At 36.7% G+C, this 72,089-nt stretch overlaps 1 pseudogene; it reads left to right on the top strand.

The window, feature by feature from the left end:
* The first annotated feature begins 46,076 nt into the window (after positions 1-46,076).
* On the top strand, positions 46,077-47,405 carry LOC119522070 (annotated as a pseudogene).
* The last annotated feature ends 24,684 nt before the right edge of the window (positions 47,406-72,089 follow it).

The raw sequence follows: 72,089 nt of genomic DNA, 5'->3' as shown, positions 1-72,089 counted from the left end.
TTGGAAAAAGCAGGTTAAGTGGTCAGACTTGTTATCAACGGGGCAAGCAATTATAATATTCTTAAAGTGAGAGTTGTCAAATATTTTTGAACAATAATACAATCCATGACACAAATAAAAAACAGATTGAGATATGTTATACACTGATAATTTTATATATTAAAAATTCTTGCATGCAAAAACATAATACACATTTTGAGGACTAGGGATGAACAAGATGGTGGCATTAGAAACTCCAGGGTGCCATTCCCCCACAGAATCTTTGAACTACTGGCAAAAACTGGTAGAGTCATCTTCCTCAAAACTCCCAAGACAAATGAAAGGGCTGTAGTCACTGGGAAAGAGTCGAATCAAGAAAACACAGCTTTAAAAGTGGTAAGAGAAGCTTGTTGTGCTCTTTCTGGTCCCTTCACCAGTCCTGCTCCAGTACAGCAGGGAGCCCCCCTGCACTTCCATTGTGGATTCCTGATCCTATTCCTAACGGGTAGAGTAAACCCTATGCATGCACTGGAGTGCCTATATGTATCTCCAAGCTAACTGATGGGGTAGCAGCATATAAGATTGAACCAAGAAACTCATCTCCAGCTCACCCTCTCAGAAGTAGCCCTGCAGGCAGAAGCAGCATGTGGACAGGAGAAGCAGTGTAAGAAACCATTAAGACAAGGCAGGCTGGGGCAAAATATTACCTGCTTTAAGTCATATAATAGAACATCCAGGAGGGTGGGGATCTATTTCACTGGGAGTAGGGGGGCATTTGAATTCCAGTAAATGGAGGAATTCCTAAGGTCATGAGCAAACACAAGCCCAGGACAAGACACAGGCTCAGAAAAGATGGAGAGGACCCTGAACTTTGCATTCACATGAGATGACCTTCTTGAGAGGAGGGCTAAACTCTGAAGAACACCAGCCAATGGAGAGTCAAATTGTACACTGTGAAAGGTATTTTTTGTGTGTTGGTTGGTTTGTTTTTGTCAGCTCCTGGCACTCAAGGGATTTCTATCATATCAATAGTTGAGACAGTGCAGAGACTATATATCACAGTTAACACTTTAAAATATTAAAATGTACAGTGTGCAATAAAGGATTACAAGGCAAACAAAGAAAAAGGAAATGATGGCCCACCCAAAGGAACAATATAAAAATTCAGAAATTATCAATAACAAAAAAGACCAGACTTTGGACGTACCAGACGGTGCCAGTTTGACTGTATTATGTCCCCCAAAATGCCATTATCTTTGATGAAATCTTGTGTGGGCAGAAGTATTAGTGTTGATTAGATTGTAATTCTTTGAGTGTTTCCATGGAGATGCAACCCACCCAACTGTAGGTGGTAACTCTGATTGGATAATTTCCATGGAGGTGTGGCCCTGCCCATTCAGCATGGACCTTGATTAGTTTACTGGAGCACTATATAAGCTCAGACATAAGGAGCAAGCTTGCTACAGTCAAGAGGGACATTTCGAGGAATGCACAGGGGCTGAGAGAGGAGCTGTAGCTTACAGAGCAACATTTTGGAGATGGCCTTTGAAAGCAGACTTTTGCTCCAGAGAGGCTAGGACAGGACAGATGCCACAAGAGCAACTAGGAGTGACATTTTTGAGGAGCTGCAGCCTAGAGAGGAACATCTTGGAAGAAAGCCATTTTGAAACCAGAACTCCGAAGCAGACACCAGCCACGTGCCTTCCCAGCTAACAGAGGTTTTCCGGACGCCATTGGCCATCCTTCAGTGAAGGTACCCCCTTACCTTGGACACTTTATGGCCTTAAGACTGTAAATTTGTAACCAAATAAACCCCCATTATAAAAGCCAATGCATTTCTGGTATTTTGCTTAATGGCAGCATTAGCAAACTGGAACACAGACAAAGATTTTTTTTTAAAATGAACCTCAATATGGTCAAGGAGATAAAGGAAAACACAGATAAAGAACTAAAGGATATCAGGAAAGCAAGGAATGAACAATATGAAAATCTCAATAAAGAGGAAGAAATTTTAGAAAGGAACCAAATAAAAATACTGGAGTTGAGGTCCACAGTAACTGAAATGAAAAATTCCTCAGAGGGTTTCAACAGGTGATTGGAGATACCAGAAGAGTCAATGAACACAAAGACAAGACAATGGAAATGATTCAGACTGAGGAGAAGAAAGAAAAAAGAGTTTTTAAAAAATGAACAGAGCCTAAGAGACCTGTGAGTCACCATCAAGCATGCCAATATATGCATTATGGAAGTACCAGAAAAAGAAGAAAGAGAGAAAATGGACGAAGGAATATCCAAAGAAATAATGTCAGAAAAGTTCCCTAATTTTATGAAAGACATGAATATACACATTTAAGAAGACCAATGGACCCCAAACTGCTGAAACTTGAAGAGAACCATGCCCAGATACATAGTAGTCAAAACGTCAAATGCCAAGGAAAAGAGAGTGTGTTGTGTACAAGAGAGTCCCAGTAAAATTAAGTTCCAGTTTCTCATCAGAAACCAGAAGGCAATGGGATGAACCATTTACAGTGCTGAAAAAAAAAAAAAAAACAATTGGCAAGCAAGAAGAATTTTATAACCAGTGAGACTGTCTTTCAAAAACAAGAGATTAAGATATTCCCAGATAAAGAGAAACTGAGGGAGTTCAGCTCCACTAGACCTGCCCTGCAGGCAATGCTAAAGGAAGTTCTTCAGACTGAATGGAAAGGACACCAGACCTTGGATCAAAGAGGCAAAAGGAAATAAAGACCTCTGGTAATGGTAACCATTTGGGTATTTATAAATGCCAGTATTATTTTATTGTAGTTTTTGGTATGTAACACCACTTTTTACTTCCTATAGATTCTAAAATGCAAATTCAGAAAAAGTAATGATAAATATATGGTTTTGGACATAGAATGTATAAAGGTATAACTTGTAATAGGTACAAGGAAAAGTTGGGGGGGGATGGAGGACTATAAGAACAGTGTGTGTTCATGTTATTGAAATTAAGTTGGTATCAAATCAAACATGATTGCTATATGTTTAGGATTTTAAATTTAGCCCCATGATAACCACAAAGCAAACAAATGAAAAAAATATATAGAAAAAGAAATGAGAAGGGACTCAAAATGGTACAATAGAAAAAAATCAAATAAATAAGAAAGTATGCATTAGCAGAAGAATTTAGAAAGAAAAAAGGTATAAGGTTTACAAATACCAAATATCAAAATTGCAGAAGAAAGTCTTACAGTATCAATTGTTACTTTAAATATAATTTGATTAAATTCTCCAGTCAAAATGCAGAGATTGGCAGAAGGGATAAAATACACAAGCCAACTATTGCTCTTCACCACAGATTCAACTTAAATTCAAAAACGTAAGTAGGCTGAAAGTGAAAGGATGGAAAAATATCTATACCATGAAAACAGTAACCAAAAGAGTCCCGGGGTATTTCTACTAATATCAGATAAAATAACTTTAAAGTACAAAATTGCTTGATGGACAAAGATGACCACTATGGTGACAATGGTAGGACAACATTTTGAATGTAATTAACAGTACTAATGCACTTGAGAGGGAAATTTTAGGTTATATACATGTTACTAAAATAAAAGTTACAAAAATGACTGTACAACACAACAGTGAACCCCAATATAAACTAAGTATCACAGTTAATAGTACAATTATAATAATATTCTTTCTATTCTTTCATCAATTGTAACAAAGATCCCACATGAATGCATAGACTTAAAATAGGGGGGTGTATAGGAACTTTGTTTTTCTGCATGATTTTCTGTAAACTTAACAATACAACCTCTCTGATAAAAAAATTATAAAAAGATAATACACTTCTTGAAAACAAAGAAAAATACATAAAACACAGTATAATGATTTCCTATCAAGAGGGGAGAGGATTGGAAATGAGAAATAAAAATTTTTAAATAAAGATGAAATTTTAAAACAAAATGAAATAATATAAAATCCTCCAGAAAATCACTAAAGGGAGACTATAACTGGAATATATAGTCTTGGATATCTGTGGCAGTTTGATAATGCTGCCATTATGCAAAATACCAGAAATGGATTGGCTTTTATAAAGGGGATTTATTAGGTGACAAATTTACAGTTCTGTGGCCATAAAAGTGTCCAAACTAAGGCATCAACAAGAGGATACCTTCAGTGAAGAACGGCCAATGGCGTCAGAACACCTCTGTCTGCTGGGAAGGCACGTGGCTGGCATCTGCTGGTCCCTTGCTCTTGCGTTGTGTTTCAGCTCCTCTCTCAGATCCTATGCATCTAACTATATGAGGGTCCTGTCTTAGTTTTTCCCAAGGAAACTCTGGGTTAGCATCTCCAAATGTCTCCAAGCACCTCCAAGTGTCAGCGTCAGTGTCAGCTCTTAGCTTCTCTCCAAAATGTCCCTCTCAGCTGCTCTGAGCTCCTTCTGTCTGTGAGCTCTCTTATAGGACTCCAGTGATCTAAGCAAGACCCACCCTGAATGGTCAGGGTCCTCACCTCCATGGAAATAATTCAATCAGAAGCTCCATCCTAATCAACAGACTAATCAGTCTGCCACCATAAGATTGCATTAAAGAATATGGCTCTTTGGGGGACATAATATATCCAAACCAGCACAACATCAGTTGGAAAGGGTATGATGAAAGGAGATTGAGTTTTTTCTTCAGACAGAATGTAGAGTATATTAAATGAAGAGGGCAATTTCCCTTTAGAAGTAAGAAGGCAAACTACTAAGTAGCATGATCTGAAGGAAGAAAATGCATTCTTTGCAGAAGATGTGTGGTCTTAGCAGCAGCTTATACATATAATAAAGGGAAAGGATATATTATTAAGTTAGAAAAGTTTATTGAGGATCTAGTTCATTTAACCAAGGAAGATAGGGATGCCCTAGACCTGGAAACTAGAGCAATTATTAAAATTTACTAATGAGGAGCAAAAATATAGAAAATGAACACTTTCTTCCTCTTCATGACTATATGATGGAATTGAAGGAAACAAGGCAGATTTGAAGGGAAGGTGAGATATTTAAGGCTTTCTTTGGTGAGTTTCAACATATCAGAACAATTTTAGATTAGAGAGGCTCATGTGGTGAGTAAAATTCTTTGGAAGTTAATGAGGTTATGACTCTAAGGTTAGTTATAGAAATTACAAGATTTACTAAAGAGTTAACAGAAAATACCATAATTAGTTTCTGATGTGCTTGGAATTCTGTTTGGAAATGGCATGAAACATTGTAGAGTTGTTCTGTGCAGTCAGTTGTCAATAAGTAGGCCAACAGTCTGCTGGTTACCTTTAACAAACCAAGCATTCATGCATCCATATTTCTCAATACGAGAAACCTCACAGTGTAAAGTCTATAGAGATGTTAAAACCAGAAACATGTCAGAAAAAAAAAAAGGGCAGCGGGGAATGTTGGCTGCATACATCTGGTAAAAGCAGAAATTCTTTCTAGAAGTCACTATTCACAGATTCAAGAAAGTCCAGGGGAAGAAAGTCCAGGGCAAGAAGGAGAATTGCCATCTAGTCTGTAATCCTTGGCACCCTGGCCTACATAAGCCACATACACGGCCAATCGTGAGCTTTGTGGTTAAGTGAATTCAATTAACAGAAGAAAGAAATAGAAACAGGAGAATGTACTTATCTAGAGGAAGTAGACTCAAGATTTTAACTCCTCCTGACCCAGAGTTCTTTGCATTTGGGTTCAGTTTCCAAGATCAGCCAACAAAAAGTGGCACGTTGTTTTCCTTTGCCATTTCCTTTGTCTCTCTGAGGAATGTTGGAGGCGGAGTGGCTAAGTGGGTAAAGATGCATAATAGCATTGCTAATTCACTATGATTTCTATTTTTAAAAAAACAATCACAGATGTATTTTTTTTACCGGTTTTAAACTCTGTATAGTTAAATCTTCTATTCTTACTCTTTTCCAAAGTCAAATTTAAAACACATTTAGCTTACTGAATATACTTACATTGGTGTCAGTAACTAGACTATTAACAAAGAACATAATATTTTCTTTTCATTCACTCATGTTGGCTTTAAAGATATTGTTGCTATAAATCTTTCAGCACTTACCAATGCATACTGTGTATTTTCTTCCCAGTAAGAATTATGAGAGATTATAATGCACATAAAACAAACTTGTGCTTCACCTTATGTGAGAAATTTTAGGTGTCTTCTCATTCATGAGGTTAAAAAAAATAACATCCTAAAATGAAACATTTGGCATAATCTGTCTCTCTTTTAGGCCATTAAACTCAAGAAAAAAATGGTAATAACTCTTAACCATGAAAATATCTAAAAGTATAAATTTGCAACTGTTTACTCCTGCTAAAAGGTTGACATCCTCTTTTTTTATTACAACTTAAAAATGTATTTTATTACATGAATCAAAACATCCAGTATGGATCAATCCAGTAAAATATATTTTGGTGATATGTGTAGTATTGAACTCTGTACCACGTTTCAGGTAAAAAAAAAAATAGAGTTTGAATCTAGAAACCAAGGAGAGAATATAAAGCAAATAAGTGTGTATCCCTCAGAACAAAAATACACTATGGATAGTTAAACCTAAACTAAGATTTACAAGGAAAACCATTTAGCACAAAATAGAATCACAATATATTCATTGACTACAATATCATTTATTAAGAACCTGCAATAATAGGTTCTAAGACTAGGCACAGGAGATACAGTGATAATAAAAAGAGACAGACATGAAAATAATTAATGGAGTTAAGTGCTATAATAAAAATGTATAAGGCACACAAAAATGTAGAAGTGCAGAAAATATATTAGCATCCATATAAAAATCTTTTGATTTTGTAGGATGGGATTTCACAGATTAGTTTATTGAATTTTGTTTCCTAAGATATAATATCTAATCATGAGAAACAGATAATTTTATACTTGTAAGAAAATGTGAAGAAAAATTCAGACCAAAAAGCAATATTCAAAACCTCATGATGATGTCACTAAAGAAATGAAATATCATTTGCCCCACTGTTTCTTTACTTTTTAAAACATTTTTTGTGAAATCTAATATATATACATAAAAGTGATAAATTTCAAAATAAAGTTTAACAGGTAATTATAGACCAAATTTCAAAGTATAGTATGGGTTACAGTTCCCCAATTTCAGGTATTTCCCTCTGGCTGTTCTAGTACACTAGAAACTAAAAAGAAGTATCTATATAATGATTCAGTAGTCATTTGTTAAATCCTAACTTCTCTGTTACAACTCCTCCCTCTCATTTAGTCATTCTCTTAATTTTCAGGGATATTTGGGCAACGACCATTCTAACTTCTTCATGTTGAAAAGGGGTATCAACATTATGGGGTAGGGGAATGAAACTGGTTGATGTTCTCGGAGAGACTGATATCTCTGGGTTTCAGAGCTTATATGGCATAGGAACAATCTGGAAGTTTTAAGTTACTGGAAAATAAATTTAATGAGTAAAACTTTTATAGAGTCTTAGATAGATCCCTGGGTTTTCTTTACGGTTTTCAGGAATACTGCTGGTTTGTCCCACTGTTTTTTAAAAGCCATTTCTGTTTTATAAAATTCAGGTGAATAGTCTAAATGTTAAATGTATACAGACATTTAAAGGAATGAAATATCAAAATGAATATGTAAACAGAAATATGGAAAATAATTGGAAATGGTCAGTTATGGGAGGAGGGGTGTCTGTACAACAGTCATTTTAAGTGTGCACAAATGAAAGCTAGTGGAATCAATGGCTTGATGCCATAATGATATTATAGATTAACATGCTTACTGTTTCTATAATACTGAAACCTGGAAAAACATCTGAAGCTGTTGTATAGAACACATGCAGTTATATCCTGCCGACTCCTATCCTCCTGCCTTTATATCAAGAACTAAAATGTACAAAGAACTGTCCTATTCTAAGAGTAAGAAAACAAAGTTCAGGACAAATAACAAGCTCTGAGTATATTAACGTATACCAGAGTTAACCAACCATCTTCCATGCATCATATAAGGACTTTGGAGGATTATAAATGAGCCCCTCTGAATAATGAAGACGCTAATGAAATGTCCACAGGCTGTAACTCCAACTGCTCTTTTGTTCAACCTGCCATGTGAATTAAACGGTGGCACAAGATTCAAGGATGATGCGGGAAAATCGCCTCAAACTAGCCCAGACGTCTCTATAAAATTCTCAACAGCTTCAATTTGTACAATTTTGTGTAACAAGATAAGGAAACTTCTAAACAGAAAAGAAAATTGATGATACATCTTCACAAGGTTTACTTTCCAAAAGAAATTGGTGGCAGGAACTTTGTTTCTAGTTAATAAAGCATCCATTACAAACAGAACCTAGAGTCACCCAATCATAATTATAAAAGAAAGAAAACAAAAAAAAGTAAAGAAAAGAAACAAAACCTGATGTGGTAATCTTCCATTTGCAACTAACTCAGTTGGATGCCTTTCTAAGGTTTTTTACAGCAATGAAGACAGTGGTATACAGAAAAATAATGTTCAATTTTGAATTCATTCATTGACTTTGTCATTAAAAAAATATTTATTGAGCAACAAATATGTGTCAGAGACAATTAAGGTAGTTAACAGGCACAAATCCATGTGGAGCTTGCATTCCAGTGGAGACAGAGGATAGACAGTAAACAAAGTACATAAGTAAAATACACAATATGTTAGTATAATAATTGCTACAATGACAAAGAAAACAGGAAGATATGGGGTGGAGCTAAATTTAGAAAGGGGTAATCAGATAAGTCTCCCTGAGAAGGTGACATTTCAGCAAAATTCCAAAGGAAATAAATGAGCCAACCATTTTATAACTAAGGGAAGAGAGTTCTTGACAGAGAAATCCAAAAGTACAAAAGCCTAGAGGCAAGAACATGCCTGGTTTGATGGAGATCAGCAAGGAGACTAGTGTGGTTGGAGATGGGAAGTAAGGGGGAGAGCCATAAAAAATTAGGTCAAAGACATAGGATCTAAACCATGGGAGCCTTGTAAACCCTTGTAAGGATTTTGGATTTTAATCTGAAGGAGGTAACAATCTATGGTAAATTTTTAGCAGAAAACCTGACTTAAGCTCAACTCTGCTGACAGTAGATGGTAGAGGAAAAATAGTGCAAGCAAAAACAACTATTTAAATTCTTATTCTTGAATTTTTGTGTGGCTATGTACAATCTGAATATTGCATGAAATAGTAGACAACAGGTTTGATGGAGAAAACGTTTTACATATTTTCCATGTTGTATCATCATAGGTATTGGTTGAATGAATTCAACATATGTATATACACTATAGGGAGGAAATGATGGTGGCTCAGCCTAGAATTGGTGATAGGGTTTTCTGACAGTTTGGAAACATGTTATAAGAGAAAGGAGTCAAGGATGACTCTGAGATTTTAGGGCTGAATAACTAAATGAAGTTGCCATCAACTGATATGAATGGGGCTGTGAGTAGAGCAATTTAGAAGGGGGAAAAGCAGAGTTCCATTTTGGATTTGCTGAGTGGGAGATGCCTCTTAGATACTCAAGTGGAAATGTTGAAGACTCAGTTGAATACATGAGACTTATGTTTATGGGAGAAGTCCAAACTAGAGGTATACATCTGGGATCAGGGTACAGATTGTTTATAAGACCAAGAAATTAGATAATATCGCAAAAATCATTCTGGAAGTTGGTGGGTAGGATAGGAGAAAAGTTCCAATTAATCTAATCCTCAGATATATTGCAATTAACCCAGTGCATTTGATCTAGGGAAATTCTGAAATGCATCTCATTACAAGTTCAAGCAACCACAAAAACCTCACTCTGAAATAATTATTATAAGTGTACATATGTGGCAGCATACTGAATATTGCTTAAAATAGGTGATGACTGCTTGAATACTGGAAATACATTCTGCGACATAGAGAACATTATGTTCAGTGTTGATCATTTTAGAATGGCATTTTTAAAAATAATGCCTGTCCATTAATCTGTTTATAACAGACAATGATTTCCTAAAGAAACATAAATCTGTGGCATCACTGGTTTTCAGTGCTGATGTTGGTTTTACATTAAAAAAAATTATATTATATGCTTTAAACTCATTATAACATCTGTTTATTGACTCTAACCCCCTCCACATACAAACTAGAAGTACAAGAAAACAGGAATATTTGTCTATTTGGCTCACTGATCTATTTTAAGACCCTAGAATACTGCCTAGCATAAAGTAGGCAAAAAATAGTATTTCAAAGAATGAATGGATAAATGAATGAATGAATGAATATGAGAAGGCTGTTTCTATCACTTCACTAATTTGTCTTGCTCTAGCTAGCTATTTTTCTCTTCTTTTTATGTCTTTTTATGTTCTTCCTGAAGCTGTTTATTCAAAGAGGACCTCCCTGAAAAGAAAGCTATTTTCTTGTATTTTTTTCAGTCATATAATGCAGAAAGCCCATGACAGCATTTCAAGAGAGGAAAAAAAGTTACCCTTCTTGTTTGGAAACAGAGCCAGTTAAGTGGTTGAACACAGCCAATTACTGCCATGCTTTTGCTGGGAGCACTGATCTGGATTGTCACCTCCCAAACTTTGAAACAAGTTAAAGTTGTATCGCTGATGGCCAGGTTGAAGGAATGCAAGGACACATTTATGTAATGATCCCAAAAGCCAAGGAGTTTCCTAAAGATTCAAGTTTTGCTTCCTGAGAGGACTGATGAGACCCTAGACTTCAGTTATAAATTTTTCATATTACTTCCCTACACAACTTATCTTCCACCTCACTGCTTAGAATTACTCTGAGTCATTAAAAATGTTATGCAGAATTTCTTTACTTCACCAAGCTTCAAGAATCAAAGCTCCATTAAATGCCCAGATAGTAGTGGGAGTCCTCATGCCACTTGACTTTGGAATTCAGAGTTTTATCAGAATTTCTCTGCAGTATTTTTCTAGGAATCCCAAAGTTATCCTGGCATGTTCCACAGAGAAGTATTGATTTTGGATTCTCACCTTAGCTGGTTTATTGAACCTCTACCTCTGGACCCCTATTTTTCAGACCACCTCTTTTTTTATATTCAATTTTATTGAGATATATTCATATACCATACAATCATCCAAAGTGTACAATCAGTTGTTCACAACTCCATTGTATAGTTGTGCATTCATCACCACAATCAATTTTTTAAAGTTTTCATTACCGCAAAAGAAAATAAGAATAAGAATAAAAATTAAAGTAAAAAAAGAATAACAAAAACATATCATCCTTCTCATCCCTCCCTATTACTCATTTACTTTTTGCCCCCATTTTTCTACTCATCTCTCCATATACTGGATAAAGGGAGTGTGAGCCACAAGGTTTTCACAATCACACAGTCACACTGTGTAAGCTATGTAGTTATACAATCGCCTTCAAGAATAAAGGCTACTGGGTTGCAGTTCAACAGTTTCAGGAATTTCCTTCTAGCTATTCCAATAAACTAAAAACTAAAAAGAAGTATCTATATAACACACAAGAATAACCTCCAGAATGTCCTCTCAACTCCATTTGAAATCTCTCAGCCACTGAAACTATTTTGTTTCATTTCACTTCCCCCTTTTGGTCAAGAAGGCTTTCTCAATCCCTCAATGCCAGGTCCAGGTTCATCCCCAGGAGTCATGTCCCACATTGCCAGGAAGATTTATACCCCTGGGAGTCATCTCCCGCACAGGGGGTCAGGGTAGTGAGTTTACCTGCAGAGTTAGCTTACAGAGATAGGCCACATCTGAGCAATGAAAGAGGTACTCTGGGGGTGACTCTTAGGCACAATTATAAGCAGGTTTAGCCTCTTCTTTGCAGTAACAAGTTTCATAAGGGGAAGCCCCAAGATCGAAGGCACGGCCTTCTAAACTGGTAGTCCCCAATGTTTGTAAGAATATCGGCAATTCCCCAGGTAGGGAAGTTTAATATTTCCACATTTATCCCCAGTCCCTCAAGGGGGCTTGGCAAACACATTTTTATTCTCTGCCCAAAATATTCTGGGATGTATTGGGGCTTCGCACTAACCAATACAAATCAATCAGTTCTCACTCCCTATTCAAAGTTCCATGTAATTATGGTGTTTGAATTAACTGACCATACAAGTTAAATTACATAGTGTGCTACAGAAAAAAATATATTTTGCACCAAATAAACATCTCTTCCTTCGGTCTCACACAGATGTTGAAGTTTTAAAACAGTCAATATTGTCCTTTACCCTTTAGTCTGATTTACCTTAGCCCCACCCATGTCCATTTTGTTCATATCTCTAATCGAAGTCTTATTTCTTTTTCAGCTATTATAACAGTTGCTGTATGGGGTAATGCTGACATTCATAGCTGCTGAATTCTGGCTCTGAGTCTCAGGCATCATATCACACAGATACCCAAAGTTCCAGGGACTGACCAGGTTATACACAAAGAGCTCAGCATCTCAGAATTTAAAAATAGCCATTATAACTGAGGAACAGATGTAACTGCTGTAAGAGCTTACAATCTAGGAACCTTTACCATAAGCCTTCCCCTGATAACCTATGCTCTCAGATTCAATTCTCAGACTTTGCACATTATAGTTAGTCCATATTAGTGAGGCAATATAATGTTTGTCTTTTCATTTCTGGTTCATTTCCCTCAACATACTGTCCTCAAGGTCCACTGACCTAGTTTCATACCTCACAACTTCATTCCTTCTTGTAGCCACTCAATATTCCATTTTATGTATACACCACAGTTCACCAGTCTGTTCATCAGTCGATGTACCCTTAGGCCACCTCCATCCATTGCAAATCATGAATACTGCCACCATAAACCCCACTGTGCAACTGTCCATTCTTGTTCTCCGTTCTTCCAAGTCTATACCCAATAACAGGTTTGCAGGGCCATATGGCAACCCATAGTTAGCTTCCTGTGAAACCATCACACTGCCCTCCAGCTGGACTGTGCCATTCTACTTCCCTACCAACAGGGAATAGGTATATCCCTCTCTCCACATTTTCTCCAGCACTGGTATCCCTCTGTTTATTTTTAAAACAGTTTGATTCACACAGTTTTGATTCCATCCTAAGTGAACAATCAAAGGCTCCTGGTATAATCACATAGTTATGCATTCACCACCACAATCTATATGAGGACATTTACATTTTTCCACAAAGAAAAAGGAAGAGGAGAAAAAAGAAAAGAAAAAGAAAAAAATGACAACTAAAAAAATTTAAAATAAAAAAAGATAAAATAAAAAGGTCAGACAACAACATGAATGCCAAGAATCCCATACCCCTCCCCTATATCCCCCTCTTACAGACATTTAGCTTTGGTATATTGACTTTCTTACAATTAATGGAAGCATATTACAATGTTACTGTTAACTAGTTTGCATTGACTGTATTTTCCCCAATATCATCCCATTTTCAACACCTTGTAAAGTTGATGCTCTTTTGTTCTCCTTCATGTAAAAATATTCTTATATTTGTACATTTAATCACAATCATTGACCACTCTAGGTTTCACTAAGTTATACAGTCCAAGTCTTTTCTTCTATCTTTCCTTCTGGTGTCATACATCCCCTAACCTTCCTCTTTCAACCACACTCACAGTCATCTTTGTTCAGTGTACTTACAATATTGTGCTACCATCACACAGTATCATGCTATCCATTTCTGGATCTACACAATCAATCCTCCTGAACATTCTATACTCATTCAACATCATATGCCTGATCTCTACCGTCTTTCTATCTCCTGGTATCTTCATTTCTACACTCTTCTCCAAACCTCTCTCTCCTGTCTTTTCCTACCTGTCTGCAGCACTCCCTTTACTATTTCTTGTAGAGGAATTCCTCTGTTCATGAACTCAGTGTCTGTTTATCTGTAAATATTTTAAACCTCACTGACTTGGGACTTGAAATGACCTCCCCTGTCCCCTGGGTCTTCAAACAGTGGGGGTACATCTCACTGCCATAAGAGATTTTATACTCTGTGTCCCTGGTGGGAGAGGATTCCTGTCTGCTGATTCTTTGCCCTTCCCACACTAAGACCGAGTGAGTGGGAGGGGAGAGGACTGGCTGGTCTGGGACAGAAGATTCCTACCTGATATTTCTTCTATTTCTTCAATTTGGCATTTGCAGGGTCATTCTCCAGTTTATGTCCTTCTCCAGAGTTTCAAACAATTCAAAATTGTCCTATTTATCATTGAATCTCTGGAGAGAAGTTTTTAGCAGCTGTTTACATCACCATGTTGATGACATCATCCTTCACGTCTTCCCTTCTTGATGCTGGTATTCCCTGGTCTGCTATCACACCTCTCCCATTGATTCTACCAATCCATAGATACATGTCCAGAATTTTATTTCCCAAAGCAAAGCTTCAGAATTTAACAGTCTGTAAAATATTACTGAAGGCTTAGGAATAAACAACCACCACCACCACAGGGACAACTTAAAACTGTTTATTACATGTGAGTGCTTCCCAAGAGCATATGCATAAGAACTACACATTTCCTAAATACATCTCTCTATACGTAGCTTTAGCATTGACACCAAGCTGTTTGAGCCAGCTTGCTTCCAACACATGAAAGAGTAGTCTTCACTTCTAACCTCAGAGGAAAACAAAGAGGGAAAAATATTTATTTTTCAGAAAAGAAACATACCTTCAAGGGCCTTGGAAAAAATTTACCTTGAAAATCATGAAGATAAGGTTTTTATTGGCTTTTTATTGAATTTTGACATGAATGTGAATCATCAGTAATTTATTAAAAATTAAAATGTCTGTTCTCAACCACTATCTAATGAATCAGAGTGCCAGGGTATAAGAATTCTTGACAAACTGTGCATGTCATTCTCATGCATACCAAATTTGAAAACTATTACAGATTATTGTGCAGGATAGCAGAATCTTTGTTGCCTGGATCATCACATTATAGAATAGGATATCTGTGTTACATTTGTATAAATAACATATTCTTGACCAACAAAGGGTCTTCTAGTCTTCATCAGATGCCCACTGATGGCAGATTTTAAATGGATGTTTTTCTACCTTGGAACTGGCTCTTTCAGGTGTTACTGTCCTCATAATGTTCAATATGTCTCTTATAAGATTTGTATGACCAGCACAAGGGTGTAAGTGACCAGATAAGGGAATGTCATCAATTACCCAATTACAAAGTATTTCTTCATCCCCACAGACTGCACTGAACTTGAATGCTTTATTTCCATGCAGTGGAATAAAAGAAACTGCTGTTCTTCTCAAGGACTCTCCTTTCTGCTCAGCCCTACTCCTTGCTAGAAGATATGGTGTGTGATCAGTCATATTCTTACCAACTCTCTTTTAGAGAACAATGTCCAAAGGTTCTTGGACTAGCCCCTCATTCTGGCGGTCTTCTAGATTCTCCCATCCTCTCCCTCCTGGAGCCTTTCAATCTTTCAGAGAGGAGTTAATTGTCTTAACTCAGTCCATTGGTTTGGAAAGTTAGGGTGGTTTATTTCTCCTGTTACTCCTTTTGATTTTAGTTCAGCTTGAGCTTTTGTTTCACTGAGCTTGCAAGATGACAATTAGATAGAATCTTCAACATAATTAGTAAGAGTTGGACAATTCATCATCACATACAGAACAGCATCTTATTTACCTATGCCCAACCAAAACATTTATTAAAGCATTTGTTTCTATGTGTCTTCACAACTTCCAATTCTAGAGAAACTGAAAAATATACAGCAGCTTTCAAATCAATACATACTTTTATAGTTAATTTTTCCCCAACTATCACCATCACAGTTAAATACATATATTTTCATTTGTCAAACCTACAGCAACCCTTTATATAGACAAGCATGGCTTTGCTTTTATTTTTTTTTCTCTGTATTAAAGGACCTGGACCCTTCTCTTCTCTGAACTTTTAAGTCATTCCCATTCAACAAGGTCAAGATTTAGCTCAAGCATGATCTTCTTCATTCCTCAAATTGAAAGTTATTTTTCCATAATTTGGGGTTTATAACACTATTGAGAATAACACTCAATAACCTTATCTAGAATGAACTATATAATACTCAATGACCTTACTTCTCCATTATAATTTGAAATCTGCAATAAATACAAAATTTGCCAACTAAGCAAGCGGTTTGACTCTAGCATGGACCCCAAATATTATAATGTGGGATTGAATAATTCTCTTCCACAATAAAATTAAAGAGAGGAAAATTATTAAATATTTCATAATAATTGAGTTGGGCATGAATCTCAAATTGCTTCATCCCACCAACTGTATATATTTTAAATGAATGTCTTATTATCTTCATGGTCTAACTTATTATTCTAAATGTTCTGAAATTTCAAAACTAAAGTCAATTTTGTTATTGTAACCATGACTCTAGTGATCTAGATCAAATTATTCGCAGACTTAGTATCCTAGATTTGTTTTGTTTTTTTCTCATTAGGAAAATACCCTCATTGCATTTATAATTTCATTTGCCCTATCTGAAAAATTTAAAATTCTGTATTGACTCTAAAGGTCACCATGTAATTATGCAAGTTGGGATCTACAAATCTAGAAGAGGTCATTCACATGTACTGCCAAGTAAAAGGCAACATGCAGAATTGTGTAATGAACAACTAAACCATAATATTTGCCCTTGAGGTTCTTCAAGTACTGTGGCATATAAGTAAAACTATCATGTGTTCAAATATATGTGAGTCACCAGTCTTGCGCAGACTTGGTCATTAAATCCAATATGTTAACCCAAAGTCTGAATACATTTATTTCTAATTAAATCAAACTTAGTGATTTTTTGAGTCATCTGTTACTTTTTAGTAAAAGATGAAGCCACTTTTACTACCCAGAAGAGGGCAGCAAGATGGAAACCAAACTCTATGGAAACATTTCTATTGAAAAGTGAAGGTATCACAATAGGCATAATTCTAAAAATGGACCCCAAAAGATTCTCATCCCCGTGTTATTCAATCAAAACCTAATCTAGAGGAGATGGAAGAAGATGGCAGCATTGAGAGGAGTGGAAGTTAGTTAGTCCCCCTGGAGCAACTAATAAACAACCAGGAACAACTAGTAAATGATCTGGAATAACTGTTGGTGGACAAGCATGACTATCCACACACCGTGCACCAACCTGGATAGGGAAGAATGCCTAGAGATCACAGCATGGAACCTGTGAGTAGAAACTGTGAACCACAGTTGGGAGCCCTCTCCCCCATGGCAGCCCAAACTGCAAAGCCTTGCTGTGATAGAGAGCAGCACTCTTTGAACAAGTGAATATACCTCAGTCCAGCTCCAACTGGGGTTTTAATTGGCAAACATGGACTAATCAATGCAAGCTACAAATCCCCAACAAGCAGACACAGGCTTTTAGTGATGATTCACCTTGAAGAGCCAGGGGACTTCTCTGTCTCAAGAGGGGGAGCCCAGAGGACCGAGTACTATCTCTGGCCGATGGGTGAAACTGGGGGCCGTGGACTGACCCTGAAAGGGGGTTTTCTGTCCCTTTTTCTCTCTCGCAACCTGAGCAGCTCAGTGGAGAAAGCCTCAGCCATTTTCAGCTTGCAGTGCTCTGCAGTAGAGAAAGCCTCAGCCATTATCAGCTCGCAGCACTCTGACCCAGACAAGGATGAAGATAGCAGAGTCAGAGAGACAAAGAACCTATTTATATGCAGATGAAAACTCCCTAGGAGGCATATTTTCCCTAAGAGGAAAGAGGTGGTATGCAGATGTACTACCAGACTTCCATTCAGAACCAGACCCCAGAGCCTGGAAGAAAATAGCCACGGGCCACACCCTCTTACACCAGTTGGGAGTGACAGGCTGACAGGTGACATGGGCTGGGCAGGAAAGCACAGCAGCTTGAGACCTCACAGGGTGTGTCAATCCTCCAAGACACAGCCTCAGGGAAACCTGATGCTGAATATTTCTTCCTTCTGGAACCTGAGCCTGTTCTGGTCTGGGAAAACCTGACTGGGGTAACCAAGGAAATCAGATGCCCAGACAACAGAAAACTACAACCTACACTAAGAAAAATGAAGTTATGGTCCAGTCAAAGGAACAAACTTACACTTCAACTTAGATACAGGAATTGAAACAACTAATGCTAAATCAATTCAAAAAGTTTAGGGAAGATATGGCAAAAGAGATGAAGGCTACAAAGAAAACACTGGACATACACAAAGTAGAAATCCAAAGTTTGAAAAAACAACTGGCAGAATCTACAGAAATGAAAGGTACAACACAAGAGATGAAAGACACAATGGGGACATACAACAGCAGATCTCAAGAGGCAGAAGTAAACACTCAGGAGCTGGAGTACAAGACACCTGAAAGCTTACACACAAAAGAATAGATAGGGAAAAGAATGGAAAAATATGAGCAACGTCTCTGGGAATTGAATGACAACATGAAATTCAGAAATGTATGTGTCATGGGTGTCCCAGAAGGAGAAGAGAAGGGAAAAGGGGTAGACGCAATAATAGAGGAAATAATCAATGAAAATTTCCCATCTCTTAGGAAAGACATAAAATTACAGATCCAAGAAGTGCAGTGTTCCCCAGAATATATATGAACAGGCCTATGCCAAGACACTTAATAATCAGATTATCAAACGTCAAAGACAAAGAGAGAATACTGAAAGCAGCAAGAGAAAAGCGATCCATCACATACAAAGGAAGCTTTATAAAACTATGTGTGGATTTCTCAGTAGAAACCATGGAGGCAAGAAGGAAGTGGTGTGATATATTTAAGATACTGAAAGAGAAAAACTGCCAACCAAGAATCCTATATACAGCAAAACTGTCCTTCAAATATGAGAGTTCAAAATATTCTCTGACAAACAGACAATGACAGTTTGTGAACAAGATACCTGCTCTACAGGAAATTCTAAAGGGAGCACTACAGACAGATAGGAAAAGACAGGAGTGAGAGGTTTGGAACACAATTTTGGGTGATGGTAGCAAAGCAACGTAAGTACACTGAACAAAAATAACTATGAATATGGTTGAAAGAGAGGAAGGTTAGAAGCACGTGGGACATCAGCAGGAAAGACGAAAGATAAAGACTGGGACTGTATAACTCAGTGAAACCTAGAGTGTTCAACAATTGTGATAAAATGTACAAATATGTTTTTTCATAAGGGAGAACAAATAAATGTCAACCTTGCAAGGTATTAAAAATAGGGAGGTACTGGGAGAAAATACAAACAGCATAAACTAGAGACTATAATTAACAGAAACATTGTATTATGCTTCCTTTAATGTAACAAAGGCAATATACCAAGGCTAAATGAATAAAGAGAGGGGCATAAGGGAGGGGTATGGGACTGTTGGCATTGGTAATGTTGTCTGACTATTCTGCTTTAGTTTTATGTTATCTTTCCTTTTGTTGCTTCATAGCTTTCATGTTTTTTTTCTCTTTCTTTTTTCTTTTTCTTTTGTATCTCTAGTTTCTTTGACTCTTCCTCCTGCTTTGTGGAAGAAATGGAGATGTCCTCATATAGATAGTGGTGAGGGTGGTGAATACATAAATATGTGACTATGCAGGGAAACATCGATTGTTTACTTAGGATGGAATGTATGGTGTGTGAAAAAAACTGTCTTAAAAAATGGGTTGATGAAGAAAGCTTGAGGGCACTATATTGAGTGAAATAAGTCAGACATATAAAAACAAATATTGCAGGGTCTCACTGATATGAACGAATTATAATATGTAAACTCATAGACATGAAATATAAGTTACCAGGATATAGAATGAGGCTAAAGAATGGGGAATGGTTGCTTATTACGAGCAGAATGTTCAACTAGGTTGAACTTAAATGTTTGGAAATGAACAGAGGTGACGTGATGGTAGCACATTGTGAGAATAACTAACAGTGCTGAATGGTGCATGAATGGGGTAGAAAGGGGAAGTTCAGAGTCATGTATGTCACCAGAAGGAAAGTTGGAGGTTAAAAGATGGGAATGTATAAAACAGTGAACCTTGTGGTGGGCAATGTCCATACAAATATTAGAAATCTCTTTCATGAACCAGAACAAATGTATGACACTATAACTAGAAGTTAATAATAGAGGGGCATATAGGGAAAAAATATACCTATTGCAAACTATATACTACAGTTAGTAGTATTTTAATGTTCTTTCATCAACAGTAACATATGTAGCATACCAAAACTATGAGTCAACAATGGAGGGGGATGGTGGTTAGGGGTATGGGAGGATTTGAGTTTCCTTTTTTGCCTTTATTTCTTTTCTGGAGTAATGAAAGTGTTCTAAAAATTGAAAAAAAAATTAATTGTGGTGATGGATGCATAGCTGTATGACAGTACCATGGGCAATTGATTGTACACTTTGGATCTATGGATAATTGTATGGTATGTGAAGAATCACAATTTTAAAAATGCAAAAAAATATCTAATCTAGGTACTGCTGAGAAGAGATTTTGCCGATATAATTAACTTAATTTGACTTTAAGACATGAAGATTTTTTTCAGTTAGGCTTGACCCAATCAGATGAGTGCTTTAAAAGCAAAATTTCCCCCAGCTGGTGGCAAAGGGGAAATCAGCAAGAGTTCAAGCTTGAGAAGGATTTGATTTGCTTTTACTGGCCTTGAAGATGGAGGGGGCCAAGTGCAAGTATCAGAGAGTAGCCCCAGCTGAAAAGGATACAGGGACTTCAGCCCTACAATCACATATAACTGAGTTCTTCCAATTATAGGAATGAGCTTGGAAGTGGAATCTAGCTCTGAATAAGAATGCAGCCTGGCCAACACCTTGATTGCATCCTTGTGAGACAGGAACAAAGAACATAGCTAAGCAACACCTAGACTTCTAAATTACAGAAAGTGTGAGATAATAAATGGGCATTGCTTTAAGCTGTTGGGTTTGTAATAATTTGCTACACAGCAATAGATAACTAATACATCTGTGAAAAAGTTTCACATAGTAAATACACTCTTATTATTTATCATATATGCAACACCCTGTTTTTCCTTTATCTTCTTTTCTCTTGGATTCTCTTCTTTCTCATCTTTTCTGTTTTTAATATAGGAGAGTTTCATCAATCTGTTCACTGCTTTGAATGTGCTCATATCTGTTGTACTAGGTGCTACTGTAAATTTTGTAATATCCTCAATTTATAGCAAAATATTTGTGTCATTTTCTAAAGCCAGTCTGAGTGCCTCATATGCAAGAAAAAAATTAATTAAAAAATAGAGAAAATGCAATTTGTCTCTAAATAAACAAGTCAATTTGTTTAATTCTCTCCATATGTCAACACTTTAGCATAGGCATCAAGGCCTACAAATTATTTATTATGTGAAAATTCAGAAAATGTGCTTGATAAAGGACATAAATTGGCCAATTAGCATAGTTCCAGTGCCCTGACCTAGAGATACAACAAGGCTGAGGGCAAATATTCTCTTATCTTTACAAGTTAAAATTTCTAAAAGTTTATTCTTCAATTTATGCCTTGTAGATAATTTGATGAAAAAGTCAATGAGCAATTATTCTCAAAATTCTAAAACAAAATACCTCCACAACATAAGTGCTTTCTTTGAAGAAAAGCCATGTCTGTTATTACCTTTGGTCTAATCTTCCCCAGGGAGGAAAACTGGCCAAAATCACATTGTTATATAAATCAATAATATGAAAAAGCCAATATACTTACTGAGAGTCTGTGACAGTTCTTAAAGTGTATTAAATAGTGGACAGGTAATGTGTAGTTTGGAGGCCTGGAGGCCTGATTGTTAAAAAAATATTTCATATATTAATCATATGAGACAACTTGTTCAAATATAATATGGACAGAAGGATATGGATTACAGGAAATATATGTAGATTTAGAAAGTTAATGAATTATCTTTCTAGGCTTTCCTTCCTTATCTGTAAAATGAGCAGGTAGATTTTGATAACATTTAAGATCCCTTCCAACCCCAAAATTTGATGGTTCTGGAAAAAAAATTAAGAGAAAAATAAAGGAAAATAATCCAAATTAATAACAAAATGTAAATCTCTTGCATATGATGCTTCAAACCTAGTAATGTGATCAAACACTCATGAAGTTTAATGCTTTCATATGAATTATTTAAAATGTCTTTGGTTTTCCTGATTTATGATTAATATTAATAAAGCATTCATAGTGCCCCAGTTCCCTATTGAAGAATAAAACATGTTATCCCATAACTCTGCACTAATTAAATGGAACTTAATTTCCTAGACTCTCACAATTTTGCCATTCCAATTCTTATCCTGATTCTGTAAACATGATTAAAAAAATCTTTACACTTTTCCTGAGGACATAACCTAATGAAACTGGTTTCTACTTGCATTTTTCTAGAGCGAAAAAGAAAACAGTCTCTAGTCCATCTTTGCCTTCATTGTGTTTCCTTTCACATCATTTTTTAGTGAAATGTCAAATTCATTCACTCGCTCATTCATGTCTTTTGCCAAAACAAATAAACCAAGAAACAAAAATATTGAATGCCTACCAAATATCAGGATCTTAGTTTGCATTCCTCAGAAGTGTAGACTGAGACAGGGATTCAGAGGTATGTGTTTTCCTAGGATGAGCTCTTCAGGAAAAACCTGAAGAGGATTTAAAGAAGCAGGATAGTGAAGAGGAAATGGCTCAAGACTGCATCCTAAATTCTAAGGATGGCCTGATCCTAATTTGCTGAGGTCATGGGGGAGCCCTGAGAGGTAAACCACACCACAGAATTGCCCTGCCTGCAAGGAGGCCCACTTTATGTATCCCTGGATCAGGTAATCATTGGCTGTGTGAAAATAGGAGGGGGTGGTATAGGAGCATTACCTTTAAGAGGATGTAGCTCCCCCCAGCCAAGGGCAATTCTCTGGTGAAGGGTTTAAGTGGGAAGCATTAACAGCCTCACAACAGCTGAGGTGTACCAGTTTAGTAAAAGGGATCTGGGCAGGGCACCAATAACATTTATAGCATACCCCTTGCCCTTTTCACAGCATAGATTCATTTGTTTCTCAATTCAAGTTCACTCCATCTAGGCACTGGTGTCCAGAATTCTTATAATCACAATTCCTTGGTGGGGGGGGGGGGGTAGTGGGATGAACTACATCTGCTGCTGCTATAGTTGGTTCTGAGGCCATAACTAATACATATCTTACCCCTTCACCACCCATTCCAGATTTTTCTTCACCCCTAGAGAGCAATTCTGCTGAATGAGCAGGACTGGTTGTATGGTGACCTAAACCTTTATTCCTGAGGGGGGTGAGCCACTGGTTATGCTCTCCCCAAGCCATGGCTGCTGTACTTGACCATTTACTGTTAAAATAAGGCATGGAAGCACCAAGAGGCTTTCAGTGCATCACATGAACACCCAACTTATTCTTCCCTGGCCATATGTATAGCAGCAACCCTCACTCCTCCTGATTATCAGAGCAATTACTCTTGCCAGTATGAAAACTACTTTCCCTGTCCACTGGTCTTTTAGCACAAGGAGCCAGAAGTGATGAGGCAGGAGTCATAGCTAAAAGTTCATTGAGACTCTTACTGTGTCTTCCACAGGAATTACTCACACTCTGGGAACCAGGACCTGTAGAGGGACAGAGCCTATATCTGTGGAAACAGGGAACACAAATTCCTTAAATGGGTCACTAAGAGTAATGATTAGTGAGGACGCTCAGACCTACACCACTGGTTCCCAGATCCATGTATTCTACCTATTGATGCAACAGCATCACATAGTGGTCATTTGATATAGGGGAGACTACAGGGTCCTTGAGGATGACACCCAATTCTCATGGGGTATTATTTTCCCCCGGCATCTGATATTCATCTCGAAGAGGTCAATCTATCATTTTATTAGGTCAATGGTTTCTGGGTAGCAAAGTACATGATAGGAACACTAGATTATTCCATGGTTATATGACCCCTGCTGAACTTCATTTTATATAATATGGGTTTCCTGGTCCAAGGTTAAAATATGTGCTATCCCAGGTCTGGAAATCAGATACTCTGCAAATCCAGAGATGGTGGTGGTGGCCTCGGCTGTCCAGGTAGGAAAGGCAAAATCATTCTTGAAGAATGTGTAGCTATATCCCAGCCAAGATGAACTGCTGACCTTTCCCAGGTAGAAGTGGTACAATGTAGTTAAACTTGATTCTAAATAGCTGACTGGTCTCTTTGGAGGATGGGGCCATTCCAGGGACTCTGTGTTCATCTCTGTTGCTGGCAGTTTGGCAGCAACAGAAGCTAGAACATTCTTGGCGAGGGGGAACCTAAACTATTCAGCCCATTCTTTGTCTTCATATTTGCCATCATGGCTACTCCATTTTTATGACCATTGTGCTGATATCAGAGTGGCCACTGAAAATCTGGCTGATGTCAACTGGCCAAGATGTTCTACTTGGTTATTTATTGTTTCTTTCATGGTGGATGCTCCCTGGTGGGCATTAATATGCATTGTAAAATGTCTTTAAACTCTGTGCCTACTCTCATAGGCACATCCACATACCTCTTTCCCATAGCTCCTTGTCCCTGGTAATCTACTATTTCTCCTTCCAAATTCCTGATCAAATAGCCAGGGCATTTGCCACTGCTGATGAGCCTGTACATATTCTATCCTTAGGCCATTTCTCTTTCCACATAAAGTTGATGACCTCATGCGCTGTCAAGAGCTCTGATCATTTCTGTTCCTTGCTGTCTTTCACAGCTGCCCCTATTTGGGGATGTAGTAGTAGCAGCAATCTATTTTATGCCCAGAGCAACATACCAAACTGAACCATTCATGAACCAACACAAATGTTTTTCCTTGCCCTTTATTTCAAAAGACTTCAAAAGAGACTTTTCATGGGGCCATTGATGTGAACTGAATGAGAGGTGCCATTGAAAAAGTAGGGGATGACATGAGGGTCTGGGCTACCTGTTTCCACAGTTTAGTGTGTCCTCTGGTCTTGCTTCTGTCCTATTCTGAATAAACCACTTGCCTCTTTTAATGGGTTGTATCTGACTAAACCTGACCCTGTGATTTGTTAGGTCAGACAGAACCCAGATCCTGATGGGCAGTTCTGGCTAAATATTCAGAAGCTCTGTCTCTACTGGGGTGCAACAATATATCAGGATCTGCTTTTTGACTTAGGTAAAGATCTCTACTGCAGATGGCCAGGCCTTGCTCCAGAAACTTAGGAATCTACATTGTTTTTCTTCTAGTGGAGCTTTCCACAGACTCCACATGGCATCTTTTCCTACCAAATAAATGTCTAGGGTACTGGGGTCTCACATCTAACAGATGGCATAGAGTGGAAGTGATGGTATGTAATATCAGAGACTAAGTCATAAAAGACATTGCCACATCTACCTTGTCACTCAGATCACTCATTTTGGGTAAAGCCAGTCAGTATGTCATAAGGAAACTCAAGAAGTCCTTGTAAAGGCCCATACAGGGAAGAATTGAGGACTCCCACAAACACTTGGCACCAACATGCCTGTCATGTAAGTTAGTCACTTGGAAGTGGATCTTAGGGGTCCAGTTTTGCCTTGAAATGACTGCAGCCTCAATTAGTTTCTTGACTGCAACTCTGTGGGAAACGCTGAGCCAAACCACTCACCTAAGCTACTTGGAAATTCCTGACCCACAGAAACCAAATGATAATAAATGATTATTGTTACATTAATCCATTGAGTTTTTTGATGATTTGTTAGGCAGCTAACTAACACAGGGTTGTCCATTGGCAGTGCTTTCGGTCCCTGGGTATCATCATGTTCCTAATCATCCTTGAAAGATCTTGGTATCCCCCTTTCTCCAATGCACAATTACTTGACTACATGACAATAGGTAGTTTTGGTGTAATTGCTAATGAATACATTTGTTAACGTGGTACATGATCATTTCACAAAAGGACACAGTCTCTCCTTCAGCAGTGAATATGCCAAATCTGAGAATTGGCTCAGCTCCAGAAACTGTGCAAGAGACTGTGACATTTGGGGGGATAGCTGCCCTCTGCCTCCTGCTCACCTAACCAGGATTTCTACTGATTATATATATTAAGCAATAATCTTATGCCTGCCTACAAATATTCCCACTAGGAATATCATGTTCAACTATCTCCTTAACTCTCTTGGCAGCCACTGTGACATTGCTGTCATTGTAATAACTGTGCTCACTTTACTAGGGACAGATAAGGGCCTCAACCTGGCCTCTGATATTCTAGATTGCTATCATCACCTTTGCTATCAGGGAGCTCAATTCTGTAACAGATTTTTCAACTGTCATCCCTGCCCTACATAGGAACGCCAATAGTGAACTTCTCAGTGAAGCTCTTGTCCCTCTTACTGGTGCATTTTTTATCACTTTGGTAAATGAAGTATACGCTGGGCTTTCTCCTGGAACACAGTCACCTGGTAGATTTTCCAGCTGTAGGCTATTAACTTTAGCATGCCCATTAATTTTTCTGATCTTTTTGATCCCTTGCCCTACTGTTTGCCACAGAATTTTAGGCATTTTTAATTGGTTTAGTGTGGCCCTTCACTTTTTCCAAGCTTCCAACAGCCATCTCTGCAGCATGTTAACACATTCTCCAGTTCTTACTATGTTAAAACCTGTATCATAAGAGAGCATACATATCTATAAATTTTCCATTATCCAACTTTATGTTCTGCCCCCTTGATCTAGAACTCTCAGCACCCAGTTCTATGCACACTCCTTGTTCCTTCCAGTATATATTAGCCAGCTACTTCAACATATAGTCCCTCTCTTCTCTTAACAAGCCCAGCACAACCCCAGGCAAGCTATGCTCAAAGTTGACTCTTGTTATTGTGTGGTTTCCAGGAAGGGAGGTGGGAAGGGAGGTGCCTGAGTGAGGCAAGCATTTGAGGCCTTAGCATTATCTTAAGTTAGGAGAGGGTACACTAATTTCTAACAAGAGGAAGTGGACCAAATTTGAGGCCAAGCTGGTACCCACATCTTTCCTACTGGGGGGCACTGACTATGGCTTAGGGAACCTTCTGAAGCTGAAAATTCAACCTTCTCTGAAGCTCCATGACTTATAGAATTAAGTCCAGAGCCTGGTCCTCTGTTCTGTCTGTTCTTTGGCTGCAATAGATCAGTTTCCTTAACTACTGCCTAGGATGTCCTCTGCCTTTCACAATTTGCCTTGAATGGGTGGTTAATCTCTCTAAGCCTTTTGTTTTCTCTTTTCCAAAAATCATTGATGCTCAGCAACAGCCACTCGATTCCATAATCTTTATGGATTTTTTGTTATACCTCTTTTCCACAAGTATTTAATTTCTGTTTATTATTGGTGACAACTTTAACAATTAAAATTTAACCATTATACTGCTACAGCATGTCAGGGGATAACCATACTCTACCTACAACCAGTATTCAAGTGTGTTATTTTGTTGTTTTTTTTTTTTTTCTGGTTTGCCAGCCAGTGAGTAACACTTCCCCCAAATCCAAGTTTAAAGTTTGCTTCCTAGGACAACATGTGGTACTAATTGTCTTGGAGTGCCCATGAAACAGACTACAACATGATTAATTATGGCAAAAAAAATTTATTAGGGCATGCTCTAGGGGGATATATCTATTAGGAAGATGCTACTGCAAGGAAGTGAAGAAGAAAAGGCTAGGTAGAGGGACAGTGTGCCCCACAATACTATTATGCCATTGCAGCTGAAGCCTCAGCCAATACTACAGAGATCTCTGGAACTGGATGGCCCCTTGGTGCTGTCATAAATTGAGGTAGGGATGTCAGGCTATTTTATCACCACATGAACCACTCATTGGTCGTGGGATACTTCCTGAGCAGTGGTCTAACCTTGGACAGGGCATTTCCCTGCAGCTGAGTACAATCTCCAGTGAACTAACTATGTAGTCGTGTGAGTTGGCCCCTGATATTCCTAGCAGCTGGGGAAAGGATGCCTTGACCCTGAAGACAAGACCTGGGTGGAGGTCTTCAGTGTGCATCTCCTAAGATTTAGAAGATTCTCTTATATAACCTCAGCACAATGACCAAAGTCAAGAAAGAACATTATACAAATATAAAATTGTACATTATTATTAAATAGACAATAAATATTCAAATTCTGAAAACTGTCCCAATAATGTAATTTACAGCAATTGTTTTCCAATCCAGGATTGAATCCAGGATCATGTGTTGCATTCAATTATCATGTCTCTATCCTCTTTAGCTTTCTAAATATCTCCTTCTAAACTTTCCTGAAATTAAATGCCCAAATTTCCTGAATTGCAGTGCCATTATATACCTTGTGGCATTGGTAAGGGATCACATAGTGAGACCCCAAAGTTTGGATTTTGATGACCAAGAAATCATTCAAAATGTTTATATATCCTCTGTGCTACTTTAAAACTGATATAAGAACATGTAAGTTTCACAATGATCATTGAACAATTTAGAACATGATAACAGATTTTTTTTTGCATATGTCCATGTATATTAAGAGAGGCTTCATTATTTGAACTACATTACCCAATTCTCATTCTTGAAAAACATTAGAATTATGGTCCAGTAGATGTCAACATAAAAGCTAACTGCACAATATTACAGCCAGATGAAATCATTGATGACTCAAAATAAAATTAGTGTGCAAGTTGAGGAGTATTATAATATGTACATTTGCAATTAGCAAAGAATACCTATATGTCTGAGTAAGCTAAAGTAGAAAGAAGTTCTAGGAAGGTAATTTTTCATATAAGAATGGCCAAGTGATTTCCCAATTTGCTGTACTCTTATTCATTCTTTAAAGTTGGCTGACTTTATTTTTTACAGCTGAGAAGCATATGAATATTTTCATAACCCTAGAAAAAGGCTGCAGTATGTTTCCTTCTTTGCATCTCCACTCTTTGGCAGGCTTGTGTGATGCTGGCCTCCTTTCTAAAAGCCAACTTTTAAATAATAATTTGGTCCTGTTTAGCACCAAGGAGGAGACACTAGCATGCTTATGAAAATGAGGGCAAATTAGTTGTATTATGTATTATAAGTAACCAGCTATCATTTAAATTTAATAAAGGATAGTGTCAAATCCTTCTTATTTAACCTTTTAGCACTATTATCGCCGAAATAAGACTTGGAATTCTAGCATAATTTTACAATGCTCCCATATGCACATGTTCAATTTAAACAACTTTCCTTCCTCAATATCTTTTGTATATACATCTCTTGATTTCCATCACCTACAAGCCTTATTTTTGTCTTGCCTGGCAAAATACAATTTCTTGTTTATTAACTCCCTTAGAGCCCCAGCACTACTTACAAATATGTTGTAATGGTTCCTTATCTCTCCATGAATATAAAAAAAGAATTTAAAAATGAAAAATAGTACTGTGGAGATAACTAGATGCTATACAGTTCTACAAAATCTTTTATCTTGTCTTTTAATTTAGCCTTCTCAGTGCTAGTTACTTTGAATAGTATGAAAAAATAACTTTTTCAGATAAATTATGATTAGGCTTGTGTTGCATTTATTTCAAGCTTGCATAAAGGGAAGATGCCTCGAGGTAGACCATTTCAAAGTTTCTCTGTTTGAGTCAACATATTATAGGAAAAGAGAATGGTTAGATAGAGCAGGGTTTCTCAGCCTGGGCACTACTGACACTTTAGGCCCAATCATCTTTGTTGTGGGAAGCCATCCTAGCCTCTATTCACGAGATGCCAGTAGCACCCTACAATTGTGACAGCCAAAAATACCTCCAGAGACTTCTAAATTTCCCTTAGGAGGGCAAATCTGCCCTGGGTTGAGAACCACTGGGCTATATACAAGAGAAATAAAAAATTATGTGTCAGCCAGCTAGATGGGTGATCTTAGGTTCCAGAAGTTTGTAATCTCATTTAGATCCACCAGAGAGCAGCTCATCAAGCATTTTATCAGGCATTCAAATTCCTCTCTAGGAGGAGGCTGTAAAATTCATCTTGTAAAAAAATTCTGACCAGACTGGTTTGGGACAAGGCTTCTTTTCCAGTGTTTCAACTTTTTCAAATCCAATATATCCTTTTTAGGGAAAATATTTCTACAATGCTTCCGTTACTACCTTAGATTCAAAATTGTAATTTAAAAAGCTTAAACTGAAAACAAATGATAAATAAGAGGAAAGTAATTTATAACACAAATGATACGTATTTCAATAAGTAAATGCTCAAGCCTGATTATACCAGAAGACATCAGGAAGCAGTTAGATGCTTTCACCTATACATAGAATCAGTATAAATGCAAGAGCTACAAATACAAACTAAGAGAGGTGTGTTGTACTGATGATTCAAACACTTGAGTGATTTCAACATGAGCGAGATGATCTTCAGAAAGAACAAGCAACCTGATAAAATTCTGAACAAAACAACTTACGACCAGTTTTCAATTTATATAACAGTGAGTCTAGGAAAATTCAGTGTATTAAAACCATGCAAAAGTTTTGTTTACATGGAAAACACATAATTATATATAGATTTTTCATTTGAATGAATGCTAAGTACAACACTCCCAAGTCGCCCAAGATGTGAGAGTTATGCATAGTGAGGGACTGCCCTGCACATTATAGGGCATCTAACATCTCAGGATGACCTAAGTACTCAAGGCCAGTAGTGCATCCCAATCACAGTGACAACAAAAACTATTCTGAGAGGAAGAGGGGCAAGATGATGGCATAGAGAAGTGTGAAGTTTAGTTAGTCCCATGGAGCAACTAATAAACAACCCAGAACAACTAGTAAACAATCTGAAACAACTGCTGGGGGACAACTGTAAGTGTCCACACATCGTACACCAACCTGGGTTGTGTGGAATGGCTGAGATCGCAGCATAAAATCTGTAAGTAAAAACTGCAGAACCATGCCAGGAGCTCCCTCCCCCCACAACAGGCTGAGCTGCAAAGACTTGCCATGAGAGAAAGCAGCATTCCCGGAGCAAGTGAATATAGCTCAGCCCAGCTCCAACTGCGGTTTTAAGTAACAAATGTGGACTGCTGAATACAAGCTATAAACATAGACAAACTCCTAACAAGAAGCAAAGTACCCTGAGGTGGCTCCCAGTGGAGAGGAGGTGGGGCTGATGGGAAAAAAATTAATTAAAAAAAGAAGGAAAAATACAGAAGCTTTTAAAGATGACTGACTCTAGAGAGACAGAAAATGCCTGTGACCTGGGAAAGGGAGCCAGAAGACCAGGTGCTCTCTCTGACAGATGGGCAAAACTGAGGGGCCGTGGATTGGCTCTGAAAGGGGGCTTTCTTTCCCTTTTTCTCTTTCAACCTGAGTGGCTCAGTGAAGAGAGCCTCCACCATTTTCAGTTCACACCGCTCTGATCCAGACAGGGGTGGAGTCACCAGAGTCAGAGAGACAAAGGAGTAATTCAAATGCAGAAGATAGCTCCCTAGGGGGTATATCTTCCCTAAGAGGAAGGAGGTGGGGCCCAGCCCTAGTGCTGGCCCTCCCTTCAGAACTCAGACCCCAGGGCTTGGGGGAAAACAGTCAAAACAGAAACAACTTAAGCAGAGAATTAAAGAGACCACACCTCCTTACACCAGTCAGGAGCAACAGGCTGACAGGTGTCACTTGCTAGGCAGGTTAGGAAAAGCACAGTGGCTAGAGACCTCACAGGAAAGTCTGTCAATATTCTAAGACACACCTTCAGGGAAACTTGACACTGAATATAGCCCCATTCTATGACCTGAACCTGTTCTGGCCTGGGAAAATCTGATTGGGGTAACAAAGGAAACCAGATGCCTAGACAACAGGAAACTACAAATTACACTAGGAAAAATGAAGATATGGCCCAGTCAAAGGAACAAACTTACACCTCAATTAAGATACAGTTGAGATACTGTTTCACTTTAATGGAACAATCAATTAAAGCTTTTCAAAGAAATATGATAAATCAATTCAAAAACCAAGTCAATGAGTTCAGGTAAGATATGGCAAAAGAGATGAAGGATACAAAGAAAACAGTGGATGAGCATAAGGAAGAAACAGAAAGTTTGAAAAAACAACTGGCAGAATCTATGGAAATGAAAGGCACAACACAAGAGATGAAAAACACAATGGAGACATACAACAGCAGATTTCAAGAGGCAGAAGAAAACACTCAGGAACTGGAGAACAAGACACCTGAAAGCCTACACACAAAAGAACAGATAGGGAAAAGAACGGAAAAATAGGAGTAACATCTCAGGGAATTCAATGACAACATGAAGTGCATGAATGTACATGTCATGGGTGTCCCAGAAGGAGAAGAGAAGGGAAAAGAGGCAGAAGCAATAATAGAGGAAATAATCAATGAAAATTTCCCATCTCTTATGAAAGACACAAAATTATAGATCCAAGAAGTACAGTACACCCCAAACAGAATAGATATGAATAGACCTATGCCAAGACAAGACACTTAACAATCAGATTATCAAACATCAAAGACAAAGAGAGAATCCCGAAGGCAGCAAGAGAAAAGCAATCCATCACACACAAAGGAAGCTTGGTAATACTATGTGTGGATTTCTCAAAAGAAACCAAGGAGGCAAGAAGGAAGTGGTGTGATATATTTAAGAAGCTGAAAGAGAAAAAAAAATGCCAATCAAGAATCCTATATCTGGCAAAAGTGTCCTTCAAATATGAGGGAGAGTTCAAAATATTCTGACAGACAATGAAAGAGTTTGTGAACAAGATACCTGCTTTACAGGAAATACTAAAGGGAGCAGTACAGATGGATAGGGAAAGACAGGAGTGAGAGGTTTGGAACACAGTTTTGGGTGATGGTAGGTAAACAATGTAAGTACACTGAACAAAGAAGACTGTGAGTATGGTTGAAAGAGGAAGGTTAGGAGCATGTAGAACAGCAGAAGGAAAGAGGAAAGATAAAGACTGGGACCGTACAACTCAGTGAAACCTAGAGTGCTCAACAATTGTGATAAAATGTACAAATATGTTTTTACCTGAGGGAGAACAAATGAATGTCAACCTTGCAGGGTGTTGGAAATGGGGTGGTATTGGGGAAAAAATACAATCAATGCAAACTAGAGACTATAATGAACAGAAACATTGTATTATGCTTCCTTTAATGCAACAAAGGCAATATACCAAAGCTGAATGCCTTTAAGAGAGGGATATAAGGGAGGGATATGGGACTTTTGGTATTGGTGGTGGTGTCTGACTCTTTTATTGTACTTTAGTTTAACTCTATCTTTTCTTTTGTTGCCTTTTAGCTGTCATTTTTTCCCTTCTTTTTCTTTTTCTTTTGTCTCTCTACCTTCTTTGACTCTTCCTCCTTCTTTGTGAAAGAAATGGAGATGTCCTTACATAGATAGTGGTGATGGTGATGAATGTATAACTACGTGATTATACAGGGAACCATTGATTGTTCACTTAGGACAGAATGTATGGTGGATGAACAAAACTGTCTTTAAAATAACAGGTTGATGAAGAAACTCTGAGGGCAATATATTGAGTGAAATAAGTCAGACACAAAAGGACAAACATTGTATGGTCTCACTGATATAAACTAATTATATGTAAACTCATAGACATGAAATACAAATCACCAGGACATAGAACAAGGCTAAAGAATGGGAAGTGGTTGCTTATTATGAGCAGAATATTTAGCTAGGTTGAACTTAAGTGTTTGGAAATGGACAGAGGTGATGGAGGCGCACTGTTGTGAGAATGGCTGACAGTGCTGAATGGTGTGTGAGTGTCATGGAAAGGGGAAGCTTGGAGTCACATATGTCACCAGAAGGAAGGCTGGAGCTTGACATATGGGAATGTATAAAACAGTGAATCTTGTGGTGGACGGTGTCCATGATTAACTGTACAAATGTTAGAGGTCTCTTTCATGAACTAGAGCAAATGTATGACAGTGTAACTGGAGGTTGGTAATGGAGGAGTATATGGGGAGAAAATGTGCCTATTGCAAATTGTGTACTGCAGTAAGTGGCATTTTAGCATTCTTTACAGTAACAAATGTACTATACCAATGCTATGAGTCAATAATGGAGGGGGGATGGTTAGGGGTATGGGAGGATTTGAGTTTTCTTTTTTGTTTTTATTTCTTTTCTGGAGTAATGAAAATGTTCTAAAAATTGAAAAATAATTGTGGTGATGGATGCACAGCTGTATCATGGTACCATGGGCAATTGATTGTGCACTTTGGATGACTGTACAGTATGTGAACAATCTCAATAAAATTGAATTAAAAAAAACTATTCTGAAAATTTCCAAAGCTCTCTCTATAAGGAAGAACTCTCCCTTAAATAAACCTCTTCAGGATTCTAATTCTTTCCTTGGGTAAAAGCCATGATTCTTAAACCTCTGTGAATATATTTTTAACCTCAGAGGCTTATAATATTTAGAGATTCCCTGTCCTAATCTTCAGAGAGTCTGATTTAGAAGGACTGATGAGGGATTTAGGAATCTGAATTTTTAACAAGTACTGCAGATGGGTATGACATAGATGGTTTGAGGACCACACTTTGGGAAACACTTGAAAATGTAAAACGCCTTGGTGAAAAGTCAAAACTTTGATGGGAAAATTCACTGAATATGTTATACATCTGGAAAGCAGTACTGGTCTGCATTTCCTCCCTATTTACTTACACTTACAAACTTGTCATTAAGTTTTCCATCAAATTCCCTGAAAGGGCTTCTAATGAGCGTATTTTTCTTATTAGTGAAGTCAAAAGAAAGAATTAAGATGATAGCATTTTTAATGTACATAAATTAGTAGATTTACTGCCTACTGTGAGAATTTTATTTCAATTAATTTTGTCATGATACTGAAAACTCAAATAATCTTCTCTGAAAATTTTCATACTTGGCACAAGATATACTGACATCAAAATGGATGACACATTAATGATTTGCAAATGTATATCAGATTATTTGCTTCCCTATATATAATTTGCATAAAAATAGACAAAATTCATAGGGAACTTCCTTCAAAGAAATGATATGGAATATGGCATGTGTAAAGACTAGAGGAACTGATAAGAACATATGATTATATGCTTAAATGTTTGGATGCCAAAGAATTAAACTGATTACCAATCAATAAGTAATCTTATAGTACTAATATTATTATTACTATTACACATATTATAATATTATAATTAAGATTTTAAGAATCTTATAGCATTAATATTTATGATTCTAAATTATAATTTTAATCAGTATAATTATATCCTGTTTTGGGTAGCATAAAAGATTTTAATATCTCCATATGATTTTTTTTCAACCTAAAGAATCTGCCATTATTTCTTTCTTCAAACCATATTTGTCTAAATGTTAATTGTATCATTAAATGTCAACTACTCCAAAATGGCAGCATAAGATGCCCCAGGGTGCCATCCCACACAGAATTACTGAACAACAAGCAAAAACTGGCAGAGCCATCTTCCTCAAAACAGAAAAGAGTTAAAGGTATGCAGTAAATAGGGAAGATCTGAATCAAGAACATACAGCTTTAAAAGTGGTGGGAGAGACAGAGAATTGTGGGAAGATGGCATAGTAGAGAGCTCCAAGACTCAGATCTTCAAACCAAACAATTATTAAATAGGCAGAATCTGTCTGAAACAACTATTTTGAAACTACAGAAGCCAAAAGAACAATGTATAGCATCTAAGGAAAAGCAGGAGGAAGCAGCTAATAAATTATGGCAAAGAACAGTAAATTACCCTCTACAAGAAGTGGCTACTGGAGCCCAACCCCCATACATACAGCAGACCGCCATGGAGTCCAGCCCCTAGCCAGCTGCTGGTTACAGAAAGGGATATAAAAATCCTCTTCCCCAAGAACAAGGGTGGACATGGCTGATCACTCATCACAGCTTTTGATTACAGAATTCAGATTGCTGAGGACCTACCTCTAAGGGCAGCTATTGTTTCAATCAACCCCACACAAAGGGGAAGGCAGCTATCATTTCAACCCACCCAGTACAAGGGTGGTGGTGGTGGAAACTTAAAGATGCTGGGCTTTCTCAGGACTGCAGGAGAGAGTTAGCTGAAGGGCTGTATTTGCTTGGCAGGTCAGGAAACTCAGCTTTGTGGAGCTGTTGGAGAAGGTCTTGGTGCTCTTCTGCACCCTTCCCCAGGGCACTTTGGAGCCAATCTGGGACCCCTTCATGGGTCCCTGGACCTTTTTGGCTGGGGAATACTGACTTGGAAAAGTTCTCTCTGTTGTGTCCTCCTCCAAGAATTTGCACTGGTGCTCAGAGCTAAAGCCACTTGGATCAGAAGCTGAAAGCCTTTGAAACCTGGGAGCAAAGGAGCAGCAGACACTGGCCTTGTGCCTTGCTATCGGACAGAAGAACCCCGGATGCCAGTAGCCTTTCTTCAGAGAAGGCATCCTTTTGTTGATGCCTTAATTTGGACATTTTCACAGCCTAAGAACTTTAAATTGTAACTTAATAAATCCCCATTGTAAATGTCAATCCATTTTTGGTATATTGTATTTTGGCAGCTTTAGCAAACCGAAACTCAAACTTAACTTCAATAGCATGCACATATATGTTTCTTATACCCCTCTGCCCGACACCCATTTTTTTGTACTTGTTACCACTTATATCTTTGTTCATTGTATGTCCAAAAACATAGATTTATCATTACTTTTTATGCATTTGCATTTTAGCACCTTTAGGAATTTCAAAGTGTAGTTACATAGCAAAAAGTGCAATACAATACTGGCAGTCATAAATACCCAAATGGTTACCTTTTCTGCCAGTCTGTATTTCTTTATGCCACTTTGAACCACTGCCTAGTGTCTTTTCCTTTCAGTCTGAAAAACTCCCTTTAGCGTTAGTCGGAGCACAGTTCTAATGGTGATGAACTCCCTCAGCTTTTTGTTTATCTGAGAATGTCTTAATCTCTCCCTCAATTTTGGTGGAAAGTTTTACCTCATATAAAATTCTTGGCTGGCAGTTATTTTCTTTCTGCACATTAAGTACTTCAACCCAATGTCTTATTGCCTCCATAGTTTCTGATGAGAAATTGGAATTCAATCTAATTGGTACTCCCTTGTATGTAACACATTGCTTTTCTCTTGCAGCTTTCAGAACTCTCTCCTTGTCCTTTGCATTTGATTATGTGATCAACATATGACAGGGTGTATTTTTCTTCATGTTTATCCTGATTTGTGTTCTCTGAGTCTCTGAGCTCCTTTGATGTGCACATTCATATCTTTTACTAAGTTTGGGATATTCTCTGTCACTATTTCTTTGACTATTCCTTCTGCCCCTTTAAATGTAAGTGAATAAAACACTCCAATAAAAAGGCAGACATTGGCAGAATGGCTAAAAAAGGCATGGTCCAACTATATGCTGTCTGCAACAGACTCACCTTAAATTTAAAGATACAAGTAGGTCAAGGGTGAAAGGATGGAAAAAAATATACTATGCAAGTAGTAACCAAAAGAGAGCTGGGTGGCTATACGAATATCAAATAAAATAGACTTTAAGTCAAAAACAATTACAAGGGACAAAGATGGTCATTATATACTGATAAAGGGGACAATTCAACAGGAAAATGTAACAATTATAAATACATATGCACCTAATAGCAGAGCCCCAAGATATATGAAGCAAACACTGACAGAATTGAAGGCAGAAACTGAATGCTCTACATAATGATCAGAGAATTTAATACACTACTCTCAAAACAGATAATACAGCTAGTCAGAAGATCAACAAGGAAGTACAGGACTTGAATGATACACTATACCAACTTGACCTAACAGGGGTGTAGAGAACACTGCATGCAACAAAAACAAAATACACATTCTTCTTAAGTGCACCTGGATCATTCTCCAGGATAGACAATATGTTGGGTCATAAAACATGTTTAATGAAGTCCAAAATATTGAAATCATACAATGAATATTCTCTGATGACAATGGAATGAAAGTAGAAATCAATAACAGATGGAGAAATGGAAAACTCACAAATAGGTGGAAATTAAGCAACATAATCTTGAACAACCAATTATTGTTCAAGGAAGACAGAAGGAAATTAGGAAATATCTTGAAACAAAAGAAAATGAAAGTACAACATACCAAGCCTTATGGAATGCAGCAAAGGCAGTGCTGAGAAGGAGATTTATAGCTCTAAATGCTTACATTAAAAAAAGAAGAAAGATTTCAAATCGGAGACCTAAACACAAAACTGGAAGAACTAGAAAAGGAGGAGCAACCTAAGCCCAAAGTGAGCAGAGGGAAGGAAATAACAAAAACAGAGTGGAGAGACATGATACAGAAAAAAAAAAAAAAAAATAATAGAAAGAATCAACAAAACCAAAAATTGGTTCTTTGAAAAGATCAATAAAATTGACAACCCTTAGACTGACAACAAAAAAAGAGAGAAGATATAATTTTCTAAAATAAGCACAGAAAAGGGGGACATTACTACAAACCCTGATGAAATATAAAGGACTATAAAAGGATACTATAAACAATTGTATACCAAAACTTAGATGAAATGGGCAAATTCTTAGAATAACTCAAGAAGAAATACAAGATCTCAACTAACCAATTACTAGTAAAGAGATTAAATCAGTAATCAAAAAACTCACAACAAAGAAAAACCCAGGACCAGATGGATTCATAGGGGAATTTTACCAAACATTCCAAAGACTTAACTCCAATTCTGCTCAAACTCTTCCAAAAAATTGAAGAGGAGGGAACATTCCCTAACTCATTCTACAATGCCAACATCACCCTCATACCAAAGCCATATAAAAATACCACAAGTAACGAAAACTAGATACCAATGTCTTCTGAACATAGATGCAAAAATCCTCAACAAAATACTAGCATCAAATCCAGCAGCATATTAAAAAATGATACACCATGATTAAGTGGGATTTAGCCCTGGAATGCAAGGTTGGTTCAACATAAGAAAATCAATTAATGTACTATACCACATTAACAGAAAGAAGCAAAAAAAACATGATAAACTCAATTGATGCAGAAAAGTCAATTCACAAAATCCAGCACTTGAACAAGGATAAAAATATTTAGAACATTAGGAATAGCAAGAAACTTCCTCAATATGATAAAGAGCATATATGAAAAACCCACAGCTAGCATACTGCTTAATGGTGAAAGACTGAAAGCTTTCCCTCTAAGATCTGGAACAAGACAAGGATGCCCACTGCCACCAGTGTTATTCAACATTGTATTGGAAGTTCCTGCCAGAGTATTTGGCAAGAAAAAGAACCAAAAGATATCTGCATTGTTAAGGAATAAGTAAGACTTTCTCTATTTGCAGATTATATGAGCCTATATACAGAAAATCCTGAAAAATCCACAACAAAGCTCCTAGAGCTAATAAATGAATTTGGCAAAGGGATGGGGTACACGATCAAAGCCCAACAATCAGTAGTGTTTCTATACACAAGGAATGGACAATCAGAAGAAGAAATAAAGAAAATTATTCCATTCACAACAGCAACTGAAAGAATCAGATATCTGGGAATAAATCTAACCAAGGACGTAAAGGACTTGTACACAGAAAACTACAAAACATTGCTAAAAGAAACCAAAGACCTAAATAAATGGAAGGATATTCCATGTTAATGGATTGGAAGAACAAATATCATTAAGATTTCAATACTACCCAAAGCAATATTACTCAAAGCAATTTATAGATTCAATGCAATCCCAATCAAACTTCCAACAACCTTCTTTGCAGAAATGGAAAAGCCAGTCATCAAATTTAAATGGAAGGGTAAGGACCTCAGAATAGCTAAAACCATCTTGAAAAAGAGGAATGAAGTTGTAGGAGTCACATATCTGAAAACTTACTAAAAATTCACAGTAATCAAACAGCACAGTACTGGAATGAGGACAGAGAAATAGACAAAAGGAATCTAATTGAGAGCTCAGAAATCAAACTTCACTTTTATGACCAGCTGATTTTGACAAGGTGGCAAAGACCACTCATTTGGGAAAAACCAGTCTCTTCAACAAAGGAATCTCCATTTGAAAAAAAAAAAAGTACCCCTTCCTTACACCATAAACAAAAGTTAACTCAGAATGGATCCAAGACCCAAATATAACAGCTAGAACTATCAAAACTCCTAGAAGAAAATATAGGGAAGCATATTCAGGACCTTGTGTTAGGCAATGGTTTCTTAGACTTTAGCACCCAAAGCACAAGCAACAACAACAAAAAATAGACAAATGGGACCTCATCAAAATTAAAAACTGTTGTGCCTCAAAGGACTTTATTATGAAAGTAAAATGACAACCTACACAATGGGAGAAAATATTTGGAAACCACATAGCCAATAAAGGTTTAATATACAGAATATACAAAGAAATTCAACTTAACAACAAAAGACAAACAACCCAATTTAAAAATGGGTAAAAGACTTGAATAGACATCTCTGCAGAGAAGATATACAAATAGCCAAAAAACACATGAAAGGATGCTCAAAATCATTAGCCATCACGGAAATGCAAATCAAAGCCACAAGGAGATACCATTTCACACCCATTAGAATGGCTACTATTAAAAATGGAAAATAACAAGTGATGGAGAGGATATGGAGAAATAGGAACATTCATTCATTGCTGGTGGTGATGTAAAATGGTCCAGTCACTGTGGAAGACAGTTTGGCAGTTCCTCAGAAAGCTAAATACAGAACTACCATATAGACCCAGAAATCCCACTACTAGTAGGAATTGAAAGCAGGAACTTGAACAGATATTTGCACACCAGTGTTAACAATGACATTATTCACAATTGCCAAAAGATGGAAGCAACTCAAGTTTCCATCAACCTATGAATAGATAAATAAAATGTGGTATATATACAATGGAATACCATTCAGCCATAAAAAGGAATGAAGTCCTGATTCATGCAACAACTGGATGAACCTGAAGACATCATATTGAGTGAATTAAGCCAGACATTGATAAGAAATAACTAGAAAAAGCAAATTCATAGAATCTGAAGCTAGAATACTGGTTATCCAGGGCTCAGGTTGGGGTAGGGAAGGGACACTTAATACTTAATTGGTAACCGAGTTTCTGTTTGGGGTGATGGAAATGTTTTGATAATGGATAGTGTTGATGGTAGCACAACATGGTGAATGCAATTAACTCCACTGAATTATATACTCAAATGTAGCTAAAAGGGGAAATTTTAGGTTGTTTCTATGTTAGTAGAATAAAATTTTTAAAAACCATAGGTCTGTACAGCACAGTGAACCCTAATTTAAACTATGGACTATAGTTAATAGTATTATTATAATAATTCTGTTTCATCAATTGTAACAAAAGTACCACACCAATGCAAACAGTTAATAATAGGTAAAACTTTGCGTGTGTGTGAGTGGGGTGTATACCAGAACTCTGTATTTTCTGTTTCATTTTGCTATAAACCTATAACTTCTCTAATAAAAAAGCTATCAACTTCTGAATCCACTTGTAACTTCTTATTACTGTAAATCAGTTTAGGAATGAAAAGGACTTGGTTCAGTTTTGACATTCACTCTCAAATCTGAGCAAGATTAATACAGACTCTTTAAAATACATCTAAAATAGAATTAACTGTCAAAATAATTTTGGATTGTGGATTCATCATATTATCATTTTTTAAGTATGCCACATTAGCTCTATGAGGCTCAAAATGAAAAAGTAGTTAATATGTGGAGCTCTGTGCCCATTTTGGAAGTTCACTGGTAAAATTTGCCTGTACTGATTAGAAAAAAGTTGCTTTTAGAAAGATCAAATACCATTTAAAAGTCATTGAATACTGTGGGTTCTTACATTAGAAGGATGATATTATAATGTAAGTTATAGATATGAAATTTACCAACTAACAGGAAATGGTGTTATCGATAAGTTTTAGTCTGCTCAAGGAAATGAACAAGGGTTAGCTAAACTTAAAACCTTATGTTGAAAATAAATTCATAATATGGTATATAAACATCAGGATCATTCTTAGGGCCAAATCGTGTTAAGTTTATACTAGGAATTGAATTGAGTTTGTGTCACTTATATTGTCTAAATAATAACATCTTCTATTTGTATAGTGCCCTTCACTTTTCATCTCATTTCCAATTTGTGTAACTTTTGTAAATTAGGTCCTCCAGTAAGAAGGACAACCTGGCTTCCAATCTTGGTCCCACAAATATTTAATTTTATCCTTGGAGAGTTACATAACTCACATATAAAATAGGTATACCTTCTATTCTTGTAAAGATTAAATGAGTTATTGTAAAAAAAACATAACCCAGTAGGCACACAAATATTATTTGCTATTATTATTATGTTTTAAGTTTACAACCTTGTAAATAAAAGACTTGAAGTTCTGAGAGAAAAAGTAAATCATTTGAAGCAATGTTTTTCACACCTTTTCAACTTTTTCACCAGGATGCAGAGTGTGAAAGACATTTTGTTTTACAACCAAATATGCATATACACTCATATACATACATATGTGTGTGTGGGGGGGGTAAATATGTGTCTATAACTGAAACAAAATTTCACAAAGCAAATTCACTCTTGCTACATGAAATGCATTCTGATACTTTTTCTATTTTTCTAGCTGCTTCTGCCCTTTTAAGTTGATTGTGACCCATCAAATTGACTTCCCTAAGTACAACTGAGTCACAATCAATGATGTGAAAAACACAACTGTGATCACAGAGCTAGGAAAATATGGAACTAGCACTTGAACTGCTGTAGACTATAAGTACCTTGAGGGCCACAGCTTACCTTATTCAGCCCCAATTCTTCACAACACCAAGCACAAAGCTTTGAATGTTTGCTGAGAAATTTATGCTTCTAAAACTTTCTGACTTTTTTGGGTTTTTCTATAGGTGAATATAGTCTGTTTTGCACATAAAATGGAAATTTCATATTAGGCACAGAGGACAGAAATGTTTCATGAAAAGAAGTAAATAGACGAGATTTGGGAGCCATTAATAAAACTTGTAAATGTTTTGGTTAGTAAGAGACATCTAGGAAACAATAATTCTACAAGAAAATAAGGAATGGTTGTGAATCACAAACTAGACATGTATTGGCGATGTTCCATGGAAAGAGAACATTTTTTCTGCACTTCAACACATCACAAATCAAGGATATTCCGAATGCTCTCTCACATGCCAAAGCTGGTCACTAAATGGTTGATGATCATGACCAAAGGGACCAAGGTGATACAGTACATATTAGTGATATTCTGCATTCAGCTGAATTTAATAGGATGAAAGTCATGATTACGCAACAGTGCTAAAATTAAATTTCTCCCCATATTTCTCCCCATATTTTCCCATATCAAACTTTAATTGGAAATGCCGTTAAAAATTTAAATTGATCCGGTATAAAATTGTCTTCACTTCTCTTTTCCCACCCCTCAATAACTAGCTTTGTTAGACTCCTTTTTAAAAAGAACAGAAAAAACTGAATCAAGAAGTCTGAAATTGTGCAGATTTTTCAATTAAAATTTACTTCAAACATATTTTTTAAAATTTGCACTACCTAATTCTTTTTATTATCCAGGTCTGTCTTCAAAAGTATTAAACAGAGATTTTCAAATGGAGGACTCTTTAATGTGTCTGAAATCAAATTTAGTGGGTTGTAGTAAGCATATTTTAAAATAAGATGCAAAAAAAATGAAAGAGTCATGTACATGACAGTGTCAGAGTTCCTTGATAAGTTCTTTTTATTTATTTTATTTAATAAGAAGGGCAAGTATTTTATAAAATGTTTTATTCAGTTATAGAAATAAATGTGTGCGCATGCATATGTGTGTGAAAATCATGATGTAAAAAGCATTTCTTATAGTACGTCATGCTCCAAATCTGTAAAATAAAAATTATATTTGACTGTAATAGAGAATAGCTGAGAGCGATGCACTGAAATTTGAAAATTGAAATATTTTTATATTAAAAATAAAAAGACCATTATATTTTAGAATATATATGCCTTGTAATTTAATGTTTGCGGAGGAGAGTCCAGTGTACAAATCAACTATATAGGTTATATTCTTTCTTTCTAAGTTTGTTTTTTACTGAATTTGAAAATGGGTGTCCTAGTTTAAACCAATGTTTAGAAAAAACAAGAAGAAAGCTGAAAGCTTCAAGTTAGATTTCATTCTCGTTCACTTTTAGACTCTGAGCTTTGAAAGAGACAAAATAGTGAAAACTTATTAGCACTTGAATTCATATATGATATACAAACAGGATTATAATATAAGCAATAATAACCCATGGATAAACTACAATGAAGAATGTAATTGGTGCATAAAAATCTAGAACTATGAAGAAGTTTCAACCATCCAGTATTTTTCACTATCACTAAGAGATATATATTTGTGTGCCTACTGGGTTATGTTTTTTTACAATAACTCATTTAATATCCTTTAATAGAGCTGATTTAACTTCTGCTATCAATATATTACTATAGTTGAGATGTCAATGTCTTAATACAGTTGAGAAAACTTCATTAATCTCATAGCATTTTTTTCATTCAACTTGTGTCTCAAATGCCCATTCTATACCAGCTAAGCTTGGAACCAGATATTTATTTAGCATGCATATGAAAGAAACTTGGCAGAGATGAACATTTCTACGTCTTACCCTGCCTCTAATTGTCATTTAAAAGCAATTAAAAGCATTTCTTAAGTTTCCCATGTCATCAGTGTTCATGTTAACTATAGTAAAGTTAGCTTATAAGATATTCCCTAGGCTGACAACTCTGACTAATCCTCTAAATAGGTGTTAACTGTAGATATACTTCTCTATTATTAGAACGCTTTTACAGTTGAACACATAGACAATAAATGAAGGTTCTGTGGAAAACAATCATTTGTCCCATCCTTACAGCTGTCAAGGTTGAGTTAGAAAACAAAATCAATAGATGGTATTAATCTTTTGATAATAAAGATTATGTACAGACATTTAAACATATGTCTACTGCCTGTGTCTTAGTAATTTTAAAGTCAAAATGCAATCCAAGACAGGAGGTATAACAAATAAACAAAAACAGCACAGAAACGGTTTAGTGAGAAGAGGCAAAAAGTGACATTCTAATTAAACATATCAGATTCTTCTTATTGCTAGGCAAGTAGAAATTCCCTCTAGAGGGGAATAAATTATTTTATATTAAAATTATATATAAATACAATTTTATATACCTTTATTTGTACATGTACATTCATTTTTAGATAGATAGAGACCAGAATTCACATTTGCTCATGGTTTTTATTGTAATATTTTGGAATTCCAAAGCATTGTTGTGCCTTTGGGTCTCTAAAGGAAATCTTTTGCAGAGTGCTGCAAAATGGAAGTCAAAGGTGTACTGAAATTAATGCCCCTTTGCATTTCTTCTTCTGCTCTTCTAGTGTCAGTAACATTTAGCATATGCTGTAAAAATGGGAGATTTGGTAAAGAGGAGTAATAAAAGCCTCATGAAGAGTAGTACTAGCTAACTAGCTGCCCCACCTTCCTCCAGCATCAGCCAAACCGTTCTGTCGCTAAAGAGTCATCCTTGAGAAAAAAAAATCAAAAGCTACCTGGGGTGGATGGCATGTAATTCTAGGTTTTCATGGAGGAATTGGGTTATAGCCTGTGCTGCTTTGAAACTGTTATGTACCCCAGGAAAGACTATGTTCTTTTAATCCACTCTGGTGGGTACAGATTATTGTGGGTGGGATCTTTTGATTGTGTTTCCGTGGAGATGTGACCCAACCAATTGAGGGTGGGCCTTTTGATTAGATTATTTCCAAGGAGGTGTGACCTTGCCTAGTCAAGGTGGGTCTTAATTAGTTTACTAATGTCCTTTATGAGAAGAAAAATGGCAGAGACATATTGAAGAGAGCTCAGAGAAACACTTAGAGAAAAATAAAAGCCCAGAGATATTTTGGAGACAGCCATTGAAATCAGAACCAGGAGCTAAGCTAAGAGATGAAATCCAGAGTTTGCCCTGGAGAAGCTAAGTGAGAACCCACAGACACTTAAAGGGAAGGCCACCTGGAATCAGACGCTGAAAGCAAAGCAACCCGGGAGCAAAGGACCAGCAGACGCCAGCCACATGCCTTCCCAGCTGACAGAGGTGTTCCGGACACCATCGGCCTTTCTTCAGTGAAGGTATCCTCTTGTTGATGACTTACTTTGGACACTTTTATGGCCTTAGGACTATAAATTTGTAACCTAATAAATCCCCTTGATAAATGCCAATCCAGAGTAATAAATCTCTTCTGTACGAGAGCGTGGTCTTTCTCGAGACACGCTTCATGGAGAGAGTGTCTGTGGCTCCATGTCCCCAGAGCAGTCCTGCAGTTGGTGGTCTCTGCACGGTGCAGAGCAAGGCCAGGTGACCTCTGTTCAAGGCTTGCATCACCAAGGCCATGGTTCCCGAGTTGCTGCAGCAGCAGGAGGAGGACCATAGCAAGCTGAGATCTGTGTCTGTGGACCTGCATATTGATCCCTTGCTTCAGATTGGCATACCTGATGCACTCAGTGAGAGAGAGAAGGTCAAATTTACAGTGCACACCAAGACCACACTGTTCACATTTCAGAGCCGAGATTTCTATTGCAAGGCAACACGAAGACTTTACTGAAACAACAGACTATGCTGGGCTTGTTATTCCACCTGTTCCCACAAAGCCTTACTTTGCTGGCCCTCGAGAGAAGATTCAGAAACTGGGAGAGGGTGAAGGGTCTGTGAGCAAAGAAAAATTTGCCAAGATGAAGCAAGAATTGGAAGCTGAATACCTTGCTGTCTTTAAGAAGACTGTATCCCTCCCATAGGGTCTTTCTTTGATGGCTTTCTTCTCACCCTGTTCTCAGTAAAGATTGCAACTTTCATGTTTTCCTGGAATATGATCAGGATCTAAGTGTTAGGTGGAAAAATACCAGAGATGTTTGGTGGCTTTTTCAAAAGTGTGGTGAAAAGTGCCGATAAGTCCTTTTTTCTGGAGTTAAGGAGGTGGATGACTTCTTTGAGCAAGAGAAGAATTTCTATTATAATAGGATCAAGGACTCGTGCAAAAGCTGACAAAATGACCAGATCTCATAAAAGTGTTGCAGATGACTATATCCACACTGCTGCCTGCTTGCATAGCCTGGCTTTAGAAGAGCCTACGGTCATTAAAAAGTACTTATTGAAGGTTGCCGAGCTATTTGAAAAACTTAGGAAAGTAGAGTCAAGTCTAATCAGATGTAGATTTAAAGCTGACCAAGCTCCTCCAGTACTACAAAACTGAGGTTGCTAAGGATCTCCTATACAGACGTACTAAAGCTCTCACTGACTATGAAAACTCCAACAAAGTTCTGGATAAGGCACAGTTAAAAACAGAGATGTCAAGTTGGCTGAGGCACACCAACAGGAGTGCTGCCAAAAATTTGAACAGCTTTCTGAATCTGCAAAAGAAGAACTGATAAATTTCAAATGGAAGAGAGTGGCAGCATTTAGAAAGAATCTAATTGAAATGTCTGAATTGAAAATAAAACATGCTAGGAACAATGTCTCCCTTTTGCAATGCTGCATTGATTGTTGAAGAACAACTGATCTGCCTTTATTCTGAATGAAGGAAAGAAAGTGAATGTGAAAGCCAGCATCACTTGCACTTAAATCACTAGCCACGGAAGATTTAATAGTTTTAACTTTAGTTTAAAATTATGTGAATAAATACTTTGATTTCTAAAAAATCTTAACACTTAACCATGTTGGTTTAAACTATTTTTATTGCATGTTATTTGGATAAAAACTAATCTTTTCCTTATGTATTAATTACTCATATTGGGCAGGATCTAAATACTGGGTTCTCCTATAATTTGTCTTTAATTATTAAGAAAGAGTGCAGGAAACATGTGCCTCCAGAAAACAAGAAACTGCCTGGCACATGTTTATCTCACTATTTCATGTGCCCGTATCCCCAGAAATGGAATATTTTAGGGTAGAGGCCAGTTAGAAGAACTTATTCAGCACCTTGTTGCAGGTAACAGACATTCCATTCCTTAAATAGGCAGTTTTTTTTCTCCCTGTTAATCTCATGGTGCTTTAGTCACTATAAATGTTTGTACTACAAGGAAAGCAGGAACATCTCATTTGTCTTTATACACCTTTTGCAGCTCCATTTTTGTAGTTGGGATTTAAATATTTGAGGGGACAGTTTAAGGGTAGAGAAACAATATGGACTATTTTAGAAAAGGCCAGATCTGCATTCAGAACTGTGAGCCCTTCCCTAACTGGTAGTGGGGGGTATATTGGGTTTGGGCTTCTCTTTTTTATAAAGTGTAAAATAAAACAATGAATCATGAAAAAAAAAAGCAGTAAAAGCCAATCCATTTCTGGTATCTTACATTCTGGCAGCTTTAGCAAACCAGAACATAGCCTTTCTTCCCTATACATTGTACCTTGGATCTGGCCTTTGTGGGGAGTGATTTCTGATTTTTCTGCATAGTTTGAATAGTCATGGACAGTGGGAAATAGTTGTTTAGAGCCCCTCATTAAGCTAGGGAAGGAGAATCCAAACTCTGGTTCCTACTGAGTGCCTACAGACATTTGACAAACTGGAGATTATAGGTTACTGTTAATCAGAGAGAAGAATGTGGCAATAGGGGAGATGGGAAGATTTTGTAGTTGGAGTTAGCTCTAATACAGTGGAAAGAAAACATGGTTTGTAGTCAGATCATATAGATTCAAATGAAAGCCTTGCCATTTATTATATTTAACATATCACAGTCTACATTAATGTGATAATACATACTTCACATATAGCATAAGTAACATAAAATATTATCCATTGCTCCCTTACCAATCTTTGTAATACTATTACCATATATTTTAATTATGCATTTATTATAAATGCTGCAAGGTATTATTTTCCTTAAACAGTCAATTTGCTTTTAAACAGATTCAAATACTAAGAAAAAATCCTGTATATTTGCCCAAATATGATGGTGAGGAAGTTGCTTTCAGACTTTCTCTTTATCATTAGTTTTGAGAAAATTATATGACTTGACATAGAACCTTTTTTCTTTCTTTCTTATATGTGGGGTTCATTGAGCTTGGATTTGGAAAATGTTTGTCCATTATTTATTTGAACATTTTTTTCTGCCTCCCTTCTCTTCTCCTTCAGGGACTCCAATTACACTTTTAATAGATTGCATGGCATTGTCCCACAACTCACTAATTTCTCAGCTTGTGTATTTTGATTATCTTTTCTGTGTTTCATTTTGGATAGTTTTATTGCTATGTATTCAGGTTCACTAATCTTTTCATGTGCAATATGTAATTTATTGTTAATCATATCCAAGGTATTTTTCATCTCATACATTTTAGTTTTAAATTCTAAAATATTGATTTTTACCTTTTTTGCATTTCTTGCATGCTTCTACCTAACTTTTTGAACAAATGAAATGCTTTTTTCATAAATATTTTAGTGTCCTTGTCAGCTAGTTCTAACATCTGTGTCAGTAATGGATTTTTTTTTATTGAGGTGAAATTCACATAACAAAAAATTGACCATTAAAGTGTACAATTTAGTGGCATTTAGTACATTGACAATATTGTGCGACTATCCTCTCTATGTAGATCCAAAATATTTTCATCACCCCAAAAGAAATCCTTTATGCATTAAACAGTCACTTTCATTCGCACACACCGTCACTCCCAATACCACTAACCTGCTTTCTGTCTCAATGAATGTATCTATGCCAGATATTGCACATAAATTGAATCATGTGTTATGTGCCTGGATGTATTTCTGAGCTTTGTGTCTGAATTCTTTCATTTAGCATGATGTTTTCATGTATCAATACTTCATTCCTTTATATGGCTGAATAATATTCCATTGAATGGACATATTATATTTTGTTAATTCATCGGTTGATGGTTATTTGGATTGTTTTCACCTTTTGGCTATTGTGAATGGTGCTGCTATGAATATTTGTGTATAAGTATTTGTTTGAATATCAATGTTCAATTCTCTGGAGGTATACACCTAGGAGTGGAATTATTGAATCATATGGTAATTCAATGTTTAACTTTTTGAGGAACCATCAAACACTTATGTAAAATGTTGCTGCAACATTTTACATTCCTAGAAATGAGAGTTCCAATTTCTCCACATCCTAGCCAACACTTGTCATTTTCCTCTTTTTTTTATTATAGTAGGTGCAAAGTGGTATCTCATTGTGGTGTTGATTTACATTTCCCTAATGACTAATGATGTTGAGCATTGTTTCATATGCTTCATGGACTTTTGTCTATGTTCTTTGGAGAAATGTCTATTTAAGTCCTTTGCCCATACTTTAATTGGGTATTTTTCTTTTTGTTGTTGAGTTGTGAGAATTACTTATATATTCTGGATGCTTGACCTGTTTCAGATATATGATTTGTAAATATTTTTTTCCATTCTCTAGGTTTTCATTTCTCTTTCTTGATAAGTATCCTCTAATCCACAAAAGTTTTAAATTCTGATGAGGTCCAATTGATCTATATTTTTCTTTTGTTGTTTGTGCTTTGGGTATCAAATCTAAGAAGCCATTGCAAAATCCAATGTCAAGCGATTTACTCCTATGTTCTCTTCTAAGAGTTTTATAGTTTTACCTCACACAGTTAGGTCTTTGTTCCATTTTGAGTTAATTTTTGTATATGGTGTGAGGTCCTACTTTAATTTTTTGTATGTGGATTAGGTGTCCCAGCACCATTTGTTGACAAAACTATTCTTTCCTCATTGAATGGTCTTTGTACCCTTGTCAAGAATCACTAAGTCATAGATATATAGGTTTACCTATAGACTTCCAATTTTACTCTATTGATTTATATGTCTATTCTTATGTAATACCACACTGATTTATTACTGTAGCTTTGTAGCAATTTTTGAAATTGGGAAGTGTGTATCCTCCTATTTTGGTCTTCTTTTCCAAGATTATATTGGCTCTTTGGAGTCTCCTGCAATTCCATATGAATTTTATAATTAGCTTGTAAATTTCTACCAAAAAAAAAAAAAAGACTATTGGGATTTTGATAGTGATTGTATTGTATCTCTACATTGCTTTGGAGAGTATTATTGATGGAACGATATTAAGTCTTCCAATCCATGGGCATGGATGTCTTTCCATTTATTTAGATCTTCTTTAATTTCTTTCAGCAAAGTCTCAGAATGCATATATTTTACATCTCCTTTATTAAATTTATTCCTAAATATTTTATTCATTTTGTTGCCATTGTAAATGGAATTATTCTCTTAATTTCCTTTTCAGTTAATTCATTGCTGGTGTGTAGAAATACAACCAAGTTTTCTTGTTGATCTTGTTCCCTAAATTTCTGTTGAATTCATTTATTAGCTTAATTTTTGTGTATGTGGATACTTCAGGATTTTTCCATATGTACAAGATCATGTCATCTGCAAATAGAGATAACATTACTTTTTCCTTCCAATTTGGATGAGAAATCAGCTGTTAATTTGAGTGAGGATCCCTTGTAGTTGACAAGTCAGTTCTCTCTTGCTGCTTTCAAGACTTTCTCTTTGTTTTTCTCTTTTGAAAGTTTGATTAAAATGTTTCTCAGGGTGGAATTTTTTGCATCCTACTTGGACTTCATTAAGCTTCTTAGCATGTAGACTCATATCTTTTATGAAACTTGGGATGTTTTCACCATTATTTCTTCAAAAATTCTTTCTCTTCCCTCTGTCTCCCCTCTCCTTTTCTGAGACTCCCATTATGCTTGTGTTGGCATACTTGATGATGTCCCACTGTTCTCTTGGGCTTTGTTCATTTTTTTTTTCATTCTTTTTTTATTCTGTTCCTCAGGCTTGAAAATTTTAGTTGAACTATCTTTAAGTTTTCAGATTATTTTCTCTGCCTGTGCATCTTCTGGCAAAGCCATCTAGTGAATTTTTCATTTCAGTTATTATACTTTTCAGCCCCAGAATTTATATTTGATTTCTTGTTATAATTTATGCCTCTTTATTAATATTCTCTATTTGTTGATATATCATTCTCCTAGTTTCCTTTAGTTCTTTTTACATTATTTATTTTAGATGTTTGAGCATATTTGAAATAGTTGATTCAAAGTCTTTGTCTAGTAAGTCCAACGTCTGGGCTTCCAGAGGGAAAGTTTCTATTAATTTCTTTTTTTCCCATGAATGGGACATACTTTCTTGATTCTTTGCATACTTTGTATTTGTTGTTGTTGTTTTTAAAAACTGGCCATTTTGAATATTATAACATGGTAACTGTGGAGATCAGATCCTCCCCTATGCTCCGGGTTGCTGCTTGTTATGGGTTTTAGTTGCTTGTTAACTTTGTGCCTTCCAAACTGTTTTAATAAAGAACATATTCTGTGTTGTGTGTGGTCTCTGAAGTCTCTGATCTTTTAGCATAATGCTAGCTAGTGGTTTGACAGAGATTTCTTTAAACACCTGGAACCAAAAAGTTGAAAAAAAGAAATATAAAAGTGCCCACAGTCTTTGAAGATTAGGTCTGTATTGGGGAATTCCATCAATACTTAGGCAAGCATTTACAACCCCATAATAGCCTTCACTTTTGGCTTGCAGTGAGCCTAAAGATGGGCCAAATGTGAAAGCTTAGGGTCTTCTGTGGTCTTTTAGGAACACACATACTGTCCTAGGCATGTGCATGGCATTCCAGATTCCTTGATGCAAATAGGAGCTTTTCAAAGTTTTTATTCACCAAAGTATCTCATTCCCCAGCTTAAATCCCAGGAGCTCTGTATGTATATTTTTTGACCCAACTGTTATCTCCTGGCCCAGACGGCAACATTTTGTTCATTTGTCTTTCAGTCTTTTTGAGCAATGCACTCTATGTAGCTACTTTTGCCCCTAGAAAAAGTTCTGAGTTAGGTAAAACAAAGACAAGCTCCTTACATCAATTCTTCAAGGAGTCCCCAAACAGATCAAAACATACAAACACAATCATTGAAAGCAATTTCTGTTTTTCTCCCTCTAGAATCAGAGACCCACACTGTGAACACAGGCTGCCATCCTCAAGACCACTGCTGAGCCAGGGAGGGGGACGGAGCAAGGGTAAGTAAAATGCCATAAAGCTCTTACCATAGCTTCAGTCAACTTTGTCTTGAATAAGTGTTTACTTGGTTACTATAAACTTCTGACTAATTTCCAGAGGTCCACAAAAGTTGATTCTGACCATTTTTGTTCCTTTTCTCAGGGTCTTGGTGGAGGGATAGGCCCTTGGAGTCCCCAACTCAACCATTTTCACTGATGTAACTAAATAATGGATTGGTTTTGATGGATTCATTTGCTTCCTCATAGTGAGTTATTTTCTGCTTCTTTGCATGACTGATACTTTTACTGGATGCCGGACATTTTGAATTTCTTTTTTTTTTGGGTGCTGCACTTTTCTGTATTCCTATAAACTTTCTTGAGCTTTGTTCTGGGGCTCAGTTAAGGTGTTTGGAAGCACTTTGATAATATCAGGTTTTCCTTTTATCATATTTAGGTGGGTTCAGCATTGTTCAGTGTTTGGCTAAATATTCCTCACTACTGAGGCAAGATCATTCTGTGTACCCTCCCAATATCCCAAGAATCATGAGGGTTTCCTGTGTGACTTGTGGGACAAAACACCATTTCCAGCCCTGTGTGAGCACCAGGCACTGTTACATCTAAACCTTTCAGGTGGTACTTTCCCTAATCTCAGATAGTTTCCTTCCTTCTATGCATGCACAGATCAGTACTCAGGTGAATAATCATGTATTCACTTAAGAGTATTCACCTGAGTATTCATGAGACAATATTGAAAATCTTTTGGAATTTTCTACTTGTGCAGTTCTCTCTTATCTGTTACTGTGACCTGTGAAATCCAGTCACTTTGAACTTCCCAGATTCTCATCTCTATCTCCACACCGTAGGGATCCTACTAAGCTCTTTCTACCTGTATTCTGCATCCCTATGCTGTGCCCTAGAAACTCTCTCAAGGCAGCAATCTAAGCTTGCTGTGTTTGATTCCTATCTCAATGGGACCAGTATCTTTTCTTGCTAGAAGAACAGTGTCTTGAAAATTGTTTCTTTCTATATTTTGTCCATTATGTATTTGTTTCCAGCAGGAAGGTAAATCTAGTCCCTGTTAATCCATCTTAGCTAGACATAGACGTTCCTGTCATTTATTATCAACTTGATCTTAAGCACCAATTCCCTTTCTGTTTTCACATATGTAAAATGCAAAGAACAACTTCACATGGTTATTGTGAACATCAAATTATATATCATATATCAGTAGAGGAGCATAATGTGAAATAAATAAAATTTAAATCTGACAAAAAGCCCTACTGATTCTAAAAAGTGAGATAACCAGGGAATTAGAGATTGGTTTGTGGAGAGTAATTTTGAATGTAATAGAAAATTCTCAAAATATTAGTGACTTCCTACTGTTTCATGGAAGAAAAAAAAGATATTTGGAAATGTTAAGGTTTTCCAAATATGGAACATATATTTTTACTTCATTACAGTAAAAAAAGAGACTCTTATTTTAATTGGGGAGTGAGTGTCCTTCACCAAGAATCTTAGCGGTATTGTGAACAGATTTGCTGCTAGTTTTCTTTAGACAGGAAGCATTTGAGTGTTAGACTGATTATCCAAGTGACTTTGGTTGTTGTGAGTGGATTTCTCATACAGTTATTTTTCAGGTCCATCTATACCTGTGATCAGAGAGTGACAGCTTATATAATGTTCATTTCAGGCAGAGCTAAGTTTCCTTCCTTGTTCATATCCCCAGGTGAAGTCCTTCTTTCTGACAAATAAGAACCTGGAACAAGAATCTGACAATTTCCAGTGTTCAATCTTACTTCAAACTTTAGTTCCCTGTTAAAATTAATTTTCTGTATGAGGAAGAAAGCACCATTCAACCAGACCCAACAGAGTAATCCTTACATAGCGGAAAATTCCCTAATGGCTTCACTGCCATTGTTCCAATATTGCTTTAAGCTTCATTTCCCAGCATGGAATTAGATATCTTGTTGTTGACAAAGGAGGTAAAAGTAATATTAATCTCTGGGGCAAGTTATCTAATTTTTGTCACCTTTATGACAGTTCCATTTCTATCCTTGTCACGCAACTCTGTTTTTCCCCATGATGGTGCCTTCATTTGAACTTTTTTCCTAACCTCAAAACTGTAAGCCATTAAATTCCCATTGTTAAAACAAACCCATTCCATGGTATTTGTTTGAGCACTGTATTAGTTAGGGTTCTCTAGGGAAACAGAATCAACAAGAGATATCTATAAATATAAGATTTTATACAAGTGTCTCACGTAACTGTGGGTATGAAAGAGTCCAAATTCCATAGGGCAGGGAACAAACTGGCAACTCCAATGAAGATGTTCGATGAACTCCTCAGGCAGCGAACTGGCAACTTCGATGAACGTGTTTGATTAACTCCTCAGCAATGAACTGGCAACTTCAAAGAACTCCTCAGGAAACGCTTCGCTGGTTAGCCGAAGAAGAAGTGAAGGTCCTCTCTGTCTCACTTAAAAGTCTTCAACTGATTGGATTAAATCCAGCTGACTGGATTCTCTTGTTGTGGAAGACATGCCCTTGGTTGAATGTAATCAGTCACAGCTGCAGCCAATTGACTGATTATTTAACAAACCAGCCTTCTGGTTTATTAACCAGCCACATATGTCCTTGCAGTAAAGGTTAGGCCAGTGCTTGCTTGACCAGACACCTGGGCACCATCACATGGCCAAGCTGACACATGAACCTAACCATCACAAGCACCAAGAAAACTAAAACAGTAACAGTAAATCGATGCAATTTTATCTCATATGTAGCCTCATGTTACTAACACCAAAATCAACATACATAACTGTTCCATCTCAGCAAGGCTCCCTCATGTTACTCTTTTATAGTCATACCCAGCCCTACCTCACCCTACATATTGATACTTAAAGGTACAGGTTTGCACATAATTCTTATTAGAATTGTGAAGCAAATTCCTCTTAATTTTGCTTTGAAAGTTTCATGATGAAACTTCAAATGGTAAAATTCCCTATGGAAGGATAAAACCAAAATTAGGAATTACCTATTAGGAATCACCATTGTAATTTCTAGAAAACTGTTTTTAAAAGAATCTGGCACCATAGTAATTATTATCATCAATATGATAATCATTAACTCTATCACTATAATTTATTAAGAATCTATCATGTACCAAACACTTATAATTGCTTAATATATTTTGATTTTCACAGTAATTCTGTGAGATGGGTTTCAGTAACACCATTTTATATGTGAGGGAACTTAAGCTAAGAAGTTTATTAACTTGGTTAGATCACACAATTAAACCCAAGCCTATCTATATCAAAAATCTTTGTTCTTTCTCCTAGGGGATTAGTTTTACATTGAGAAGTTCAAACTTTTTTTTTATCTCACTATTATTCTCCATCTATATGTTTATTTTGTTGACTCCGTGTCTTTCTTTCCCTTCTTGTGTGTCTCACTTTCTTCATCTGACACTGATCTTCTTTCTTACCCCGTTTTCCTCTCCTCTCCTCACACCTTTAGCAACCCAACTTTTTCTCTCTTTGTGAAACATCAATGGGAACATGATTGTCTCTCAAGAAGTCACTGACACAACTCCTAAATCACCTACCTTTGCTCTTTCTTGGGTTACTTTACACTTGTCTTTGTTCTCACAAGAACTTGTTCCAGAATGATTGAACTTTCTCCCTTCCTACTTGTTTCTGAAGAAACAGCTCCCTTTCCCACATTGTAAGATAAAATCTAGTCACAATGTGAAACTCTGTTAACACTCAACCCTAGAATTATTTTACTTTCTCTTTGATTTATGAAAAATTCAAAATGCCATTGTCTACAATCTTTAATATCATGTATTCATTCATTTTATATGTTCTCTTAACCCAACATTTCAATTTAAATATGCAATTTCATAGTTAAAATATTTATGCATTTGGCAGTTTTCATTTTTATATTCAAATCAAATTGCACAAGATGAAAAAGGAAATTCAGAATCCAGCTCTACCTCAGCCACTGATTGCTACATCAAATCCACAGTGGCTTTTTCTAAAATACCTATTGGAGTACTTAAAACTACACTACTGATGCTTATAATTCCACTCCTAGAAATGAATGGCTATTTAATTCACTCAAGTCAATGTTTGTGGCAAGTCATCTGAGAATGACTTTAACATTGAGATGACTTTAGGAAGTAGCTTTATAAAGCATCTTTACAATGAATCATGAGTTTAAGAAACATTTCATCATAGTCACTGGCAATCTAGAAGGAATATTAGTTAAAAAATAAGATGCCAATCTGTGTCCATTTTTGTATACAGTAAACAGTCTCATACATGATTGACAGAATGCATAAGTAAGACTCCCCAGAGAATTAATGAAGCCACAAAATATCCAAAAGACGGTCTCTCATCTTCCATTGGTGATTTCTGAGCATATGGGGATTGAGCTAAATGTAGAGCAATTAGCACGCCAGGGCATTCCTCCCACTAGAAATGTGATATTGTTTTCCTCAGGGTGTGATGGAAATTTACTTCTCTACATTCAGTGATAGTTTTGTTTCATGTATCTATTATTTCAGTATCTATTTTTAAATTGTTCTATTATATGCTGTGTCTTAAGTTTCCTAAGGCTGCAGCAATAAAGTACCATAAGCTAGAAGGCTTAAAACAACAAGAATATATTGTCTCACAGCTCTGGAGGCTAGAAGTTTGAAATCAAGGTGTTGTCAGGGCCATTCTCCATCTGAAATCTGTAGGAGAGAACATGTCTTTGCCTCTTCTAGTTTCTAACGTTTGCTGGCAATCTTTGACTTTCCTTGGCTTGTAGATGCATCACACCAACCTTAGCCTCCTCCATCTTCACACGGCCTTCTGGTATCTGCCTTTGTCGGTGCCCAAATTTCCCTCTGCTTTTAACTACAACAGTCATATTGGATTAAACTTCATCTTAATCCAGTAGGACCTCATCTTAACTAATCAAGCCTTCCAAAGATCTTATTTCCAAATAAGGTCATATTAATGGGACTGGGGGTTATGATTTGGACAATGTCATTTGGGGGGACACAATTCAACCCATAACATGGAGTCTTATCTTTAAAGAGTTCTTCTTTATTTATTATTTTATTTCAAATCATGGAGGTTAAGAGTTTTGGCATGTTTTAAGAATCAATTTTTTGGTTGCAGGGTTGATCAAGCACTAAGCACTAAGCATAATGTTTTGGTATCATTACAAATAGGAAACACCTTGGTGAAAAATAACAACTTTAAATTGAATGGCGAGATGTTACATGCTCTGCATTCAGGTTCAGAAAACCAATGTTTGCACACACGAAAATTTTAAGAATTAACTTCTCAGTTCTTTATTCAAAAGAGATCCAGTGGCTTTATTTGCCTGAAAATGGAACAATGTCTTATGTTTGCCAAAATATGCAATATTATAAACTGCATAAATATTAATAGCATCCAAAACAAGGTAGTAAGTACTACACAGTTGGCCAAACCATGCATTCTATAAGATAATCATGGTTTCCTGTTCTCTGGATATATAATATATCTCTTTTGTTTTTTCTGTGATTGATTTCTATATGGAAATTTATTTGGACCTTCAAAAGTTGTTGGTTTATAATTCAATATGCTACCCCTTTCCTCTCTGATATCCTCTTTAGTTGACACCACAACTCATGTATTTATATTACCTTGAAAATTAGTATTATTATTTAATGTTCCTCTTTTCTAAGCAGGCCCCAGCATGTTCCCCATATCCTATCAGTAGTTGAACCTGATGACATTACATTTACAATGTCTATTATGTCTACCCCACCAACTTCAATCCATGCATTTCATGGAACAGTGGGAAGAGCACTAACTTTGAATTCAGAATAATTGAATTTATTGTTATTCATTATTTACATAACTCTCCATACATACCCACTTATTGAAGAATAATCTGAAGACATGAATCTCATAGAACTTAGCACAATATTTTGCACACAAGTGCTTAAGTGCTTTTTGCATTACATTGAGTTTCAATTTTAAAAGGTCATTGGAAAATTGGAGACTGGGATATTGCAATAACTGACTAAGTTATCTCCCTACCTCCAAAATTCTCCACTTTTCTGAAGAGTCTTAATTTCAGACTCAACAAGTTCAAAATCCAACATATTGTCTTCCCAGATAAAGAATACCTTTTCCTACTGATTTTTGTGGCTTGGACAACTGCATCACTATTTGCTCATTTTTTCAACTTCATGATCTTGTCATGTCCATAAGGTAAGCACTGACATAAAACCTCACATCTTATCCAATAACCAGTTGATTCTATTTTTAAGACACCCAAAAACAAGTCACTGTCACCTTTACTGTTTCAATTGCTCTAATTCATACTCATCATCTTTTGTACAACTTACTCACTAGTCTCCTGACTCCAATTTATCTCCAATGCAATCTATTTTTCCACATAGTCAACTGGATGATCCTTTTAAGCTCACAGATTTGACTTTTTGTTTCCTTGTTGCAAAAACCATATATACCTGTGGCAGGACTGCATGATTTCTTCACACTACACTCACATGTACAGAGCAATCAAAGCTGATTTATTTTGCCAAAAATTGATCTGAAGGCTAAATTTAATCGAACCATCAAGCTGAGGCCTACTAGAAAAGTTAGGCAAAACATTTCTTCAAAATTTTGAAGACATCAGAAAAATAGTAATATATAAGGATTTTTAGGGCCATGTTGGGATGAGAAAGGAAACTAAGGAAAGTGCGTTGTCATTTTCTTCTCAAGACATTTGCTGATTTCTAAATCAGGAGCTTAGGAGATAGCTAAATGCTCAGTGGGGATTTTTGTCTGATTCATGAGACTTGGAAGACAGAAATTAAAATATACAACCTACCAAGATTAAGATATTTTAGATTCTTTTAGGTTGGTGCCCTAAACCAAATAAATAAGGTAAAATAGAGACTATCTCATACAGGGACTGAAACTCAGTTTTGAATTATATTAATCTGAGCAGATTAAAGTAAATTAGTATGGTCAGTCCCCCTATACTAGTTGCATACCAGATGCAAAAGCAAATCTTCTCTGGATAAAGATAAGAATAGCAAGACTAGAGTCATGCATTTTAATATGCAAATTCAGCACTCAATCAAAAAATAACATAGATACATGAGAAGACAAAACTTAACCAAAAATGAAAGAAAAAGAAAATATAGAGAGAGTCACAGGATATCCAGATAATAGGGATCTCTGATTAAAAATGTGAAATAACTATGATTTATAAGTTCATGAAGTTAACAGACATGTTAGAGAATATCTGTTAAGAAAACCAAAAGGATAACATACAATTTCAAGAAACAAAAATTTAAATTAAGACCTCAATAAAGGATTTAAAGGCAGATTAGAACATTCTAGTGAATTGGACATTACGTTGGAAGAAAATATCCATAGAAGCACAGAGAAAAAAGGGTTAGGCACATTGAAAAAGCATAAAAGATGTATGGAAAATAATGAAATTTTCAATTTTATGATTAATTGGGTTACCAGAGGAGATGAGAGATATGATAGACTAGAAACAGTAAATGAAGACATACTTGCTAAAAATTTTCCAAAACTAAAGAAGACATCAAATCCATAGATTCAAGAAGTTCTATTAAACCTAAGGATAAGTGAAAAGGCCACACTTAGGCACATCACAGAAGAGCTGCTGGAATTCAAAGACAGAAAATTTTAAGAGCTAGCAGAGTAAAAAAGACACATTATGTTCACAGGAACATCAATTTCTCCTTTGAATAAAACCCATATTTTCTGATAATTTCTATTTCACCCCCTGCTTCTCTCCAAGGGAAAGTCTGAGTATTTGGAAGAAGGTTGGTCTTTATATGACTTGCATACACAGAGATAAGTGACCCTCACAGCCTTGTAGCATTCTTTTGGTTTTTCTGGATTCTGTGACAGTATCTTATGTCTTTGTGATTGCTGCTTACTGATATAGGAGGCTGATATAAGTTAAGATTGTACATTCTTAAGTTGTTTATAGGTCAGAAGTACTATATGTCTAACTTGGCCTCATTTTGGACTTCTGAATTTTTCTCATGGCTTCCACCTGGGCTCACATAAGACCTGTTTACTCTTATGTCAGCTAAATTTAGAGACCCTTCTTGGAGGTCATTGGTAGGTTATGAACTTAATCACACCAAAATTGTACCAAAAGTGGCTCAAGAATGCTAAAAGCTAAACTCCACCTGCCTACCACATTACTTTGAAGTGGCCACCTCCCCAATTCCTCCCACGTTGGAAAAGAGACAAACTATAAGTTTCCCAAAGTTTGGTTATTAGGTTTCCCTCTTTTGTAGGATCAGGAAATCCTAGGCAATTACATTGCATTTATCTTTCTAATATTTTACTGAAATGCAAATGACTTTTAGTTGTTGTTATGGGGATACAGTTGAGAGGAAACGAGCTACATAGCAACATTATTCTTATTTGCTACCACTATGGCATTCATAAAAATAGCTGACCACTTGAAGTCTCTGAAGGAAAAAGGCTCTCATGATAAATGTATGAAATTTATGGTTTTAAAAATTCATCCCCAGCAAAATAAAAAAACAACAACTAATACAACAATCCATACCACAATATCATATTAAACCTGTGGATAGGAAATTGAAGCACATCATACATATCCAAATATATCTGTGAACTTATAATGGTTTCTATAAAAGATTATGACACAAAAATGGCATTGTGAATTTACTCAAATAAATTTGCATACTCAAAGCTCATATATTAGTTCAGAGTTTTTCTTTGTGCTCCCAACTTAATAACACTGCACCAATTCCATATTCTTCTTCACTATTAACTTCCTCCTTGTATTAACAAACATTTGATATATATACCTAATTAGTCCTAACATGATTTTAGGGATTTGGGGGAATATTTTTGAAGTCCCACTCCATCTGATTTAGAAATTTGAAAAAATATGGCAAGACAAATTGCAATGTAGCATCCACACATGTTTATATACAGACAATTGCACCAAACTTTAACTGGATGCCTATCACAGTATTCAAAAGGAATTTAAAGCAGAATAATAACCTAAATAGTAGATATGTACACGAAGGATTCAAATGGAAAATATTAGATGGGACCAGGGCTTCCCATTAGTCTAATGACTCATAAGCCCCCATTTTAGTCCCTTCAATTCTCTGCTACAACCTCTTTCCAGTTTCAGAAATCTTTGAATACCCACAATTCTTAAAAGTAAAACACCTCTAAGAACTCCTAACCATGGCACATTTCTATTTAGAGGTATGTATAAACAACTCTGGAGGTAGAGACTAAGGAGGCCATCTGCTTTCCACAGGCCCCAAAGCTAGAGCTCAGAGAATGCCTCTTCAGGGGGTAATCAACCTGAGGAAACAAGACCACATTCTTCATATGCTTAGTATTCTTGGAAGGCAAGCATTTCTCCATTAACACCTTCAGATCCACCCTTCTCCCTTCTCTGCCATACTCTACTCCCTGTGAAAATGAGTTCTTAGGATTGTATCATCTGAGTTCCCTTGTGTTCTTTTTTTCCTGTTCAAGTATCACTGCAGCAAAACAGAGGCAGGAAGAGAGATGGGTAGGGGTATTCACCCCCCTTGCTCCTTCCTTACAAGGCCTTAGTCACAGTTACAAGTTCATCAGGTTCTAGAAAAGGGAACTCTACCTTGTCCCTTCAGGCTCACAGGTGGTATACAAATCCTATTTACTGTCCCTTAATGGTTTCCTACACCCTGCCCAGCCTTCTGTATTTAAATCCCTTTGTTTAATTCATCTGAGCTGAACTGTAAGGGTAGTAGTCTCCTGCTACTCCCATAATGGGAAATTTTATTCAGGTCTGCATGTGCATGTTGTACTCAGGGGAATCCAAGAGGTTTCTCGTTATTTGTTCTTTCAGTTCTTCTTTCTCTAGGCTCATCACGGTGTTGTGACCCCAGTGTTACAGATACCCATTTCAATTCACAGAAGAGCAATCCCTAAACACTTAACAGTGGTAATAGAGACAGAAAATCTCAGCTTTAAGCACATGTATATGTACATGCATCCCTCTTCTTATAAAGGTATTCAGGCTTGAAGGTCAAGGATACTTTACTACCCACTATTGATGTTTGCTTCCTGTGGAATAAAACACCCTAGTTTTCTCTAGCCCTTCACTCAATCCTTCCTATGGGAAAAGGGATGCTTTTTTGAATACTGAGTTTGAGACAAGGGTGGGATGCATGGACCTTCTCTTTTCCCTCCTTATCTGGCTTGTCCTACTGCAGCTTTGCTCCTCTTTGTCATGAATCTTATAGGGGAGTTCTATAACTCTCAGGAGGATTCTGGCTGCCCAATAATGACTGTAACTGGGTAGTGACGAGGCTGATCAAATTCAGTGCTTGATGTAACTTCAGAATGGTTTAATTAGGACAGCTAGGCCCTGAACTTTAGGCAAACTTCCATTCTGTAACTTATTTACTCCATCAGAGACCCAAACCCCACCCCATGCAACTAACTACAAATGAACATTTTCTGCCTCGACCTTCCTATTGCTGCAGTATTTGACACCATTTAATATGTTTCAATACTCTAACAGTTTTATTACCCCCTTCCTCTTTCACATGGTCTCTGCATTTTTAATAAATAAAATAAAATAAAAGCTTTGCTCACTCATCTTTTCCCTGAGATGTTTCGAGCCTAAATTTTGAGGGAATCCCTATTCCAACATCCCCCTTAATATAATTAAGTCTTTCCTTACTAAGTTTCGACTCACATTTTTGCTTTGACAGTTTAGTGCTGTGGCTCAGATGGAGTGCTGGCTGGCACCTGGGCCCCTGCTATCTTTACCCAAGTATTAATGCCAGCTTCTCGAACCTTTGTGTTCTCTCCTAGCTGGGAAATCAGGATCCATGGTGGTAAGCTACAATTTCTCATTCAGTGCTCTGGACATTTTTCTGTTGTAGCACCTTAAGGACTTGACATTATTTCTACCTTATTTTTGTCTTTTCCTTGTATTTCTTGGAGTGAGGTTAAAGTCCCTGACTTTTTCCCAGAAAACACACCTTTGGTTAAAATCCTAAGACCTCTAACACTGATGAGTTCAAGTCCTCCTTTGTCATCTGTTTCCTTCTTATTGGAAACTGTCAATCTCATTGTTGTCCTCTAGACCCCTGTCCCATGACATATATTATAATTCTAATAACATCCAATTTTTCCCACAATGGCAAAATTTCACTAAAGTTATCTTAGAATTTCAGTGACCTCTTTGGAGAATTTGAATCTCCCAAGCTGGTTCATTTGAGAGGGGCTCTTGAGTCCCATGGCTCCAAGATCTCATCCAAGCATTGATCTGCTCAAAACCAGGAAGAATATTTTCCACAAAATTGTTTCAGAGGCCACTGCTAACCTCAGAAGCCATCTTTCTTCCCCAATGCCTTCTAAAATCTCTCTCTTCCCATCCACCACCTTTTCTCCTACCCTTTTTTACCCCCTTCAACCTTCCCGTAAGCTTCCCTGAATTCTCTGGTTTATCCCTCTTCAACTTTCCTACCTCCTTCACCCTTCTACACATCTCTCTCAGGGCTTTCCTCTCCCAGTCTGGCCACCTAACTCTGTATAATCACTTGAGTTTTAGGTCCTTCTTTCCCATTGGGGCTCTTGAGAAGCTTGAGGACCCCCAGACCAACCACTTGAGACTGCAATTTTCAAACCCTGGAACATTCTCATACATTTTTTCCCTGAAGGACTATATTTTCTCCCCAATATACCTTTTCCCTCTTTCAGTTGTTAACAGATCATCTCACTTTCCTCACACCTGTTAAACCTCCTAAGGCCCCCAATGACTTCAAAATATCTGAAATGCTTTCATGTGTGTCAGATGTACTTTGGACCACTGGACCCACTGATATTGGCTTCATCTGGGATGCAGAAGCCGTACAGGTTAAAATTGTCCCTCTGATGCCACTCCCAAGACTGCTCAATACCTCTTAAAACCAGAGGCCATAACTGAACTACAGCCTATCAAGTAGGTATTTCAGTCAGAGGACTACTCATACCAACCTCTAGATCGTCTAACACTCCTACACTCCCCATAAAAAAGAAAAAAAACAAACAATCAAAGAAAACAAAAACCAAATGGGAAAGGATATAGGCTAATCCAAGATTTCTAAGCCAGGTACCAGATTGTTAAACCCTGATTCCCTTTGATTCCCTACCCTATCACCATCTTAGCAAACCTTCCTCTGGACACCACTCATTTGTAGGTGATAAATCTTTGCTCTGTATTTTTCAATACCCTTGTCCATTTATACTCCCAGTATCTGTTTCCTTTCACCTGAAAAATTCATCTTGACTTCACTAGAGCATCTACTTTTTTTTTTGCATTCAATTCAGAGAAAATCTTAAGGATCTCATGCTCCTTAAGAACTCCACTATGGTTCAAAATGAGAATGATCTCCTTTTGTATTTCTCTAACTTTGATAATTCCCTCACCAGCACTAAATATTTACTCTAGACCTTAGCCTAAAAGGGTCACAAGGTATCTAGGGATAAGATCCAACTTTGCACTCCACAGGTACCTTACCTAAGGCTTGACATTTTCCCTAAAGGCAAAAATTATCTGAATACATCTATTCTTGAATTTACCTACATAAAACAAAAGGACAATTTAGTTTTGTTTGTTTTCTTTTTTATTAACTGGATACTGTCAGACATGGATCCTGAATTTCTTTTTGTCTATTGCCTATCCCATGTACAACGTGACAAGGGAAAACATCCCACAGCCCCTTCAGTAGGAATACCCTACCCTCATGGCTTTCCAGATGCTCAAGACTGCTCTCACCTCTGCCTCTCCCTTAGGACTACCTAACTACTCACTAACTTTTTCTCCCTTCATACAGGTAGGGAAAGGACATGCCTTTGTTGTGCTTGCTCCCAAACACAATGGAATCCAAGACCCCATCAAGTACCTTAGCCTGACTTTAGACCAAGGGCTCCTTGTCAACAGGCAGTCACCATAGCTGCAAAACTCATTCAAGACACAGATGGCATGGTTTTAGGGCACCCTTTAGACCTTTATATGCCTTGTGCTGTCTAAACTCTGATCATGATTGAAAATATCCAACATTTCTCTACCTCCAGACTTACCTCCTATGAAATTTTGCTGCTATCTCCTTCTCATATAGCTATTCATAGGTGCCAAACCTTAAACCCTGCCACCGTCCAACCTCATAACTGTATAACAGCTATTCTCTCTGTCCCTTCCCTGTCTAAGCCTCTCTGAAACACCCCTACTTGATTTGGACCTTACACACTTGGTAGATGGAGTCTATTTCCAAGGCCCTGAAGATATGCTGCAGAATGGCTATGCCATCACAGACTTTACTCAAACATTGAAAGCTGGCCCCTTACCAGGAGTCATATCTGCTCAGAAAGCCAAACTCATCATTCTTACACAATTGCTCTGTCCCTTATCTCAAGACAAAAGGGTTAATATTTATACTGACAACAAGCACATCTTTGGTATTGTCCATGACTTTGGAAACAGAGTACATTTATGACAGCTGTACCTGCAGCTCCTATTAAAAAAAAAATTGGTCCACACATAGCAGCTCTCCTAGTGGCACTACTTTTAAGATCAAGGCTCATATATCAAATCAGACAACTGCAGCTAAGGGTAATGCTTAGGCTGACAAACCTGCAAAACCAGCTGCACAGCAAGTCACACACTAATAAATTGTCATCAGCTCTCGTGGTAGCTAAAATCCCACCAGAAAACTTATTTAAGCAACTAAAGACATAAAAGATGTTAGCACCAGATTAAGAGAAGGCTAACTGGAAACAAGCTGCATGTTTCATCTACTCAGATGGACTCTGGAGACACCCAGATGGCCACTGGGTCTCTTCACAGTCCCTCAACCAAAATCTAGTACATAGCCTTTATCAAATGACCCACCATGGTGGTAATACCCTCCAAGACCGTTTTCATAAACACTTTAGGGGAAATTACTTCATTTGTAAATAGGTTATCTCGACAAGACCCATCTGCCAAAAACACAACCCAAGAAAGTTTGTTAAAGTAGGAGATGGACAAAAACCTATTCCTGATGGTCCTTTCATACATTGACAAATGTATCTTATCCAATTTCCCAAGTCTCAAGGTTATGAATGTGTCAAATATGAATTGAATATGAATATAAATATGAATTAACCATGATATGCTTGTTTTCTGGATGTCTGGTGTCCTGGATGCCAGCAGCCTTTCTTCAGAGACCAGGCATCGTCCTGTTGATGCCTTAACTGGGACATTTTCTTGGCTTTAGAACTGTAAATTTGTAAGCTAATAAATCCCCATTGTAAAAGCCAATCCACTTCTGATATATTGCATTCCAGCAGCTTCAGCAAACCGAAAGAACGCCGTCTATAGATGAAATAGGGATCAGGAGAGATTATTTTATGACCACTCCTGTAGTTGCTGGCAGATATCATGGCTAAACCAATCTGTGCATGTGTCTCTCCCTCTGTCTCTGTTTCTGTCTCACTTTCTCTCCCTCTCCCCTTCAACATCCCCCCCCCCAAAACACACACACACACACACACACACACACACACACACACACACACACAATTCTGCCACAAGCAGATTCACCATTAGTTCAGTTCTCTGCCCCAGTTGTTTCCTTTAAATAGCTGGTTGAGAAAGAACTCATTTCACTTGATGAGTAATAATCACAAAAGAAAACAGCAGGAGATCTACACAGTGAATCTACAACAAAAAGGAGGAAAGGAATGAGAAACAAATGACAGATTAATAAAATTTCCCCCAAAATGCTGCATAAAGCAGACCAAACATATGGCTATGAATTCAAAGGGCTTCATGAAATAGTTTAAAATAAGGTCTCAAGACAGAAGAAATAATGAGACAACAGAAGGAAATGAAAAACAATCTCATAGAAGTCAGAAAAGAAGAAAAAATCACAGAAATGAAAAAGAAAAGAAGGGCAGATAAGTATAAGACACAGTCAGTTATATGAAGGCTATATTGGGAAAGGTGAGCAAAATGAAATGGAAATTAACGAAGAATTAAAAAGAATTTGAGGTAAAATGATAAATACAGAAGACAAAGACTATATAGCACGTTTGGAAACCAAAACCTCGACCTGGCCATCACACTAGCTAAAGAACTTTTAGAAAATCTTCCCTACCTGTGGTATCCAATGTTTCCTCTCCAGTGATACAGGAACTCACAGGGACAGCAAAATAATTCAAGACATCCAACACTTGTTGTCCTATCTTAGTTTCCAGGGCTCCTAGGGCAAATACCACAGACTGCTTGGCTTGGCTTAAAAACAGGAATTTCTTGTCTCATGGTTTTGGAAGATAGAAGTCCAAAATCAAGGCCTCCACAGGCCATGCTTTCTTCCAGAGTCTATAGCATTCTGGTCCTGGTATACTGAAATCCTTGGGGTTCCTCGGTTTATATCTCTGATCCTACCACATAATGATCTACTTCATTCTCTGGCTTCTTTTGACTTCTGGCTTCTACTGACTGACTATGTCTTGATTTCCATTGTTTTTAAGTACTCCAGTCATATTGATTGATTAAGTCCCACACTGATTCAATTTGGCCTCATCTAAACCAGATCATTAAAGATCCTATTAATGAATACGAATCCATACCTTAACTAATAATAACATCTTTAAAAGTCCTATTTGCAAATGGGTTTGCACCCAGAAAAACACTGATTAAGACTTGAACAAGTATTTCGTAGGTAATGTGAATCAATCCCAACATGCTTTTCCACAGAAGCTTCACTGCCACTATTACCCTCAATCCTTGGGGAAAATAGTATATGCTTTACAAAATTCTTAAGCTCGAATTAGACAAATTATCAGAAGAACTGGCCTGACTCAAGGTTCCTCCTTTAGCCCTCATGACTCTTAGATCCTTCCCTAACAATTCACACCAACTGGTCCCCTATGGAATAATAATTGGAAATCTGATGAAAATTTCTTATTACTCCTAGACATTAGAAGAGTCAAATTTAATACAATCAGACATCCTTAAGTACTGTAAAAGACTTATTAAGTACTCATGCTTATTACCAACATGTTATGACTGCCATCCATTCTGATATTTTCTCACCCTCTTCACGCTATTTAAATAGTGATCAAGTTCTATGGAAAAGACATCACTGAAAGATCAAATTTGAACCCAAATGTAAAGGATCTTATATAGTCCTCACCACTAACACTAGCCAAATTCAAGGAATCCAATCTTTGATTCATATTTCTCAACTTAAAAAAATAAATAGAACACTATAATGAATTGAAATCCATTACCATTGGGATCCTTAAACTGAGACTTTTCCAGGGATCTGCAGAAACAGATGACATCACAACACAGCCATCCTTCCCCAGAACACCAGAACAAGTAGATGAAATCATGAAGTAGGCAGCTTCTACCCAAGTTTCCAGAACAAGAGCCCCTAGTATTCCCTTGTCTATTTCCTATCCTTGCTATTTCCATTCTACTTCTTTGCTGCATCCTCCTCCTCCTCTAGCCCTTTCAGTATTGTCCTTATTAGCCACCTGATTTTCCCCATTGCAATCACAGCCTTCTATAATGATTCTCTCTTTGTGTTCTCTTCTCCCTCTTTCCCTCACTCAAGCTGTTCCCCCTTTGATAGCTCCTCCATATTTCCAAGGATTTCAACAGTTCTGGCACATTTTAACCCAAATTGTGTCAGAATCTTATCAATTCAAGGTTGTGCAATCCTTTTAACTTGAATGTTCCCAGCATCCCACAGACCACTGTATCTATTTAAAATTTAAAAACACCCTTCAGGTGGGTAATCATAGTGGAAACTCTCCTTTAAGACCCTCTAAGTTTTGTCACTATTCTCCAGAATAAACCACCATTATCCTCTATAGTTTTCAAGAAGGGCAATCAATGTTTCCACCACAATATAATTGAGGGCCCATTCATGGGCCTGAGTATCGACTTCATCACAAATACCAATACTTACAGTGTCATTGTGGTCGGGCATAATATATATTTCATACTTTATTTTAACTCTCTAATTAACCCTAACCTAACTGAATTTTATGTGCTTGGAAATGTCCTTCCCGTGAACAAATTCAGGGCTTCTTCCCTACTGGATTGGCCAACACCTCCATCTAAATAGTCTGAATGAAAATGAAATGAAAACCTGTGGTACAATTATTTCCATGAGCTCTGAACTGTCCCCAATTAAACATATTTTATTTGTGCTAATTGCATTTATTGGAACCTTTCTGCTGTTTGGACTAGATTTTCCTATCTAGCTAATCTTGTTAGCATAATCAGGTCTTTAACCAGACTGCCTTTGTTCTCTCATCCACAAAAGACAAAATGTGTTATACAGACATACCTTGTTTTACTGCACTTCGCTTTATTGTGCTTTGCAAATATTGCATTTTTTTTAACAAACTGAAGGTTTGCGGCAACCCTGCATCAAGCAAGTCTATTACCACCATTTTTCCAACAGCTTGTTCTCACTTCATGTCTCTGTGTCACAATTTAATTAAGATATGTACATTGTTTTTTAGACATAATGCTATTGCATATTTAATAAACTACAGTATGGTGTAAGCATAACTTTTATATGCACTGGGAAACCAAAAAATTAATGTGACTCACTTTATTGCAATATTCACTTTATCACAGTGGCCTAAAACCTAACATGCAGTATACCCAAGATTACAACCTGCAAATGTGACCTCTCTTTTTCATTCCAAAAAGAAGCAAAAAGTTAAGGCTAGATTTGGAAAGTCTAACTACAACCTCAGATTATGGTTGGGCTGACTTTATCCCTAGGGAGCAAAAATAGTTCTATGAATAATAAAATAAACATTTTTATCTTCATCCAACAGACGTCTTTGTCCATCTCTCAATCAGCTCCACATTATTACTTAGATTATTTTAATATTCGGGGCTACTTCAGACCCAAAATGGCAATGTCTGATACTATCCCAGTATCTTGGAATATTGGAAGAAGTATACAATCATGACTTCTCTCCAGGAGAGCTGAAATGGTTTACTCAATCCAGGTGTCATATTAAGAGTGAGACAGACCTTGGGCTATGAATGAATATTCACTACACTTTACATTCAATCTACTCCAAGTGAAAAATGAATAATTAAATCAAAAATAATATAATTCTATTTTGAACACTAAATGCTATTGCCAAAAATACCTATAAATATAACTTATTTCTAAAGAATTAGTGTTTATTGATAAATAAGAGAGTAAGAGCACACTTACTCAGATGAATCTTAAAATTTTATTAGCTTGCTTATGTTTCATGATTTTTTTCACTCCTGGGTTTCTCCTTTGCAATTTTTCTGTGTTACTGATAATGAACTTAGGCATCAATACAGCTACAACTTTCCAGGGAGACAGTCATCATGTAACAAGACAGAAATCAATGTCAGTTAGTCATACACAAGTTATTTATTTCTTTACATAATTAATGTGAAAGAACCTTGATTTCATTAGACATACTGTTATGAGAAAAAGATAATTATAATCTCATGGGCAATAAAAAAACAGTAAAAATGTAAATGTTGATTACTCCTCTTATTAAAAACTGACAAGCTATGGGGTTTTGATAAAGTAATCATGCCTGTGTTTAAAAAAGGAGAATACAGCTCTTGAAAAATAAAGTAGCTCTAAAGATTCTTCTACATGTCCTTTTGTGTTGCTATGTCTTTATTTCTCTTGGGTAAACATCTAGGAGTGGAATTGCTTGATCATAATGTAAGTGTATGTTTAACCTTATGACAAACTACCAGACTGATTTCCAAATTGGATTGCCATTTTATACTCCCACCAACAATATATGAGAGTTAAAGGTGCTCCAAATTCTTGGCAACATTTGGTGGTTTCAGTCTTTTAAACATTAGCCATTCCAGTGTGTGATGAGTGGAAAATTTTATTGGACAGTGCTAGTCTAGGTGCTAGTTTTTAAAAGGTTGAAAATTAGCTCTAAGTTTGGGACTTTAAAGAAATGAAGATATATATAAATATAATATATATATTATATATATATATTATACTTAAAATTTAAGGAAACCGAAACAACAAAATTAAAGATGATACACCATAAAAATAATCTGATACATATACATATTCATTTGTAAGGGCCTTGACAGTACTCAT

The sequence above is a fragment of the Choloepus didactylus genome, chromosome X (genome assembly GCF_015220235.1).
Source record: "Choloepus didactylus isolate mChoDid1 chromosome X, mChoDid1.pri, whole genome shotgun sequence".
Lineage (NCBI taxonomy): Eukaryota > Metazoa > Chordata > Mammalia > Pilosa > Megalonychidae > Choloepus > Choloepus didactylus.
This window is presented reverse-complemented; position numbering and strand designations above follow the sequence as displayed.